Below are 58,739 nucleotides of genomic sequence, written 5' to 3'. Positions count from 1 at the left end.
AGTATTCAAGATGGTAATATAGCTGACGTAATCCTCTTTTTTGAAGTAACGTCTGTATTATATAACATAAGAATTTATAACAGCCCAAGAATACATGGCGCCGCGATTGGGAAGCAGATGCCAAAACAGACTGGCATGATTTGGGAACAGTTGGAGCAAGACCAATTGTAATAGAAGGCCTCAACACTGACATGCAACGTCACAACCTTTGGGCAGTTTAGACCAATAGCTCGTTGCCACGTCGTACAGACCTATGACGTTGCAGGTCAGTGTTCAGGCTTTCTATAACAATTGGCCTCGGTCGGAGAGTCTCGCCAAGATCCGAGACGCATGGAGGAAGCCGGTTGGTGGGCTATGCCCGAGACAGGACCACAGGCAGAGATGAGAATATGACGTCAGTTTGTCAAGGATTTTTTTTTATTGGCACTCCACAAGGACATTGCTATGTATGTGTCTATTGGTTGATGCAATCTGATGTAATTTTTAGACAGATTGACGCAAGGAGGGGACGGCTGATGAAACTTAAACACGTAGCCTATGAATTATGAAAGATTTGGGATAGTAGTATTTAAGAGAGTAGAGAGTTTTTAAATCCTTCAACATCTAGTGGCTCTATTAAAACATGTTAGCATTTATTAATTTAAAATTTAGTTTATTTGTTTCGTTCATAAAAGATGATTTCGAGCTTTGAGTGACAAGTTTTAAATACACCGTCTGCAGTGAAGGTTGCTTTCTGGAGGCTACAACACAGTCCCTGCTCTATAACTCTGTTTCGCTGGTAACAATTTTCCTCTTCGGACTACAGGTTGTCCCATTGGGCTGTGCCCTGTCAGAGGTAAACACAGACTGGATTTAAGCGAAGGCTGGCGGGGCTATTGCCCAGGGTACTCCACAAAAAGGGGCCCCCACAATATTTCGATGGGTCAGAAACTTTAGGCCCCCTGCGTTTTTTTTTTTTTTATTTTACAGACTACTTTAAATCTTACCGTTGACAACACTGTCGTGTTTAAGAAGTGTCCGCTTATAGCGTACTCGTAATGGATAAAGGCAGCTCCGGATTTACGACAGTTCGTAAGCTCCAAAAATATACATTCGTTTTAACCAAAATACGCATATTAGATATTTAAAAAAAAAAGAAGGAAGAAGAGATGAAATGTACAAGTACTCTATTTCTGCCTTCTAAAATATTGTATGCTTTTATATATAAGTAATATAAGTATTACTATTAATTGTAAAGTGCAGGGGCCTCTACGAGAATTCTGCCCCCCCCCCCCAAAAGGGCTTCCACTTATTTAAATCCGGCCCTGGGTAAACAATTTTTACACTCTTTGGGTAGCCTCTTGCGGAGATTTAAGTGTAGCGGGACCACTGTTTTGTGATGTAGTGAACGCAAAATTGTTGGGTTTTTTTTTTTTTACACCTTAGCCCAAGCCTCCCACAGCACGGAGGGGATGATGAGCAGCCAGGGCAGGGTTCGAACCTGAGACCATCAAGACGACAGACAGTTCAAAGCACATACCACGCGACAAGACAGCCATCCTGTCTCTGCCACGCTGTTCGTGTTCATATCAATTTTTAGGTTTACTTTTTCGTAGATTTTGAACTGTAACAATGAAGCCCACTTTCAGATAAATCTGGCAACCCGCCAGCTATAAATGCTCGTCGGTCTATTTATAGCTGTTGTCACTACTTTAGATTTGGCTGCTACCAAGTTATATGACAACCTGCGTTGGCCTGCCCACGTCGCATTCAACTTATTTTGACGTAGAGACCTACGACAGCCAAGCAGGCATGGGGACAGGAGAGCACAGGCGAGATCTAAGATATGAGTTTATGTAGGCAAGGGCCTTCTATGGGCTGTAGTGACACCGGGACGGATGAATATTGCCACAACTATCCTATTTCATCCATGATCAACAATAGTCGTGGCCTCTTTTCTCAGTATTCTGCAACACACTGGTGTCCACCAGTAGGCCTGCGGCATTGTTTACTGTGTATTCGTAAAGCCTGCGATACGAGAGATGAAAGAGAAGCATGAGACAACAAAATGAAGCTTGGCAGGCGATAGACCGTGAGACTTCGTTTCCGTTAGAAGTGTCAACATATGCAGATCACTACCTTGTCTTCGTAAACATATTATTATTCTTCCAGAGCCGGATTTAAGGGAGGTAGGAGGGGCTACAGTCCCGGGCACTCCACAAAAGCAATAAAAATATATCCGATTTTCGAGTCAGAATGCTCCTTCTTCCCTAGTTCTTTTAGAGCATGGAATGGGTTGCCTGAGCTAGCCAGGAAAACCAGTGACTTGGCGGAATATAAGTCATTGGTTAATATGCATGACTAAATGCATGACGCGTAGGACGTAATCATCTTTATTGAAGTAACGTCTGTATCATATAAGATAAGAAAGATATGAATCTTTTGATATTTTTTTTTCTAAGGCTGGCAAAAAAAAAATGTAATTAAGAAGTTTACACTTGAAGTATGCTTGGATTAAGCAAATACATTTAAGGCAGTGCGTCTACCAAGGGCCTTACCCTCCACAAACTGAAAAATATACACTTCTTTAAATTAAAATATGCACATTAAATATTTTTGAAAGGAAAGTGAGATTAAAATTGCAAGAACCCTCTTTCTTCTCTAATATAGCCCGCTTTTAGATATAAGTATGTTCATTCATAAGTGGATCTTTATTAAAGAGTTCGAAAAATTGTTGGGGCCTCCACAATAATCTTGCAACATACTTAAATCCGGCCCTGAATGCTTTTCTCCTCGTTTGAGAGAAAATGTTTAAATTACAATATTGTATGAATATGAAATGGCGTTAACTTTTCGCTAACTCCTAATTTTAACTTTTTTTGTCGCATAATCCGAGACCAGTTGTCATGGAAGGCCTGAACTGATCTGCAATGTCTCAACATGTAGGTCAGGGGTTCTCAAGATGTGGATCGCGACCCTCTTGGGGGTCAATTGACGATTTGCCAGGGGTCGCCTAAGACCATCGAAAATATGGATTGTTATTATCTACTCTTCTATTTCTGTATGTGTGTGTGGGGGGGGGGGCGCGGCAGTGTAAGGGATTGTAAAAAGGGGTCGCCGAGCTTAAAAGGTTGAGAACCGCTGCTGTAGGCAGTTAAGACCAATATCTTGTTGCCACGTCACGGGTCTTTACAACGTGGCAACGAGCTAGTGGTCTCAAATGCCCACAGGTTGCGACGTTGCAGGTCAGTGCTTAGGCCTTCCATGGCGACAGGTCTAGCATAACCCGAGACCAAAGCCACAAACTTATCTAGCTTTATGTAGATCTCTTTCGTAAATTATACTATTGTTTAACTCAACATCTGTTCGGTTTTTTCACCTCAAAGTTCGAATGTACTTTAAGTAACTCAAACTGACTAATAAAACTAATTGGTACGCATCTTTGTGTGTGTGTGTGTGTGTTGTGCATGTAAGGTGGTTTTTAAAAAAAAAAACGCACAAAACAACCTGTTGAATATTCTTTGGTATGACATTTCTCATGTAGCACGCGGGGAGACGTGGGCAGACGACTACTGTTGCCAATCAAGGTCAGGGTTGAAGTGGACTTTGTACACCACGTGAATGCACGTCACTAAATATAAAAATCACGTGACTTGTAAAAAAAAAGAAATAGGGAGTTCTTGTGTTTCCCGCCAAGCCGCAGGCGGTGGATGGATTCGTTTGATTTCACTAGGCTAGATTGTTCGAGTTACCTGTTCCACCAAACTTTTAACCATTGCACCTTAAAAGTGCATCTGTAATAATAAATGGCTCTAAATCAACACCAATAACAGCAAACTCGACTCTTAGGTCCACTTCTATTTTTAATTTACATAAATGATTTACCAAATTGCATTAGTTCAGGAACAAAAGTCAGATTATTTGCAGACGATTGCATAATATATAGAACACTAAAAAACAACACAAGATACACAAATCTTACAAAGAGAATTAGATGAATTACAGAAATGGGAATCAAATAGAATGTCTTTCCAGATGTCAGTTGTTAAGAGTAACACAAAGAAAAACTAAAAAATAAATTAATTCCATTTATCTTATTCTTGTTAAACCAGTAACACAGACTAAAAACGCAAAATATCTAGGTGAGACTATGTGTTAGATAATGAAAAACTTTCATATTGATGAGACTATCAAAAAATCAAACAAAGCATTAGGGTGTATTAAAAGAAATTTCTATAAATCAAATAAAAACATACAACTAAAATGTTATTTAACCTTGGTTAGGCCAATAATAGAATATGCATCCTCTGTTTGGGACCCATCAACTCACGAAAACATTAAGAAACTGGAACAGACACAAAATAGAGCAATGAGATTTATAACAAACGAATATTCACATTCGACTAGAGTAACACCTTTAGTAAAATCAGTAAATTTAGAAAGCCTTCAGGATAGAAGACTTTAAAGTAAAGTAGCAATTATAAATAAAACACTGAACCATAATCTTCAAATACAAAAACAAAATTTAATAAAATACTCTGAAAGACACAAAGATAAAGGCACATTCCTCGTTCCATATGCTAGGACAAATTTGTACAAATACTCCTTCTTCCCTAGTGCTATTAGAGCATGGAATGGGTTGCCTGAGCTAGCCAGGAAAACCAGTGACTTGGCAGAATTTAAGTCATTGGTTATCATGCATGGCTAAATGCATGACGTGTAGGACGTAATCATCTTCTTTTTTAAAGTAACGTCTGTATCACTGAAGATAAGATAAGATCTGATTGAGGCGGAGTTTTCCTCCCTAAGAATTAACTTCGATATTTTTTTACAGAGGACAATGCAAACTTTGCTAACATCTGGAATAACACCCATTAGTCTGATGAACACTTGGGGCACCACCCATGACCTGTCAACTGAATTTCTCCATTCCACTGTGTCTCCTTTTACCGAGGACAACGCAAACTTTGCTAACATATGGAATAACACCCCTTGGTCTGATGAACACTGGGGCACCACCCATGACCTGTCAACTTAATTTCTCCATTCCACTATGTCTCCTTTTTTTTCTTTTCAACTTGGATAGAATATCTTAAATCACAGGTTCGTTCATTCTTTTGTGTTGTCTATCCGTCGCTTTCTAAGTCTGCTTCTTCTTCTTTTGCCTGATACTGTTCCCTGAGGGAAGATCTTTGCGAGCCTTGAGGACCTTGTGGTATGGCCATAAAGTTTTAGTTTGCGTTTTTTCTTACAGTGCTTTAGCAGGTCATCATGAGGCCCAATTGGAATTGTGATCCTGTTTCTAATCTCCTTGTTTGTGATACGGTCTCTGTATGTGATACTTAGGAACCTTCCATAGCATCTCAATTCAATTCCATGACCGCAAATTGTAATGCTACATAATGTTTATCAAATTAATATTATTGTAATTAATGGTCTTCAGGGGTGCGGTGGCTGAGTGGTTAAGCGCTTGGCTTCCAAACCTGTGGTCCTGGGCTCGAATCTCGGCGAAGACTGGAATTTTGAATTTCGGGATTTTAAGGACGCCCTGAGTCCGCCCAACTCTAATGGATCCCTGACTTTAGTAAGGATAGTAAAGGCGGTTGGTCGTTGTGCTGGCTACATGACACCCTGCTCGTTAACCGTTGGCCGAAGAAACAGATGACCTTTACATCATCTGCCCTATAGTTCGCAAGGTTTGAAAGGGGATCTTTATTTCTCTGTTAAATGGTCAACACAAAGAACGTCTGCTAATTGAGCTTCGCTGGTCTACAAATCAGCTTAAGAATGTAGGATTACGTCTACACAGTCTTATCTTATCTTATAAATTACAGACGTCCCTTCGAGATAATTATGCCCTGTATGTATCTATGTCTTAATCTATTTGTGCATGTTTAGTAGAGACTAAAACTCTGCCTAGTCGTTGGTTTTTCTGCGCAGATTCAGACAACCCGCTCCATGCTTTAATGGCGCTTGTAAGAATTTGTCCTAGCATATGGAATAAGAAATGTGCTCGAAGCTGTGAAAATATCTGACTTGGTTGTTAAAGTGACGTGAACATCACAGAATGAGACTTTGTTCAAGTTTGAAGATTTAAAAGAATGTGCAGACTTTTACGTGGATACACAGGCTGTGACCTATATAAACTCTAATCATGTTATATATTCTTGAATCCTTTAATTACTGTTCTAGACGGAAGATGTGTGTGTGTGTGTGTGTGTGTGTGTCTGCAAAAACAAAAAGATCGTAAGGCGTGTTAAGGCTACACTTTTTTTAGATTAGATTGTCATTTTAGCTCTCGTGTTTATGTTTATGATGTTATCACAACGCCTTGAGCCTACATCATGTTTGTCAAACAGCGCTCTATAAATTAACTTATTATTATTATTATTGCGTCATACTTTCAATAAAAATTATTGTAGGGCCTACTACATTACTTTAGAAAGCATAGGGTCACATGGGAGTGAGATGTCTGGGAAATATAAGTACATTAGCTTATTTAACGTAATAGGTTTTATACTGTTCCAATTTGGAAAAAAAATTCTAGTTCATGTGTTGTTGTTTTTTCCCTGAGGGTCATTAACCCTGAACCGGAATCAGCCTAAAAGTGAGTGACCTATTTTGTCAGTAAAATTCCTACGCCATTCGACAACAACAGACTTGAATATCTAGGTCAGTACTACCAGGAGACTTGCATTCTGATATCACAACCAAAGCATGACCCTAACTCAATGATTCACAAACAGTGTGGTGCGCCCGTTAAACTACTATGCAAAAAAAAGGGGGCGGGGGAGGGTCGAAGACAGTAAATTTATATTTCAAGAGTTGTTTTTTTTTTTTTTTTATATTTTTAGTGTAATTATCAATTCATGTTTAAATATCAACCATGTAAAATTATATTAAAATAATCAGGTCCCCAGATAGCTAAGAGGGGCGCGGACGAGTTTTTTTTTTATTGGGGGAGGGCGAAGGGCGCCACCGTAAAAGTTTGAGAAACACTGCCCTAAATAGTCAGTTCTAATGACCTGGACTTTAAAAATTATCTTTAATACACTCTTAAACAAAAAAAAGCGTGGGGGGAATATTCAGACAACTTTTGTTATTTGTAAAGTAAAGATCTTCTTTCAGACCTTGTGGTCTATAGGGCAGATGGTGTCAAGATCTCTCTTTCTGTGGCCTACGTTTAACAAGGGTGTCATGTGGCCAGCACAGCGACCAACCCCCTATACTTTTTCCCCCAACTAATGTCAGGTACCCATTAGAGTTGGCTGGACTTAAAGGCGCCTTAAAGATCGCGAAATAAACAGGATTCTAACCCGGGACCTCTGGCTCAGAAGCCAAGCGCTTTGCCACTCAAGACACTGCGCATCCATCGTCCGTCAATATAAGCCCTATGTTTAAATATAAAGTAAACCTATAAAGTAAACCTATCTTCAAAAATGTATCCACGTATTATGTTTGAACGAATATCTCAAAGTTACCAAGTGTCGGGAAAGACATTAGGACTACTTTTAAAACTATTTAAAAAATCAATTGTCTGGTTGCCAAACATTCGATAATAATCACACTTATTCTGTACTATACCTTACTTTTACAAAACTTATATCAACTCACTGTCTATCTGGTACAAATTTAGAACACGTTATTTCTCCCACTTCCCATTCTCGTATCTAGTTTAAACTTAATAATAATAATAATCTTTATTATCCGTAAGGAAATTTGTCTTACAATTTGTGCATTACACCAAACAAAAAACATTATAAGAAACCAAAATGTACATTCACACCAGACTCACTCATAATTTACATGTGACAAAGTTTATACCAGATTGTTCGCACAATTATTCAGTGTTCTTAATTATGTAATTGGTGCTAATTAATTTTGTATGATATCGAAAAAATGGGAAATACATCTTACAGTACTGAGATATATGTGGTTGTAAATGTGAAGTTCTTCCCCCAAGATAATGTGTTTGTAATATTATTATTGTTAACCCTCTTGAAACTCTAGACCCGTGGAAGGTCGTCTCCATCGGCTGCCTGAACTGCTGTTCTGTTTGGCGGGGGGCGTGTGGGGGGGGGGGGACCCAAGAAAACGAAATTTGTTACATTCCTATTACCGATGGCTCGTATTATTTAGGAGATGTAATATTGAACAGAATAACAGAATATTATTAAAAAGTCACAGTTTGAAAGGAAAGAGGCTGGTACTAGGTACTGAATTTTTTTGTTTTTTAAATCGGAGCTCTTGAATTCTTTTCCTGTAAATGCGTACGATAATAGAGACAAAAAAAAAAGTGGCGCACCCAACATTGTTGTCACAAGTAGAATCTAGGTCACGATCTAGTTCAATTGTTTCACTTCGAGAGTTGATCGATCTAGATTAGATTTTTGGAGACAATCTAGACGCTGAGCTATCTCTGGGTGACTGCAAGAAAAGGGACGGGACGGTCTGTGAACAAACATGTGAAGGTCAAGAAAAGATGACTCTTAGCGTACTAAAGCCAGCAGGTGAACTTTGACCTTCAATCTGCACTGCACCCCCTAACCAGTTATCACAAGTACTGAGGTCTCTCAGTACAGACGAGTTGTTGTTGTCTTGTTCGAATGGTTTAGTGACCTCCTAAAATCTAGGTCGATGAAGAATTCTGGGACACCAGGGGGTGGAGGAACTATGGGGCGTGAGTCAAAGGGGAGGGGAATATTGAGATAGTTCTGAAAATTCCTACCAGGATTGCCTAGAACAATGATTGTCATCGTGTAATCTCTCCCAACGGTCTCATTCAGTGCCCAACCTATTTCGGACGTGTCATATCACTACACGATCACAACATTTTCGACACGCGCTAGTCACGCGTCGATTTATTAATTCTTCTTTCATATTTTTCTTACAAAATGCCGAGTATCTTCACGGCTGAAGACGTTTTAAGGGGCCTGATTTGGCCCGCGTGCTGTAGGTTGGTCATTAGGCCTACTAGTCTAAATAAATCGTTAGTAACCTTTGTAGTTTCATCATTAATATCTTTAGACTGCTTTCTTAGTAGGATTTTAAGTTGGTGCTTAAATTCTTTTTTGATTGAAGTTATTTGATATTTTTGTATCTCGTTTAAAAATAAAAAATACAGTTTGGTAACTCTCACGTAATGGATTATTAAAGTACACTCTAATTAAAAGTTTTGAGAACAAGTTGTAATGGTCTGTAGTAATACTAGGCGCAGCCTGCGCAGGGAGCAGTGGTCAATTAACAGAAATGAGACTCAACCTTAGAAAACGGCTTCATCTCGACTATCCGGACACCTGTGAATAAAAGCTAGTTAATGATAGGCCTTCATGCGGTGTTTAGTATCATCGACATAATGCACACTCTTGTTGTTTTTTTTTTTTGACATGCTAGTTAATGATACATGGGTGTTTGGTCTCATGGACATAATGCACATTTTGATTTCTACGCGACATAAGTTTGAATCAAACCAATAGAGTTCTTGCATGTATGTAAAAATGTTTTAAATGTTTCGGGTGTTCCTTCAGAGTTGAAGATAATTTACTTCCTAGTCCAAACCTCCCGCAGGACGACGAGGGGATGGGAGCGGGCAGGGTTTGAACCGGGGACCATCGATAAGTCCGAACGAAAGTCCAGCACGACCAGGAAGCCATTCATAGTAAGCGTTAAATAAATTAATGATTTAAAGTATAAATAATTAATTGAATAAAACGCTAGCATATACTTCTTAAAGTTCTATGTAATCAATGACTCTACTTTGAAGAGAACCTAGATCTAAAAGACAATATGTTTGTGCTGCACTGACCTGCAGAATTGAAGCTGAGTGAAGAACAAAAAGAGTACACGGTAATTAGGCCCTACCACGGACCTATATATATTAGATGTCTGTGGGCCCTACATATCCTTCTAAGAAGTGATACCTCATTGTAGATCTTTTATTAGTGGGATTTTCAATAATGGCAATATATTTAAAAAATCAAAAGACAATTAAGGATTGTTTTTAAACAATTTTATTGTTACTGAAACTTCAACTTTTATAACAATAACATACAATATCAATTGATAAGTGTCAAGTTATATTCACTAATAAAATCAACAATCTAAAAACATAATAAAAACGATATTTCTATAATACACATATTATACAGTCCATCGGACGCTTTAATATCGAGACCAATCGTTATAGCAGGCCTCAACACTAACCCTCAACGTCACAACCTGTGGGCAGTTGAGACCAATAGCTCGTTGCCGCGTCGCACAGATAATGTGAGCTTTTGGTCTAAACTGCCCACAGGTTGTGACGTTGAAGGCCAGTGTTCAAGGGGCTACTGTCACCATTGGTCTCGGTTATATTAAGCAGACAACTCTACACACTAAGCATTGTATAGTCCTTAAAATAGACTTAGCCGGATCAGCTTTTTGACTCGAGGTAGCCATTTTTTAAACATTTTTTTTTTTTACAAAAACCAAAATTGCAGACAAAATCTATTTTTAGGTTAGTGACGTAATAAAAGCTCAAAACTTCCTTCAAAAAAGAAGATCACTTGAATGTCCTACACTGCTCGTTCATTTATCGTGCATAAAGAATTCCCTGTTTCTTCCAATCCGTAGCTTCCAGCTTGTACTATGCTGCTCCCATAGACCTAAATAAATATAGACTGGCCGATTAAAGAGTTTTATGAAACGAAAATTTGTGACTTGGCAATTTTGGTGTACTTTATTATACAACATTTATGAGCAGTATAAAAGTTAAGTATTCATATCTATTTCCAGCCATAACCTATATAAGTATTACAATATTTTCACTAGTGTTATGTTTAATCTCTAAGAATGAAGATCAAGCAATTTTTCATAATTCGGAAATCCGAATACAATAGATGTACATGTTTTCAAGTTACTTGAAGTGACTTCCTTCGGCCGTTCTATATTTATTTATGTCTATGGCTGCTCCTTTCTATTAGAGATTTTCACACATGGAGGCGAATCCTTAAATAGCAAATATATTGGTATATCCAGTGTTCAGGCTATAAAAGTATTTTTTTTAAACAAATATTTAATCATTTTTGTGAAAGCTATTTTGTTCATGTAATTGGCAACAATGATCTTTTCAATATGGAGTCCTTGACATTCTTTACTTAGTCTATTTATTTTAAAAAAAATCCCTTCAATATTATTATTTGCGGTTTTCTTCAGGTTCCATACTATTGCCTCCACATTTCTACATATCGCTAAAGTATTTTTTTTTAACAAATATTTAATAATTTTTGTGACAGTAATTTTGTTTATGTAATTAGGCAACAATGATCTTTTCAATATGGAGTCCTTGACATTCTTTACTTTGTCTATTTATTTTAAAAAAATCCCTCCAATATTATTATTTGCGATTTTCTTCAGGTTCCATAATATTGCCTCCACATTTCTACATATCGCTTTACCTTCTCTTCCTCTCAGAATTGAGCTACTTAAAGACCGCGAATAAAGAGGAGATTACTGTGAATTGCTTTTAGTGCGAAAATCCCCAATAGAAAAACAAATCCCAGCTCTCGAAACTAACTTTCATATACACATGATGAATGTACCGGTATCTATTTAACAATTTTTTTTTTAAATCTCAACGAAACAAGGTCAATGTTACAATGGACCTCATTCACCAATCGTAAACAGACATTTAGCCACGTGACAATATTGATAAAATAACGGGAAAAAAACTGTCACGTGATAGCCTGTGTGTATTACGTAATTTTTATAGAAGAGAGAATCACGTGGCTAAATGTTGATTGTTTACAATTGGTGAATGAGGTCCATTTAGCACATTTGGTATTTTTGATGTGTCATAGTAAATATGAAGAAATTGAAAAAAAAAAAGAATTAGGATTCTTGTTTGAATTGTCTTTACAAAAGATTTTACAAAGGCATTGTCATGGAGACATATCTTAACAGTAGGCTTTGTTGGCAAGGAGAATAATGTATTTATATGTGATCTTTAAAGAAGAATCAAAAATTATTTGAATATTTAGATTTGAATACACCTTATTGGTGCAAAAGACGCTTGACTTAGTAAAACATTGCATTGTGACTTGGGTTCGCAATTTCTCTTGATGCATGAGTAGAGCTCTCCTATTTAAAAGTAGAGCTCTTCTGGTTCAAAAATAGAGTCCTTCTATTTCAAAGATTTCAGGTTGAAATAGAAATCGTTTATAATGATGCAAGTAGAAGCAGGTAATGATACATCCTGATGTCATATTGGCGAGAAAAACATCCAGAAGATGATGTGTATTCTTTCACACAAAGTTCATCATGCATTCCAGAATATTGTTCTTTTTTTTTTGGTTTCAATATTCCTGATGTCAAGCAGGCAGACCGTTTTAGCTATCAAGTCTCCTCCTTGCGAGTATCCTGAGCCTCTGGCACAAAAATACTTTTGGTAAAGTCAATGATGTCATCGGAACATCCGGGCGATGAGAGAGAAAAGGTCGCACTCTCGGTTATTAGCTTGTCGCGCAGATCGTCCGGAACCTCCTTCTGGTCCACACAGGAACACCATCTTTTGTACTGGAGAAAGAAAAAAAAAAAAAAAGAAGAAATGCTCAATATGACAGAGGAGCTTCACTTTTGGGTAACTAGTGGCTTATGGGTAATCCTCACTTTTGGTTATTGGTGGCTTGTGGGTATTTTGAATGAAGGCGCACAAACAATAAGAAGAGCTGAGAGGAGAGGGGGGGGGGCAAACGTTTGAAAGTTTAAGAAAGATATATGAACGGATTGATTCTTTCTTCTAGTCGACATATCTACACCCTGACCGAAGAGCGGTACATCAGAGTGGTTTATCTATTGGATGATAAGCCAGGGGACTCGAATTCGAATCCCTGTGGAATTATTCATAAAGAACAATCAACAATGTTTAGGGAAGTTTCCAGGTCAATTTATGCTTGGGTTTGCCACACAGCACTCTTGTCAACTAAAAAAGCAATGAAAGACCGAACATGACTTGTCCCATGATGCACTAGCCTCAAAAGAATTTTTTTTTTCTTGGCATATGTTAAGTCACGTGTCATTATTATTTAATTAAGTGTCCCTCTCTTGCATTCTTATTTTAAATTGACAAATATTTGTGTTGTTGTTTTTTTACTGTTTATGTATTAAGGATTAGAAAGAACTGTTTAATATTGGTTTGTGAATTTGAAGGCCTTAGTGGAGGCTTTTCTATTTATGTTTTATTATAATCTAGTGTGAGTTGTGATAGGCCCAAGAAGGGAGACAAATTTACCCCACTGAACTCAGGGTAAATACAAAACTTATTTGTTCTTGTTAATAGATTTGTAATATATATATATATATATATATATATATATATATATATATATATATATATATATATATATATATATATATATATATATATATATATATATATATATATATATATATATATATATATCGATGGTCCCGGGTTCAAACCCTGCCCGCTCCCATCCCCCGTCGTCCTGCGGGAGGTTTGGACTAAGAAGTAAACTATCTTCAACTCTGAAGGAACATCCGAAACATGTAAAAACATTTTACAACAATGCTAAACGATCAGTATCCATTGATTTAGAGGACTATAGCGTTTTAGTGCCTAACTAGGCCAAGATGGCTGACTTTATCAAATGCTTTGGAAGAAGTTGACGAAAGTGGCCATCATATTGTTCAGTGTAATGTTTGAAATTAGTCCTCGTTTAATGTTAGCGAAAAGGCCGTGGCTATGTTTTATCACGCTCACATTTGCAATATTTTAAAGTTTTAAGCATCACTGCCTGGTATGGCAATCTTGAGTATAACAAATAAAAATAATCTTTATAGAATCCTAAATACTGCTGGCAAAAAAACAAACCCCATTTGGGCAGCTGTTTGAGACAAACATCTATAATTCTTCTTCTTCTTCTTCTAGCCAGCTTTATTGCTGCTGAGCTGTGAGCTCTTTTGCAGACTGTGCCAAGGAAAAAAAGTGTGCTGTTTTCTTCAGTTGTTCAGCACTGCCGTACAGGGTGTTGGTTATGTTGGGCTGTAGTGGAAGAAGGGTCTGCCTAAGGTGGATTAGGGAGGGGCATTCAAAGAGGATATGGTTTACAAACATCTATAATAAAGCTAAAAAGATTTTAGGAATAAAAAAAAAAAAATTACCCATTCGGTCAGGATTTTGTTATTTTAGTGAGTGAGTCTGGTGTGAATGTACATTTTGGTTTGTTATAGTTCTAAATTATAATGTTTTTTTTGTTTGGTGCAATGCACAAATTGTAAAATGTTGTTTGTTTGTTTTGTAAAATGTTTTACATGTTTCGGATGTTCCTTCAGAGTTGAAGATTAATTACTTCCTAGTCCAAACCTCCCGCAGGACGACGGGGGATGGGAGCGGGCAGGGTTTGAACCCGGGACCATCGATAAATCTGAACGACAGTCCAGCGTGCAAACCGCACGACCAGGCAGCCATTTGTAAGACAAATTTCCGTACGGACACTAAAAGATTATTTATCATTATTATTATTAATAAGGGGGTTGTTTCTGAAAAGAAGAATAACGCATAAACCTACTGTAGAATGGCAGAACGCAGGGTTCAAATCTGGGCCCTAGTGATGACAGTCCGGAGAGCATATCGTACGACCCAGGAAGCGTTCTTATCAAATCATCTATTAAAACAATTTTTAATTTCCTAGAGCCATGATGGTGTGGGTATGGAATACAATGTTTAGGTACGTTAACATAAAAGATTTGATATTTAACAAGTTACTAATGAGTTCATCTACATTTTCCTGGGTATTTTTTTTTTGTTATGCCTTGTTTGATTTACATGGATACTACATTCCAGGCTCTATATGTAGGTCATGTTTGAACATTTCTGTTTCTACTCAACTGTGCCATTTGGTTAGCTACAAGTGACAGAATTAACTCCATGAGAAATTAAATTATTTTATTTGTTTTTATCATGAGTTTAAAAGGTCTTCACCCATTTGTTTTTGAATTTCTAAGGTTTATTTTATTTTTTTACTAACTCTTAATTAATTTTCTAGATTACTACCGGTAAGATGTTTTTGTTTTTTTTAAATTACAATGTTTTCTCTACCATATTTCAATTATTTGCTATTGAACTAATGATGTGGATTCTAGCTAATAAGTCTATTTTTTTTCCAAATCATATAAAATGCCGTAGTGACATTGAATGTCATGCTTTGGACTCCCAACAAACAAGACAGAAAATAAGAAACACTATATAGGATATTTAGGATACAACAACATAAGGAGATCCTTATAAAGTCAACAGAAAATCATCTTTATATATCAGGTCACAACAGTAATTATATGGCTCATCTGCAATAACATTCAACATTCAATATTAACACATTGTGCTATACAAGAAAAAAACATTATCTTCAACTCATGATGATAATATGCATTAGATAAATAAATAGAAACAGACATCTTATATAATAACTTACACAAATATTGAGATTTTAAGTGAAATCATCTTTTAAAAAAATAACCCCCCTTGAAGTTGTCAAAATAAATGTATGCACAATAAGGATACATTCAAATATATAGAGATTAACAGTTGAGTATTTGGACAAAATGTTACCAGTTCACTACTGAATTATTTTTTCAAAAAAATCAACAATATTATTTATATTACATCATAGATTAATGTATATTGTCAATAAATTTTTTAAAATGAATATAATTAAATAATGTTTGTTAGAATATATTTAATTTGAGTGATGTCCCATAGAACCAGAAAGACCTGAGTTGTGTGCCCTGTATCAACATGCTTTAAATGGTCAACATTCTCATCAAACTAGACTCGCATAACATAGTATATATGTCATCATTAGAGGCTAATACACTGTACACAGAAAGATTTACATATTCATGCATGCATTAAATTCACATCTAATCACATATTCAGCTTTTAACACTAAAAACATAAATATTCAATATATCATTTGCCATTCATTTTTTTCCAACAAAATGCAAGTAAATCTTTTAAATACAACAAAAAAATTTTTTTTTTTTTTAAATTTATGCCATTTGTAATTTTAAATTCAACAAATATTAAATATTGGATATATATTATAACTACTGACTGTAAAATGAAAATGTTTCAAAAGGCTTGGCTAATTTAAAAATCAGAATTGTCATTGAGATTCAAGAAACCAAAAATTCTTATAGAATATCAACGAAACACAATGAACTGTAATTTCTGTTTCATGCAAATGTGAGAATATGGAACTTTCTGGTTTGACAGGCTCATGGTTAAAACTTAAAGGTTTTAATTTTCTTCATTTTTCTTTTTATTCTTTATTAACTTATTACATTGGTTTCAGAAAAGCAGTATTTCTATTAGGTAAAATGAAATATAAGTCACATTTTTCTGTGGGTCAGTAAGACAAGGAGGATGCAAAGTTGTTCTGTTTTCAATGGTTCAAAAGCCACTGACATCAAAATTCAAAGAATTTTTACTTTTTACTTAATAGTCACCATGTCTTCCCACTTTTATTTCCCAAACAATTTTGATGTACATGTAAAATTTGTCAGCTTTAAGCCTTGTGATATTATTATATCCCTAACATAACAGAAATTTAACAAAAACCCAGGGCTTTTTCAGTGACAGTATGCACCAGTATGGCGTACCCGAACCTTTTTGAAAAAAATTATTACTTCTCTTGAGTTTAACGTATATTATTAATTTTTAGTAGTTAAAAGTTAGGCAATCACTGAGTACCAGCATCTATTTTTTTTTTTTTTTTTCACAAAAAAAAGCACTGACAAAACCATATAGTTTATATTTGTTATCAGTTTTAAAGAAATATGTTTATTATTGTAGCATTATTTATAAACGTGTGGCCAATGAAATGCACCAAATAAAAAAAATAAAGAACCTTGCAAAAAATTTTTTTTAATAATATAATAAACAATATAAAATTATGATAATTATAAAGACTTTAGAAATTAGATTTATAATAAACATGAACAAGCATTCAGCTTAACAAATACTTTCCATAAGATAGAAACAGTATATAGATTAACAAGCACCAGCAATTAAAGTATTCATAGCCAAAAGCCTTATTAAAAGTTTACTAAAATACTGATTTTAGTAAACTCAGGAAAAGCAAAGAGTGTAAAAGAATGTATATTACCAACTGAAAAAAAAAGTTATAAAATGCAGGTTGCGGTATGGTAATAATATTTATCTTTTTATCACCTGGGCATTGTATGAAGATAACAACAGTTCAAATAAATGTTTAGCGTCAATGAGCTTTGATTTGTTAAATATTATCTTTAAAAGATGTAGTACCGTTGTTTTTAGTGGGGAAGGGGGAACCCAAAAGAACAACAAATGATTGGCAAAAAAATACATGTTTATATTTACACAAATAATTTAATCTTTTTTGTTTTTTTTAAGATAGTTAAAGGTTAAAATTATTGCACTTCAATACTAAAAATAAATTCATTATAAAGAACTGACAAAAAAAAAGTATTTTAATACAGCAACACAGTTTAATTTTTCAGCAGTTTCACAGACAAGAGATAAAATAAAAGAGATTGATTTGAACACAAATCGTTCTTAAGAGAAAAAAAACTTTTGAGGTTTTTAACAACTTATAAATAACAAACATTCAAAACAAAAAAAAAAGAAATATGTATTAAATGTGGCAAAGATGAAGCAATAAATTATTAAATATATGGTGCAAAGCAAGTGATCAGATATATTTGTACCACAAAAAAAACATTAATCAAGATACTCATCGATAATATTGGGTACATTCAAGTATGATGGATCTGAAGCAGGTGGTTGATTTGATCCAGTTGCAGTTACATTCTGATTGGATGTATCCCCGGTGAACAAGGAACTTAAACTTGGAAGGTTACTGAGGTCGTCAAGGTAGGAATAGATGGAGAAAGGTTCAGGGTTGCTGGCACTTAGCTCGGCAGCCAAGCTTGATATGGGCATTGATGTGTCAGCAGAGACGTCCGATGATATGCAAGTTGGTGGCAGACAAGATGAAGTGTGGCTAGTCCTTTCAAAAGAAGGATAAGTCAGCGGTGACTGAGCGAACTCCATTACCGATGACATAGTTGACGAGGGTGCAGGGGATGATGTTGTCGACGAAGGTGTAATCCTTCCAGAGTACTTAATGGAAGAGGGTGAAGCTGTTCTAATGGGTGACGTGCCGAAGGACAAAGGTGAAGAGGATGTGCTGCTTAAACCAAAGTTTGTGATATTGACAAAACTGTCCAAAGCATCAAAGTTCTGAGACTGGTTTATATTTTGTATAGGTGCTACTGCTTGTAATCTTTTAGAGGAATCCTTAAAGAGTGGCTGAGTAGCTAACCTCTTGTTCTGTGCTGACAATTGAAATAATTCTTGGCTGTCAATGTTCTCGTCTGAAGAACTGCCTTCATCAGCTGTAACGAAGGATGGTATTCTGTTGGACACTTCTGTGCCACTGAACAGCCCCAAGCCCAGACTGGACACAGTTGCAGTCTGAGACTTTGGTGTGTTGATACTGTGAGGATTAGAAGTGTTCACATTGGCTCTTCGGTAGGACATAAACGTTGAAGGATTGCTGGATGATCTTGCTCTGAATTGTACATTGCTTGAAGAAGCACAAGCACTGCTGGTGGGTGACCCTTGAACCCCCGGCATGTAGTTTGTAGTTTGTTGAATGCCTTCATAATGAAACGGGGGCTCACTGTGAACACGGGGCCCAAATTGAAGATGGCTTCTTTGTTGAGCTGCCAATGACGGCTGAGTAGATGAGGCAGTTGTTTGAGGAAACAGAAGATGAGATGTGGAAGATGAAGCTGAATTTGTGGGATGAACTAAATTTGATTGGATCATTTGAGATGATGATGGTATATCCTCAGAGTATGACATATCAAAAGCTTGTTGTCGAACTAGAAGTGGGCCAGTGGATGGCTGATGCTTGCTTAGCTGTTTAGCCTGCATTTGTGAATAAGTCTGTGCTGGTTGCAGAGGGGGGGAAAGGTTTGGAAGATAGCGCTGAAGTTGGCTTTCTGGTGATGAAGTTTTGTGTATCTCATGTTGTTGGCTGGTTGTGGGAGGGGAAGAAGATGTAGAAGATTGTGAAGATGGAATCCGCTGCTGTTGACGTTGTTGACGTTGTAACAGTTGTTGGGAAAGACGAATTTGTTGATTTTTCTGAGCAATTTCATTGTTGACAATGGCCTTGATCAAGTTGTCAGGAACCGGTCCTCCTTTGTCCAGTGCTAAGCACCATTGTGTATACTAAATAGGAAGATAAAAAGCAGGTGGACCATACATCGCAAAAAAAAAAAAAATATAAAAAAATAAACAAGAACACTCACTCACTAACAACTAATTCATCTTAGTGCCAACAGGCATAGTTGTTTTTTATTTAAATTAACACTGACACTACTTAAACACATTTTGTTAACAGAAAAGAACAAAATTGTAACAGAACATTAATATCTGACTGTATAAAAATTAAAAATTTAGATAGCTTTTGGCTATGTAAAAAATAAAGCAATCGCTGCTTAAATCAAATTTATAAAAAACTTAAAATCATGCCAAAAGGGCTAGTGACATAATTATTGACCTTCTTGCGCTATAATTAATAACTTTATATAATCATATTGTTCCATATTTTGACGCTAACTGCTATTTTTTTTATTATTATTAAACAAAACCATAATTATTTAGATGATTACGAAATTTTTTAAATTGTTTTTTTTTACATATCTGTTTTTACCGGTAGTAAAGTGTTTTGTTGTTTTTCATTACATGAATTTGACACTTATTCTAGACAATTTTTGTGTGTAAACATTTTGTTCATTTCTCAAAAGTTATTTAGTTCAAGCTTTAATCATGAAACTAGTAGTTGATAGCGAGAGACTGTATCTTAATTTAATATTTTATTATTTGTGGTAATCTTTAAAACATACATGTATTCAAACAGTTGATTAATTACTATCTTTGGGAACAATATTAGTTAAATAAATATAAAGACCTATTATTTCAAGTTATTGAGTTATTGAACTGCGAAATATCCATTTGCTTTAAGTCATTTAAGAGTTGTTATGATTATTTTATTTAGGAAACTGTAATGTAAATGACTATCTAATTTAAAAGATTTTAAAAACAACACTTGGCCTTATATTGGAACAATCTAAATATAGTTTGTATTCATTTGACTTTTTTATGTTTGTGATACTGAACACAAAGGCCAAACAAAGGTAGATCTATATTTATAGTAATAATAAAAATAAAACTCGTCTAGATCTAGCTACTTAACTTAGCCTACTAAGCTAGCTACTTTAAAACATAACAGGGGCTTTCTTAAATGAACTGTCAATAAGCTCAAAAGGCTAATTATCATAAGCTTGACTGTAAATCTACTTACTGTTTCAAGTTCTTCCCTCAGAGCGTATACTGCTTTCTCTCTGTTGAGGACCAACTCCTCCAGGTACTGATATCTAAGCTTCTTGCGGGCCCTGCATTCTCTGGCACTCTGACGACTTCTCTCGAGCTTGGCCCGCTCATCTATTTTGGAGGGTTTCCTTCCGGGGCGTTTCCCGGGTTTCTTGCCCATGGCGTCTGTGTTAGTGCTGCCAATCACCTCCCCAATGCTCATGGTCTGAAGACAAGCAAAATTATTTGTCACTTAAGTGTTACTTTTTTTTTTAAATAGTCAAAACTATTGACTCGGTCATTAAAAGCTATAAAAAAATATATCATATGTTGGTGTGTGACAAAGGTATTCATAGTGAACCTATTATTGTAACTCCATCATTATCGGCGTCATCCAATCCCATGTAAAGTCTAGTATGCAGCATAATACTGAGATACAGATACTTCAGTGAAGAAATAAAAATGTGATAGGCTCTGGGAGATCAAAAGAATGGGAAACACTAAATGAGAGGCTAGCCAAATAAGGAATCTATTCTCAAATTTTACAGCCACGTAATGGCGTCCACTTAAGGCGGAACACACGAGGTAATTAAAGGGGTAAGTGGTGAGTAAGGGTCACGTGTCATTGTAGGTCAGCAGGCGAGAACAATACGTGCATTTCAATGAATCATAACCACTGTCTAGTTAAGGCAGTAGGGCACATATAAGCCTACATGTACGGGTAATCAGGATGTGGGCGATGTCCATATTTTTTAAATCTGCTTATTAGGCAATATCCAAAGCATAATGAGTTTAGATCTAGATCTATTCTCCAAGCTGGTAGATCGAATATAAATATCATTCCGCCGAAATTGAAATTGAAACGTAACAATCACTCAAACCCCACCGAAATTGTTAGCAATTGAATGACAGTAATAGTCCTACTACCAAAAGAACATTCTTTAACTTTACCAAGATTTACAAAGTAGGCCTAATTAGTTTTAGATCGCTAAATGCCATTTACTTTATGGAATGTTCATACAATGAGAGCGTAAAATGAAAGAACTTTGGGTGTCATCGCATTTATAAAGAAAGAAAAATGAAGTTATTTATAAAGACAGGTCACTCTTTAGTTCTGTGAAAGCAAATAAAAGCTAAATTAAATGACTGATGCAATTTTGAATTGAAATGGCATGACATCAGTTGCTAAATTTGGATACACGCGCGTGAGAAACGTATTTAGGTATTTATTTCAATGACGCATTACTAGAATTGGTCTCTATCTAAACTATGCCTATTAGTCTGCAAATCACCGCAACACAACGACAGTTAGAATAAAAGAATTAAACTGGTGAAGGTCTTCGCCTATCCCTTAGTCTGTTGGACCGTTGGGGGAATCATACAAGATTTGTCGACCGTCTTTCTCCATTCCTCTCTGTCTTTTACCTTAGATAGAACCTCTTTCAACGGAAGGTCTAGTAATCGCGAATGTTATATTATATATTTAAACTATTTGAGCGAATTTATAATGAGCAGATTCATAAACAGACTCGAACTAAATTGCTAGCCACTCCTGCGAACATCCGTCTCAACATTCCGTTATAGTCTGATGAAGCGAGAACAATTTCATTGACACTAAATGAGTAGCTCTAGAGACTTATGGCAAGGGTTACATAATAACCGAAACGAGAAATTGCGGAAACGGAGAAATTCTGAATAGTGTAGCCTTAGATTATAAAAGGTGAACCACTATAAAATGGCTAGTTTTGTTGTGGAATTCGTTTTTTAGATCACTACAAGTTCACATGCTAATCAAACACTATCATAAAAGCACTCGGTGACCTCACTGGATGTGTTTGAGAATCGTGTCTTCCTTTGGTCAGTAGTGTTTAAAAAAACATTAAACATATTCTAATTTTTTTATTTTTTTGCGAGACGGCATTAAGTGCTATGACGCCATCAGCAACAGTTGGCGAACGTATCGACAGGAACTAGACAGTGAGTAGGTCAGTTCAAAGTCTGCTCCATCCCAGGCTCTTTGGGACGGAACTTCTTAACCTCATTTTATAAGCTTAAAAAACTCTGGTTTTCCGAAATAGGGATTTCACAAGGCAGGTGAGACTATAACTGTTTGCCTAAAAATGGACATGAAAATTATTTCTTCTACACATAAGTATGAAAGGTATGAAAGGTATCATTAATTTGAATAAGTTTTTAATAAACTAGTCTGTTCAGGAATCGATTCCATCGCATAACACCTTGTCAGATTGAACACAAATATTTTGTTTGCAATAAATATTTGTTGTATTTTGACAAATGTCTTATTTTTAAACATTGAAAGTATGTAGAATGACGAATCAAGTTCCATAGAAGCTTCTAGCAAGTCAAGGTTAGGACGTTATAAACTGCTATGTTCTCAAGTGGGTCAAGGTTCGATCAATACACAGCAACCCATACTCGGCAACACGGTGTTTGTTGGAGACAGCCGGGGGTCACTGTTCGGGTCACGTTACATAAATCGGTAAACAACAACCGCCACTGCACGCTTTGTGGGTGGATGTCTGCTTTATGGTTTACTAATTAAGTTACATTGTAAAAAATCTACATCTTAAGCATGAGAGGACCACCTAAGATATCTTTAGAGAACGATTGACGACAGAAGTGACGTTTTGTTTTCACACTTGTAAGCATAGCTCTAGATCTAAAATTTAAAACAGGAAGAGTTGCCAACTGAGAGTTACTGTGCACTTAAACTCTGCAAAGTCATTGGCTTAATCCTGCCTGATTTGGGCAACCCGTTCCACGCTCTAATGGCATTGTGGAATTACTCTGAAAGACACAAAGATAAAGGCACATTCCTCGTCCCATATGCTAGGACAAATTTGTACAAATTCTCCTTCTTCCCTAGTGCTATTAGAGCATGGAGTGGGTTGCCTGAGCTAGCCAGGAAAACCAGTGACTTGGCGGAATTTAAGTCATTGGTTAATATGCATGACTAAATGCATGACGCGTAGGACGTAATCATCTTCTTTTTTGAAGTAACGTCTGTATTATATAAGATAAGATGGAAGAGGATGGACTTGTAAGAATTAACCCTTGCCTTTCTGAGTATTTTGTTAGTTACTGTTCAGTGTTTTTATAATTATTGCTATACTTATCAGCGTGTCTTTGTGACATTTGGACGAACACCAGATTATTGTCCTTTCTAGAAAGATCTTATACAACACCAAGGTGTTAAAACAATCAGTGCCAAAGTAACTGTATACAACCAAAGTGATTTCTACTTTTTGTATCCACATAACTATTTTGCTAGTTTAACTATTCGAACACGTCTATATGCGGTTTGAGACAAGAATTTTCTAACGGGAGTGCCTACTACTCCTAGGAAATAAAAACATTACAGGAAGGGACTAACAATAAGGATTGAGTTAGCTGATGTCATCACGCAAAGAGCCTTAGTTCCCCCTTCACACTCCTCTTATCTTATAAAGATTTGGGCTCAGATGATGTGAATCTCATCTCTTTCTATGGACGACGGTAAACGATGGTTTCATGTAGCCAGCACAACGACCACTCGCCTTTACCCCCCCCACACACACACACACACACGTTTTGTAGATTTATCCTCACGCGTTTGATGTGTGGATTCGAATGCCTAGATAGATCTAGATTTCTAGAAATAGTTACTAATTTTCTTAATATTTCCAGCTTACAGCAAAATACTTTTCTCATTGAAGTACACGCGACCCCCAAAGTTCAAATTTAGAATCTTCTCAGTGCCAACAAAAGCAAACACATGTCACGGTGACAAATCCAAGTTGAAATCTATAAATAAATACACTAATCTATAACTCTAAATGTTTTTTAAATGCATGTAGATTCTATTTTGTTATTCCATTATTGATTGTGAATCTAATTTGTATAAATGCAAGCCAGTAAACAAGCTGTAGTCCTGAATTTGTAAACAAGTGTCAACAGCCTTGACCTTAAGGAAAAATTGGACTCGACTAGAAACTACCAGTAAATGACGTATGCATAATAGAAAAAAAATAGGTCAGCCTCGTTTCCAATTTTGTCAACAAACACCAACAAACGCACCATCATAATCATGGCGATGGGTTGAAAATTACAATAAACGAGATAAAATAGTTCTTAAAGTTATAAAATGGGGGAAAAATTATACCAACATAAGGGTAATCATAAGTTAACACTAAAACTAATGTCTGAACATATTCGAATTTCGAACGAATAGATATCATTATATAGATCTACTCCAGTACTAGATTTAGTTATGAAAAATATTAGATAGATCTAGAATAATCTAGATCAATAAATCTAGACTTCTAGTCTAACATGAAGTAACGATATATAAAATAAAAACCAAAAATTTTTTTTTACAAAAACTTTACATTGTATTAGACTCTAGTCTATAGATCTTCTATCTATCAGTTACGAAATTGCTAGTCACAATTTAAGAGAGGATGGTTGTACTCCTAAAAAGAATTTTGAATATAAAAACAATTTCAACTTACATGTTTAACTGTCTTTTGCTCTGTACGTCCGCCACCGTTATAACTTGGAGGCTGTTGCATATAAGTATAATCCAAATGGAGTACAGTCATATAGAAAGGTAGAATGAAAACAAACAGATCTAGCTCTAGTCTTCTTCAGCACTTGTTGTGTGTTCAACTATTGAGACAAAAATAAGGACACGAAGTCACGGATTGGCTTATATAGGGAACCACCAAGATGACGTCACAGCCCCTTATATGGGCAAACTAGGTCGGAGAATACCCTTATATAACGCCTTAAAAATGCACACAAAAAAAACAAAAAACAATGCAAATAATTTAAAACAAAATGCAAAATATAATTTTCATTAAATTAAAATAAACATTATTTATTATTTAATAGTCGGAAGCATTGAAATAGAAGCAAACAAACATTTGCTTAAAACCAAAGGTCAATAAGGATAATATTTATTTTTACCTATCACGTGACATTAAACTGGAAAGAACTAGCAAACTCTAGCACAGGGTGATTCCTTGCTATGCTTGTTGAACTAGTTCTCTCTTTTTTTAATGACGTCATAGCCTCGTAGTGAGTCATTACATCATTTGACCGAATTTACTGTCGGAAACGACTTCTAATTTGAAATATAGTTGAGTCTTATTTGATACAGAAAGATCTACATAGTCTATAATGGGGAAAATTAATTAGATCCAATAACGTTCGATATACATCAACAAATATACATTTTTCTATTTCTTTCACAGTGCATACATATAGATCTATAAGACAGTTGCTTATCAGTCTGTACTCCAATGCTTAGCGAAAAAGTTGCCAGAAGCAATATGCTGACTTGCTTAAATTGTTTTATATCATCTTAAGGTTATTGAAACAAAGTGTTTGTGATTCAGGTGTAAACAAATATAGAGGGAAGGGGATGGGTGGGATGTGAACAGTTAATGGAGTTTAGTGCAATAAGTTTTTCTTTTGTAATTTCAGGGCCGACCCTGGGTCTGGGGTCATGAGTCTGGGGTCGGCCAGTTCAATGCACCGCTCCCTCAGGGTAGTATAAATTACAAAGCTAAGCGTACATCCGAAGAAATAAAATGCCCCATACTGGGCGAAATGAGGCACTGTGGTTGATGCTTTACAAGTGGCGTAGCTATGTTAGGGGAGGAGGGGGGAGAATTTGAACCCCCCCCCCCTGGGCTCCCTCTTGAGGGAGGCCCCCAAATGAGTGGTGTTTTTCTTTTACATAAAATATTAAATATTACGCAAAATGCAGTGGCCCCCAAAAAGGTCAAGCCCCCCCCCCTCCGGGCCCCCTAATGATGGGGAATTCCTAGCTACGCCACTGCATTACACTAAGACGTATTTAATGTTCTCGGAATGAAAAGAGTTCCCACACTTGGGTTCCACACTTGGGTCCCACACTTAGGCACGTTATTGCGAGTGTTAATTCATCACCGGCATATGGATTTCGTTCTACCAGAATGTGTATGTGTGTGTTTACCAGACATCTGTTGCTTACAATTGAAACGTTGCTTTAAATAACCACCATGGTGTTCATCGAGTATTCTTTGAAACTGCCTGGGGAGAAACCAAGCAGTCATACTTCTGGCCTTGACCTCTTTCGTAGGTTACGATTTAACTCACCTGGATCAATCTTTACACAGACCATCTAACTCACCAGAATTAATCTTTACACAGTCATACGATCTACCTCATCTGAATTACTCTTTACACGGTCATACGATCTAACACATCTAAATCACACTTTACACAGCCATACGATCTACTTCATCTGAATTACTCTTTACACAGTCATACGATCTAACACATCTAAATCACACTTTACACAGTCATACGATCTAACACATCTAAATCACACTTTACACAGTCATACGATCTAACACATCTAAATCACACTTTACACAGTCATACGATCTAACACATCTAAATCACACTTTACACAGTCATACGATCTAACACATCTAAATCACACTTTACACAGCCATACTATCTAACACATCTAAATCACACTTTACACAGTCGCACGATCCAATTCATGTGAATCAAAATTTCTCTACACAGTCTTACGATCTACCTCATCTGAATCACTCTTTACACAGTAGTAAGTTCTAACTCATCTGAATCACTCTTTACACAGTCGTAAGATCTAACTCATCTGAATCACTCTTTAGACAGTCGTACGATCTAACTCATCTGAATCATTCTTTAGACAGTCGTACGATCTAACTCATCTGAATCACTCTTTACACAGTCGTAAGATCTAACTCATCTGAATCACTCTTTACACAGTCGTAATATCTAACTCATCTTTATCTCTCTTTAGACAGTCGTTCGATCTAACTCATCTGAATCACTCTTGAGACATTCGTAAGTTCTACCTCATCTGAATCACTCTTTACACAGTCGTAAGATCTAACTCATCTTTATCTCTCTTTAGACAGTCGTACGATCTAACTCATCTGAATCACTCTTGAGACATTCGTAAGATCTAACTCATCTGAATCACTCTTTACACAGTCATACGATCTAACATCTAAATCACACTTTAGACAGTCGCACGATCCAATTCATGTGAATCAAAATTTCTTTACACAGTCTTACGATCTACCTCATCTGAATCACTCTTTACACAGTCGTAAGATCTAACTCATCTGAATCACTCTTGAGACAGTCGTAAGATCTAACTCATCTGAATCACTCTTGAGACAGTCGTACGATCTAACTCATCTGCATCACTCTTTACACAGTCGTAAGATCTAACTCATCTTTATCTCTCTTTAGACAGTCGTACGATCTAACTCATCTGAATCACTCTTGAGACATTCGTAAGATCTAACTCATCTGAATCACTCTTTACACAGTCGTAAGATCTAACTAATCTGAATCACTCTTTAGACAGTCGTACGATCTAACTCATCTGAAACACTCTTTAGACAGTCGTACGATCTAACTCATCTGAATCACTCTTTACACAGTCGTAAGATTTAACATAATAATATTGATAAAACAATGAAAATTACGTATCACGTGACAGTCTTTGTGGATTGCGTAATTTGTATAGAAGATATAGAAACCACGTGGCAGAATGTTGTTTGTTTAAGATTGGTGAATGAGGTCCATTGTCTTAGAAAGCCCGAAGACTTGCCTGCAACGTCGGAACCTTTGCGTAGTGGGAGAACCGTTGTCACGTCACAGGTCTGTATTGTATAGAGCAGTGTTTACAAAGGGCATGTTAGAGAAGATCGTAATATATCGTTAGATAAAGCCTTCAATTTTAAGAAGTGTTTAAATAGCTCAGTGGCCAAACAGTTGAGCCTCCCATCAACGAATGCGAATAGGAGCAGAAATTTTATTTTTTTTTTGTTCAAACAGCAGCACGGAAACCTTCCCAAGATGATTGATTCCAAATAGTTGATGCTATTTCATTATAAATAACCGGGTTTCTATAAAGTGTTTTATTAAAATATATATTGGACTTGTTTTTAAACAGTACGTACGATGTTTGAATAGGAAGCGAATACTGATGAATTATGGGACACGCGAAGTGACTAAATACCACTGCACGTTTTAATTTGTAATGTGTCATTTGAGATACAAACTCCCGCTATCTGTAGCCACAGCACAGCTATGCCTAACAGGATGGCAGCCTGGTTTGTGATGTATGCGTTCTGGACTGTTGATCGATGGTCTTGAAGATTCCACGTTCGAACCTGCCTGCTGCTGCTACCACACACACACGCACGCACGCACGCACACACACACACACACACACACACGCCTCCCTGAGGGAAGTTTAGGCTAGAATGTGATTATCTTCAAATATAGAAGGATAAAGGATCATCCGAAACATGTCAAACAAACAAAACCGTCCCCTGTATATGGCTAGGGCTGAAAAGGGAAATTTTCTCCTTTTTTTCTAAACTAGGTAACATTATCCACTCAATAAAAAAAAAATGCAGCTTATTTTTAACAATGGTAAAAAAAGCATGTCAATGTCCTATTGCCATGAGGTTTGAAAACAACGCCTAGATCGTGACGCCAGTCAACCGTAACCTGATCAGTCCTCTGCCCATTTTTGTATCAGTGTCACTGTGACATGTTAAGATTAACTGGGCTGGCATGCGAGACATCTCATCACATGACTAAGCTATGTAACGCTAGACTCTAGCGCTATTGAAAGAAAGCAGTATATGTCAGTAGAATCCCAAAAAATGTCTGAACTCTTTCTCTCCGTAATTATTCTTCTCCTTCCGATATTATTATTCGTTTTACTCTTTTGTATTTCACTATCCTGATTAAACTTCATTAACTTTTGTTTGTTATCAGAAAATGTTACATTTGGTATTGAATTAGTGGAGAATTCAGTTCTTTTTACGCAACACAAATTAAAAGTTTATAAATACAAAAACCAATTTAGTTTAATGGAAGTCAAATCAACGTTGGCATCGTCCATTAGGAGAGAAAGAGTTAAGCTCAGAAAATGAGAGGTGGATCAAGACTTATTCATGCCACAAGAACTAATTAGAAAATGCCTATATCTGTGACAATCTGTCCGCCTAGAGCAGCGGTTCTCGACCTTTTAAGTTCGGCGACCCCTTTTTATATCCCCAGCTCTGCCGCGACCCGCCCCCCCGCACACACATACAGCAATAGAAGAATAGACAAAAACAGTCCACATATTTTCGATGGTCTTAGGCGACACCTGGCACATCGTCAATCGACCCCCCCAAGGGGTCGCGAACCACAGGTTGAGAACCCCTGGCCTAGAGCCTCCGATTAGTATGGGCCTCACATAGGACTCAACAAAATTTTTTAGAGAAAATCTCAAACATAGATGAAACATTTAATATCTAATTTCTACTTAGGTAATATGTTAGCTCAAGATTGACGAGAAATCGACAGTGTTACATATAAAAGAAATATTTCATTAAAAATATGGGTCAAGGTATCTGTCTAGTTGAGCAAGTGGCTAAGTCGTAGCGCGCTTGGGTTCGAACCGATCGAGGCTTTTGATCTCACATTTCATTGGTGAAATTTCAGTTTTGCCTCGAGTCAGACCCAGACCCTCGGAATCAGTAGGCCTATCCGCCTATCTATGTCGAGGGTCCAGGATCAGACGGCCTTGAACGAGTCCAGAGAGCTATAAACATGACTTACGTACAAAAACACACAAACTTTATAATTAGCAAGTAGGACCAGAAATGGTCGGTGCCCACGAAAGCAGCTAATTGTTGTGTGACATTGCTAAGACATGACTGCCCCTTTGTTATAAGGTAACGGGGGGGGGGGGAAGGGGGGATATTGCCAACCACATGTTATAACAAAATACACCGCGAGCTCTTGGAGATACAAGCAATTTCGATTGGATTAACACAGACTACTGCGCCGGATGGGGAGGGATCCGAGCACATGTACTCTGTGGCATCCCTGACATCGTATCCCAAGACGTTCAGGCTAGAAACAAGGCCGATCACGCGGGAAGCAAGGCCGATCACGCCGGGAAACAAGGCCGATCACGCCGGGAAACAAGGCCGATCACGCGGGATGTAACTCCTCCATGCTCCTCTTCTGTGCCCATCTTCAATGAAGTCCAGTTTGGAATCGGCGCCCAAGTCGCCATTATCCCGTGGATTGTTAGAAAGGCTTTTATCCAACAACCAGGCCTGGACATGGGGCTCTTCACCCCTGTCCTGTCTGATGCCTCCCAGCAGTGACGGCCATAATGACCGGGCTAGAAATCGGACCGTTCCACGTACACAGCGCGCCGTCCCCGTTCCTGGTCCCCACTCGCTATAAGTGGCTATACTGTAACCGCCACTATTCCGTGTAAGGGCCGCCACTCCAGCCACGGGTCCTGATGACGGCCCCCCTGCGTGGAACGATGTGGCGGACTTGTTGGACTAGTGTGCGGGCTATTTGTTCCATCCCTACCCCGAGTGAGATAAAAAAAAAAAAAAAAAAAAGAAAGCTCACCCAGGGAATCCCGCAAGGGCCTGGTTCGCTACTCGTACTTAGCCTACCTAGTTCCACTACTAGACGTTTCCACGGAGGCGTCACGCTGAGGCGACGGGTAGCTGGAGTCCTCCGTCTGTACATATCAGCCGCGGGTGTTCTCCTTAAAACGGCCCCTTGAGGTAGTGTAAAAAAAAAAAAAGAAGGAAAATTTTATTTTCATTTCTGGAGGCTAGCAACCAACAACATCCGGGAAACAAAAAAAAAAGTCATTTCCGCCATTTTCCGGTATAGAATAGACAAAACAAAATTTTAAAAAAAATATTTTATTAATTTTATCTATTGACTCAATAGTCTATAAGTAGATATAGACTGCTACTTATTGTTTACATTTCTAAATAGATTGCTGTAAAAGTAGTGAGTTATTAGTAAAAGAGATTCATAACAAACGAATATTCACGTTTGACTAGAGTAACACCTTTAGTAAAATCACTAAATTTAGAAAGCCTTCCGGATAGAAGACTTAAAATAAAAGTTGCAAATATTCATAAAACACTGAACCATAATCTTCAAATACAAAAACAAAATATAATAAAATACTCAAAAAGACACAAAGATGAAGGCACATTTCTCGTTCCATAGGCTAGGACAAATTTGTACAAATACTCCTTCTTCTCTAGTGCTATTAGAGCATGGAATGGGTTGCCTGAGCTAGCCAGGAAAACCAATGACTTGGCAGAATTTGAGTCATTGGTTAACATGCATGACTAGATGCATGACGTGTATGACGTAATCATCTGTACGTCTGTATTTTATAAGATAAGAAGATATACATAGGCCTAAAATCACGAAATTTAGACTTTAGAAACACTCCATGACAGAAGGCTAAAAGATAAATTAGTAAAATTGCATATAACACTAATAACAGTGACCTAATTAACTAAATACAACCAGATAAAATACTAAGAATGGCAGGTCCCATGAAAATAAAGATTAAAGTTAGCCTACAGGCAAATCGCTTATTCCATAATCTAGGACAAAGTCATACAAGTGCCCATTCTTCTTCACAAGTGCCATTAGAGCATGGAACGGGTAGCAGGAACCTGCCAGGAAAATCAACGACTTAACAGAGTTTAAGTTCCTAATTAACACGCACGACTAGATTAACTAATTAACATATGGATACGCGTATTTAAAAAAAACTATCTTCACAAAAAAAATCACGGACTGGTTAAGTAAGTTCTCTTTGAATAATACATGTCATGGTGTATGGTTGAAAATCCGACCCGGAAAAAAAATATTCACTAAGCCTAACTCTGACAACGCGTAGTAACATCCAACTTACCCGGTCGATGTCTTGTCTTATGAATGAACGCTTACAATCACTCCGCGGTACTCTTCCAAGTACTCCGTAACCTGGCCTACATTTACCGTGCCATGAATTTCCGATATTGCGAAACTTTGTGTGTGTGTCTCTCTCTCTCTCTCTTCTTTATCGAAACGTGTGGGCGTGGCGTAGGGAATGTGTGAGTGGGAAAGAGGGGTACAGAAGGCAGGTGTACGCCCGTGTTTTTAGATCACTCATTCCTGTGGGTGAGGTCTGTGGGGGTGTTTTTGTTTTGTTTATTTTTTAATGTGTTTTTAACAGCACTCCAAAAACCGTCCATGTGTGTGACTTAGAAAAAATACCAAAGTTAAAGTCAATAATTGGTCTGAAGTGAACATGGAGTTTAAACATGTGGAGGACCAGAGGGAGTAGGGGCAGGAGGGTGAGAGGAGTGGATTAGGAGTGACTGATTACATTAAAAAGGCACGGCGTCTTACCCAAACTGCAAGGTCACACTTTTTGGCATTTTTGAGAGTAACAGTAATAACCATCTTTTACTATCCATAAGGAAATTGATCTTACAATTTGGGCATTACACCAAACAGAACATTAGAACTATAGAAAACCAAATTTACACCGGACTGACCCATAATTTGCATGTGAAACGTTTATACCAGTTTAATTATATTTAATGCTCTGATTGCCAGGGGGAACAAAAGAGTGTTTGTGTCTGTTTGTCTTTTCTATCGGTGCCTTGTATCTCTTTTCTATGTTGTGTCTTTTGTATTTATGTGTATGTTTCTGTTGTGTTGTCTTTATATGAGAAAAAGAGTCCTTGTAATCACAACAAATTTCAATAAGGATCAATAAAGAAGTCTTCATCTAAGTCTAATCGCAAAATCCTGACTCAATAAGTGTGATTTTTTTATTTCTAAAATCTTCTAAGCTTTTTTATGGATGTTTTTTTCTCAAACAGCGGCCCAAATAATTGATTTATTCTCATATATAAACAACCCTAGATACACCTTTAGTAGCAATTAAGTACTGTGCGTGTATGAGGGGGGGGGGCACAAGAAAACAAATTGGCGACAGAAGGAGAGACAATTTTAGATTTTAGTACATACTTTGGTTATGGGTTAGATTTTACTGCACACTGCATCACAGATAAACCAAGGTAAATATTAAGCTTAAATTTGGTCTCGCGATTCTCTTTTATGTAAAAAGAAACAAACCAAAAAAAAAACAGTAGAAATAATGAGCAGACGGAGAGATCGTGTGTGTGTGTGTGTTTACATATTTGGATGACAGATAGAGTGTGTGAGTCTGTGTGTGTGTGTGTGTATATATTGGGATGGCAGAGTGCGTGTGTGTTTACATCTGGAGATGGCTGAGTGTGTGCGTATATCCTAAGATGTCAGTATAGAAAGAGAGGTGGATGACAGGGGAAAATTCTGGTCAGACAGGTCAGTGGCCAGACAGGTCAGTGGTCATGCAGGTCTATGGTCAGTCGAGAAGAGTTTGGAATCTGCAAGACTATCACTGTATTGCTGACTTAGCGCTCCTTGCGCGTGTGTGTGTATATAGATCTAAATAAGTGTGTACTATTGATGAGCTTGTGTGTGAGTGTTTGGTAAAACTCTCGGCTTCTGAACCGGGATGCCGGGTTCGAATCCTGGTGAAGACTAGGATTTTTACTTTCGGGATCTTTAGGACACCTCTAAGTTCACCCAACTCTAATGAGTACCTGGCATTAGTTTGGGGAAAAGTAAAGGCGGTTGATCGTTGTGCTGGCCACATGACACCCTGGATAACAGGGGGCCATAGAAACATTCGCGTTATTAGCGCGACCGCTATCAACTTCACTTCTAACTTCCGGAATTTCTAGAGTCCCACCCATCCACAACTTTTTTTCTGTCCAACTTTTTAAACCCTTGAAAAGTGAAAGCTAATCGGAATTTAAACAAAAAAAATTAATTTGAAAATAAATAAATAAATATATATATATATATATAAAGGAATACTTTAACTTCCTGGGAAAAAAATAGATTTCTAGTGACCTAGTGCAATCATATATTACATTGCGGTTTGCGCGCCGGATTGTCTTTCAGACTTATATAATTATCAATGGTCCCGGGTTCAAATTCAAACCCTGCCCATTCCTATCCCCACTTGTCCTGCGGGAGGTTTGGACTAGGAAGTAAACTATCTTCAACTCTGAAGGAACATCCGAAACATGTAAAACAGTTTACAGCAAACATGCTCTAATAATACTATGGATGCATGAGTACTTATACGAATTTAGGATGGCTGCCTGGTCGTGCGGTTTGCGCGCTGGACTGTCGTTCAGATTTATCGATGGTCCAGGGTTCAAACCCTGCCCGCTCCCATCCCCCGTCGTCCTGCGGGAGGTTTGGACTAGGAAGTAGGCTAATTATCTTCAACTCTGAAGGAACATCCGAAACATGTAAAACACTGAACAAACAAACATATCGAAGAATAGCATTTTAGTTTTATGTTTTTGTTTGATTTGTAAAAATATTGCTTTTAATAAATTCGAATGCTTTGATTTACTTTCAAGTTTCGTCATTATTCATATTCGGATCCCATGATAATTTTTCAATTACTGATGACCTGGAACTGTAATTTATAAGATAAGACTTACCTTTTCCTTTGATAGTTGATTGTCAGTAAAAGTACACATCTATATAAAATACCAATATTTTAAAGTATTTTTGTCAGCTTACATGATAATCCTAGCTGGTGACGCTAAAGATAGTTTTTTTATCATTATTATTTTCCTATTTCTTATTGGTTAACTATATATATAAACTTAGTGCTTGCTCAGCGATCAAACGATCGGCGTGACTCAGTTGCCCCAAAAAGATAATATTTGACGACATTGAAGATTTATTTATTTTTCGTCATGCCAATGAACTTTGAACTCTTGCGCAACACAATGCTCGTCTAGTGAAAGATCAACACGGATTGCATGGGGCTAGGCGTCCAACCGAATCTAGGTCACGGTTCGTTGTTATGCAAGAGATCACTTGATATGAATCTATTTATACTTTGTCACCCATTTACGTTGAGATCAATAGGCCTACACAGTCTGACTGACTAATGAGTCAAGTTAAAGCAAAATGTATATGACAGTACCACGAAACTGGTGTTAAAAGGTTTAATCAGTTACTAAATTAAAAGAAACTATATTTACCAAGGACAGACAGTGTAAACAGGGCGCAGATTTTGCATCATTCGGGGCATTATAACTCAGGAAAATATTAAGACACTGGACCAGTTACAAAATAGAGCAGTGACATTCATAACAAACGAATATTCACATTTGACTAGAGTAACACCTTTAGTAAAATCACTAAAATTGGAAAGCCTTCAGGATATAAGACTTAAAAGTAAAGTAGCAATTATACATAAAACACTGAACCATAATCTTCAAATACAAAAAAACAAAGCCTAATAAAATACTCTGAAAGACACAAAGATAAAGGCACATTCCTTGTTACATATGCTAGGACAAATTTGTACAAATGCTCCTTCTTCCCTAGTGCTATTAGAGCATGGAATTGGTTGCCTGAGCCGGCCAGGAAAACCAATGACTTGGCAGAATTTAAGTCATTGGTTAGCATGCATGACTAGAATCACTAGATTGACCAACGAACACGCGTAGGACGTAATCATCTTCTTTTTTGAAGTAACGTCTGTATTTTATAAGATAAGATTGTATATATGCAGGCCTATATTAAATTAGACGTTGAAAACATTGAACGTTTAAGTGGAACTATTGTCTAATGACTCTAATAGGCTCTAATGTAAAACAAGCATATGTGTAAAGTAAAAAATCAATAAAGGTCAACAAGAATTAACATGAGAGAGTTTCTATTTTGTTGGAGAGCTTCACATTGGTTTGTATTTAGTGGGCCTCTATTTAAAACTCAAAGAAAAGCACTTTTTGGAGACAGGCGCAGAAGGCGGAAGGAAAACTTAAATAGACCGCCAGCGGACAACGGCTTTGTCTGCACGAAATGTGGGGAAATAAGCAGGCTCGCAACTGGGTTTGCTTAGCCATGTGAAACACTACAATCATCCTTAATCTTATGAATCGAAGACATATTGCTATTATTATATTGGCAGATAATTTATAAGCATCTCTAACGGTAGAATATGATAAGAAGATAAAAAAGCAGGTTTGAACTAATAAGATAAGGTAGAAATACAAGAAGAGTAGAACGGTATCAAGAGAAGCTAGAAAAATAAGAAGAGAAGGCAGAAATAAGAGAAGGTAATATGAAAAGAAGAGAAGGTAGAATGAGGACCCAATAGCTCGGTATCACTATGTAAGCTACTCTGTATTCTGCTATGCAAACTACTATGTAAGCTACGCCCCGTTGATTCTTTATCAAGTCGTGTTCCCTACAAGCGATGCGGTGTCCCAGCTATTTCGCTTCTTGTAGCGTGACGTAATTAACTGTCTTACGCTAAAAGGCTATTAGATTATTTCCTGAACGACATAGCAGTGGAGTATCAAAGGACGGGCATGTGTAGCACCCCACCTTGCCCTCCCCCCTCCCTCGCGGTGCACCGTAGCGCCAAAGTGGCTAGCCTATCAAACCATTACATTCAAATGATATATTTCTATCGCAACTTTGATTCCATTTTACATACACCCTATATTGCTTATTGCTGACACTTTTAATGCAAATCTTTAAGGCTCCTCCTGTCTTGGAAGACAATTGATGCGCCCAGATGAGTCACTGGTTTGCTTTAGTCTTGAGACGGGGCAGCTATGTACTGCGAAATAATTGGGAGATAAGGGGCGCAGGCTTTGCTCCCCCGGCGCCTGGCACCTTCGTTACACCACTCTGCGACCTAGACATATATATGATTAGGGTTATAGATCTGGCTAAGTCTAGGGAATTGTATATTTATTTATATGTGTGTTTGTGCTTGTAAGTGTGTGTGTGTGACATCGTTGCCCTTACTGTAACCAAAAACTGTCGGTGTGGAGTAGCGCAGTGTTTCTCAACTTTTGGTCCGCGGACCCTTGAGACGGCCAAAGGGTGTCCGCAGAAAGATGAATATTGTCTAGATGTGCGGATAGAGACACTACAAAAAATAACTTACCGATTCCCCCCGAACACAGTAATCTCCTCTGACTCCAGACTTCTCACCGAAACACTATCCAAAAGTAATGAGTCAATAATCCCGGTACAAGAAATACTTTTACAATACTCCAACTCGAATTCACATCCACTGATCTACAAATACAAAAAAGAAAACAATCCTCAATCTCTCAATCGAGAAAATCCAAACACATGTGCCGCAACACACTTCAGAGGTCATTTTACGCTCTCCTGCGTAAACAAAAATCTCGCGCTAGTTCACACGTGGAAAAAATTGTTAGTAAGGTGGAAACAGATTTACAACACTATTGTATATTATCAAAATAATTTCTTCGCTTAGAGACAGTTTATCAAGTCGGATAATTTGGGTAATCAATTCGCCCCTCAATATTAATAATATGTCTATTACGAGCTATTCTCTGACGACCTAAACCAAAGATTTGAAAACATTCTTCACTTGGATATTCCCGACTGGATACTGAACCCTTTTTGTGCGTGGGCAAGCTGAGATCCAAATCCATACCAGGAGCAGATTGGTGAAATATCCACAAACGAGGAACTTGAACCAATGTTTGAACAAGGAGACCACAGATTTTGTTTCCAAATGTATATCCTGCATTAAGGGCTATTGTAGAAGTTGTGTACCGATTTCCCCGTCTTCTTATTTGGTGGCTGAGTGGTAAAGCGCTTGGCTTCTGAACAGGGGGGTCCCGGGTTCGAATCCTGATGAAGACTGGGATTTTTTAATTTCGGGATATTTGGGCGCCTCTGAGTACACCCAGCTATAATAGGTGCCTGATATTAGTTGGGGATAGGTAAAGGCGGTTGGTCGTTGTGCTGGCCACATGACACCCTCGTAAACCGTAGGCCAGAGAATCAGATGACCTTTACATCATCTGCCCTAAATACCAACAGGTCTGAAAGGGGAACTTTACTTTTTACGTTATTTGATAAAGTGCGGTTACATTGCCGTACAGAACCTCATCACGAATATACAAGAAATTGGCAAGAAATTTTTGGTCGTTGAGCCTGGGCATAAATACACTCATAAAATCTCACCCAAGTCGTTCATTTTAATTTGAAGGAGGCCAATGATGAGTCTCAGTAAACAAGTGATAGTCTCAGTAAACAAAAGTGATGGTCTCAGTAAACAAAAGTGATGGTCTCAGTAAACAAAAGTGATGGTCTCAGTAAACAAAAGTGATGGTCTCAGTAAACAAAAGTGATGGTCTCAGTAAACAAAAGTGATAGTCACAGTAAACAAAAGTGATAGTCTCAGTAAACAAAAGTTATAGTCACAGTAAACAAAAGTGATAGTCTCAGTAAACAAAAGTGATAGTCTCAGTAAACAAAAGTGATAGTCTCAGTAGACAAAAGTTATAGTCTCACAGTAAACAAAAGTGATAGTCTCAGTAAACAAAAGTTATAGTCTCACAGTAAACAAAAGTTATAGTCGCAGTGGCGTAGCTAGGCTGGGGGGGGGGGGGGTAGGAGAGGAGAGAATTTGAAAATCCCCCGTGCACCACTTGAGGGGGACACTCAAATGAGTTGGGGGGGGGGGGGGGTTACATTAAAAATTAAATATTACGCAAAATGAGGTCAAGCCCCCCCCCCCACCAGGCCTCAAAACGATGAAAAATTCATCTCTGCTTTTGTTTGGTCTGTCATTGAACCAGAGGGAAAAGTTTATTCTTTGAGGTCTTGAATGAGAAATTGTCCCTTTCCAAAACATTTAAATCAATTAGAGAATCATTCAACAGTATCAGTTAATTCATGTTCATATTGAACCATATCTTTATAACTAGTCTTCCCTAGCGCTATTAGAGCATGGAATGGGTTGCCTGAGCTAGCCAGGAAAACCAGTGACTTGGCAGAATTTATGTCATTGGTGAACGTAATCATGTTCTTTTTGGAAGTAACGTCTGTATAATATAAGATAAGATAAGATAGTCTATCAGTTCATTGAATGCGTATGAATATTAACAAAGTAATAGTAATAACATTAAGAAATCTCCGTAGCCTGTGGTATCACGTGACATCGTGTCATTGGTCGGACTAACACTACAATAGTATCGGCAACACGTCGACGCGTTCACATCCCTTCTGTTTGTCTCCACGGCGATAGGGTTGTAGTTGTTGATAGTATTGTAGTTCATAGTTTCTGATAGTCCTGCTGAAAATATTGAAACCTGCCTTTTTATCCGCCTTAGCGAACCACTTCGGCAGCCGATTTTGTGTTTCCATACAAAGTGTCTTTTGTAATTTTTTTTACTTGGGTTCGTGAACAAGTTTTGACTATATAAAAGGGTACCCGGGTCAAAAACGTTTGAGAACCTCTTGAGTAGTGTATATAGTGGGCCTGTAGACTACCTTCTTTTAATGTTTACATCTATAACGCATCTTTAAAGTGCCTACAAGCAGTCAACCTCTAAATAGTTTTTTTTTTAAAGTAGTTTTCTTTAAGAGATCTGAACCTGTAGAAGGTCTATTATGACTTGGCCGTTTTGCATGAAGAGTATCAATGATATCATGTTATACGTCGGTCACGAGAAAATGAATGTCGCAAAACTGTAACAATCACGACTGTCGTACATAGTACAAGTCATGACAGTTTGTCATTCTTACGAGTCAATCTCACATGTCTTTCTTCCTGTCAGTATCACAAGAGTTTGACCTCTTCTCTTTCTAACGGTTGAAATCTAACCGTAAGAGGGGGGGGGGGGGTGGGCGTGGGGGAAGGCAAGAAGTGGGGAATTTTCCCACACGATTTTCATTCACGAAAAGGTATCAATGACTTGCTCGTAGTTGGCCCTACTATCTGAGGGCGAGACAGCCTTGACACCGCATGCGTCAATGTTTGTGTGTGTGTGTGTGTGTTCTATGTGTGATATTGGTGTGTGCTTATTGTGGGCATGTAAAAGAGTCCCCTTAAGGCGTAGCATATTAGCAATGCATGACGCTTTGTTGGTTCTAGCATTAGATCTGACTGTTCATTATTAGGCAACACTTTCAATGATATCTGCTACCCGCCTCTCCTTTTCCGCGTTTATTGGAAGGCACCCTTCCCACCAAATTAAAATTTAAAAAAAATTCGTCCACCCCCTCTCTATTGTGAAAGCTTTGTATCTGACAAGTAATTTGAAAATAACTAAATCTGTATTTTTGGTGCTCTGTGAGACAAGACAAAAGGAGGATATGGTCCCCGTGAAACAAGGAGGGATAGTCCACGTGACACAAGGAGGGGATAGTCAACGTGACACAAGGAGGGGATAGTCCACGTGGCACATGGAGGGGATAGCCTTCATGTTGGGAGAAGGGGATAATCCCCGTGACACAATATATACAGTGTGTTTTTTTTTTATAAAAAAAAAAATAGGTGCCGGTATTCAGTGATTAGATGCATGTACTCAGTGATGGATTGCCTAACTTTTAACAACTAATATATTAATAATTAACGTTAAAATACAAGAAAAGTAATAACAGCGAGTACCGTCACAATATATATATATAGTTACGATTCTCTCCTAATCAGGCCTTCTGTAAACACTGCTAAACACACAACAACACATCAACACATCAAGAACTTGACAACAAGAGCTCTAAATAATCTGGTACTTTAATAATGAGTGAATAAGTAGAAGACAGTCAATACTAGACTATTGGCTACACATCAACAGCTAAAATGTTACATTGTACATCACCGTAAACAACTATCTCTTCCTGGCAGGGCCGGCCTTAGGGCAATGCAACCTATAGGCCCCGCGCTAACTCTAGTTGTAAATTATTAAATTTAACCATTTTGACTTATAACAGGGTTCCAGCGACCTCCTGATTTTCCAGGAGCTCCTGGAAATCTCCTGAAATTGCAAAGTACACGAATAAAGTCAGGAATACTCATAAAACTGCCTGAAATTTGGGGTTTCAATCAATATGAAAAACACCAATCCTACCAGCGATTTAAAAAAAAAAAGACATTGTCAGCTTTCGTTTAATAAAAATGTAATAATAAGGCGAATTTTGACCAAACCAGTAAGGTCCAATACTTTAGTAATGTATTAGTGAATGGCATATAAATATAGATCTAAATCTATCTCGATCTCATAAATAAAAAAAAAATAGATATTTTGCTAGTCGATAGTAAATGTAAAAGGCAGATCTGAATGTTATCTGCTTTTTGTTGGAAAACTACCTTCTTTTGTAGATAGCTCGTTAAGTTAATTAGATTGTGATTTTGCACCTAATAAGTATGAATAAAATGCAAAGACGAATTTAGTTTCTAATAAAAAGTCTTAATTTTCACTTATTAACCTTATCCCTATCCAGACTAGGCCCCGCCCTATCCGTTTCGCATAGGGCCCCGCTATCTGTAGGGCCGGCCCCGCTTCCTGGACTCGTACATAACACTTGAGGACTCGACCAGGACCGACTTCATGGCAGACTAACAGTCCCGGTCTCGAACTGCACTGCCTTACACACACTGTGTCTCTCGTCCACGCAGGCTTATCATCAGATGACCACAGCAGTAGTCATATTAGCGTGCAAAGTTCATGCCAGTACCGTCCCTTGCCCTTCGATGTAGCACGCTATATTGCTGGCCTGTGTCACAAATGTCAGGTGATCAAACACAGTTAACCCTATCGAGCCGCCAATAGGGTTATAACAATATATATATATATATATATATATATATATATATATATATATATATATATATATATATATATATATATATATATATACAGGACATAGAAGAGAGCACCTGGTTGCATGCGGCGTCGGAACGAGACAACTGGAGGTCACTCACGAAGGCCGCGGGATACACATTTGAGTCGAAAAAAGAAAATCTGCTGCCGAGGACAAACGCAGACGGCGTAAAGAAAATCTAAATCGACCACCTGCGGACAATGGCTATCCTTGCAAAATATGTAGGTCACAGCTGGGGCTGCGCACCAACGGGAAATACTGCATTCCTCACTAATCTTCGAAATCGAAGACAAGCCTTATAATATATACATATATATATATATATATAGGGGACCTGTTCTGTTCACGTCAAGTAGGGGCATGTTCTGTTCACGTCAAGTTGGGGGCCTGTTCTGTCCACGTCAAGTAGGGGTTGTTCTGTTCACGTCAAGTAGGGGCTGTTCTGTTCACGTCAAGTAGCGGTCTGTTCAGTTCACGTCAAGTAGAGGCCTGTTCTGTTCACGTCAAGTAGAGATCTGTTCTGTTCACGTCAAGAAGGGGGCCTGTTCTGTTCACATCAAGTAGGGGCTGTTCTGTTCACGTCAAGAAGGGGGCCTGTTCCGTTCACGTCAAGTAGGGGGCCTGTTATCTTCACGTCAAGTAGGGGCCTGTTCTGTTCACGTCAAGAAGGGGGCCTGTTCTCTTCACGTCAAGTAGGGGCCTGTTATGTTCACGTCAAGTAGGGGCCTGTTCTGTTCACGTCAAGAAGGGGGGGCCTGTTCCGTTCACGTCAAGTAGGGGGCCTGTTCCGTTCACGTCAAGTAGGGGGCCTGTTATCTTCACGGCAACCAGGGGGCATGTTCTGTTCACGCAATAGACATTGATAACACAATGGAACGTTAGTAGTAAGAAAAGTTCCGTGCTGACGTCAGAAGGTCAATCTCGATGATCAATGATCAGTCTTCTGGTCGTCTTTAAAAAAAACAACACTTTTTGAATCGTTTTTTTTTTTTTTGTAACAGCACCCCCCCCCCCAAACACACACATACATTTCCCTAGTGACGCCACTGGGTGGTTTTAAAAAACGTACTGTTTGTCAATACTTCCTTCTGTGCTACTGTATTTATTGATTTGTGTCCGTATTATGAAAACCTCCAATTGAATTCAATTAGTCGAATCAATAAAATACTATTATTAACTTTGAACAGGTTGGAAAGTTCAGATAACCAGGTCATTGAATGTCCCGATGCCGTCACTGTGGAGAGAACGTCGAAACAGTGTCGCACGTCTTGTACGAGTGTCCCCAGCTCCGAGAGCTAAGGGGGGGACCTGTCTGAGCAGTCACTCGACTTGTATGGTAGCTATGAGGCTCTACGCCGGACGGCTAAGTTTCTTGCCAGAGCACTACGGGAGGACTAGTCCTTCCTGCTCTGATTTTTCAATAGGAGTTTCATCTCAGGTCATTAAATGAATTGGAATAACAACTGGTGGAATAGGCAACTCGTTTTGGATATGTCACGGCAATATATAGATTGCAGTCGACCACATTCTAGATGTGGCCTAATTAATCTTATCTTAGCCAGTCCCCCCCCCTTCCACCTTTTTTTGTTTGTTATGGAGTGTTTGTGTGTTTGTGTTTCTACGGTGACGGTGGGAAAAGGTCAGCGATTGGTTGTGAATGATGCAACGTTGGTGGTATTGTCGTCATTGGTCTTAGGACAAATAACTCCAGAACGCTAGGCCGAAAGGTTGTGTTATTGAAGTGAGTTAGAGTTTCTTTAAAAAAAATATTATTACTTAACTCTTTCTCTCCTAATCGACGATCCCATCGTTGATTTTGACCTCATTAAATTCATTTAAAATTTAATTTTATAACCTTGACTTTGTGTTGTATAAAAAGAGCACGCATCCCCCTTTTAATTCTATACCAAAATACAACATTTTCTGATAACAAACAACAAAGCTATGGAAGCTTAATCATAACAGGGGAGTGAAATAGTAATGAGCTAAAAGAAGAACTCATTCAAAGGGTTGAAAATAATAACGGAGAGAAAGAGTTAAGTCTAGTACATTTATTTCTATCTCATATCAGCTTGATTTTGTCTATATTATAATAAAAGTTATAATTAGTATTTTTCACAAGTTTTACAAGTTTAAATATAATACGCCCACCAGCGATTTAGCTGTCTACCAGCAGTTTGGTGCTAGAAGACAACGTCTGCCAATAATATGGCTCCTTCTGTCTCGGAAGACGATGGATGCGCCCAGACGAGTCACTGGCTTTGGTTACGTCTTGAGATGGGGGCAGAATCTGGAGTGGCTGATCAAGCCAATTCCGTAGAGGCAGAGTTTGCCACAGTTCGTGCATGTATATGCATCTGTCCTAGGGCTAGCTGACAGGGCAGCTTTCTTTTTCTTTCTCTTGGCTGACGCCAATAAACCCCCCCCCACACACACACACACACACACACCAAACTATACAAATGTGATAACATAACAAAAAATATTAGAAAATCTTCAGATTGAAGCCTCTAGGAGACGTCCCTTTTATTTATTTTTTTTTTGAGGGGGGGGGGAGGAGGGGTTGTTCCAAACCAATGACTTGAGAACCATTAATTGTAACCATGAAGGAAGCTTTACTCACTAGATCCGTGACAGCACGACATGGTGACTTTATCAATACACATACGAGACACTGCAAAAGGGAGATCACCCCTTCCGTTGGCGGAATCGAAGGCTGGATGACCTATTTCAGTCGAGTCATCGTGATAGGGCCAAATATCTATATGTCAGCGCTATTGACTACACATTCAAGAAGCTGTTATTATTGGTCATGATGTCACAGATATATATAGAAATGTATTCGGGGGGGGGGGCACGAAGAATGGTTAGGGCAAAGAAAAGCTGGACAGCGTCAAAGAATGGACCGGCCTCTCTCTTGGTATCCTGCAGCTGACCGGAAAAAAGTGGAGGGATTTGTTACGAGAACTGTCACAGCACCTTACAACGAAAGTCAGTGCATAGATGATGATGATGATGATGATGATGAACTAAATAATATTATAGCTCCTCCTTCGTGATCGAAGATGAGCACATTTCTCCTTTCCTATGGCCTCGAAGGTGACTGTAAAGTCCAATCCTCGCTTTAAAAAGTAAAATAAAAATAATATTAACTCTTTCTCTCCGTAATTATTCACCACATTCTGGTGGAATCAACATTGGTATAGTCAGTTAGGAGAGAAAGAGTTAATGACTCCATAGACCCATGCCTCTAACAGTAACCTTGCAAATGCTTTTAATTCCCTAGAGCATGGAATGGGTTGCCTGAGTCAGCCAGGAAAACCAGTGACTTGGCAGAATTTAAGTCATTGGTTAACACGCATGACTAGATGCATGACGCGTACGACGTAATCATCTTAGTTTTTGAAGTAACGTTTGTATTTTATAAGATAAGAAGATTATTATGCGAAGAATAAGAAACCCATTAACCATATCATAGACACACAGAAGACAAATCTTGAGACGATTTCGGTTGGTAGAATTCACTGAAACTTCCGCGTCACGTGTTTGTAATTAGCACGCGTTGTTAGAGATGAACACGAGAATAAGAAATAGATTTCATCAAAGAACGTAAAACATTCAAATATAACGAACCAAATAAGTTTCTGATTTAGAGCACATAAATTTCACTCTGATTTGATTTCTTATAATGGGGTAGAGGTATTTATAATTAATACATTTTGTCTTATACAGGCCTTGTCTAATATATTTTTTAAAAAGGCATGTAAGTCTAATTAAAACTTTACAATACGGTGATTTAAAAATCAATGTAGCCTACTCTAACAGCAAAGGGTCGACTACATCATGCAAATTAATAACAAATAGAATAATAAATAAACTTAAAATTAAATGAAGTCATAAAGATGTGTTTGTTAAATTTAAATGGATTTAATTAAATATTTCTGCTATTCAACTTTCCTTCAATATTCGCTACATAGCGCCCAGAAGTCTGTTCTGGAAAGAAAAAAAACCCGGCGAAGTAGCGAATCCGCGAAAGATGAACCTCGAAGCAGTAAGGGATTTCCTATCTACCTAATTACCTACCAAACAGTAATGGCCTATCTTACCTTAAAGGAGGGACCCAACTTAAGGCCGTTCCTTCGTAGAAGAAGATAATTACTTCCTAGGCGTATCCTTTATAACCAAATGGTGTTTTTTTTTTTCTTTACAAAAATAATTGTTTGATTCGTTGTATTTCAATAGCTTTCAAAATGTGACTGAAAAAAAAAATATTCCGTGTTGTTATTTTTTATTACGGTATATATTTTAAGGGGGAAAGGGGGGGGGGAGAGAGAAAAAATAGGGGGCGGGGCTAACCTTTATTAATTTATTATGTCAAAAGCTCGGCCAATTATCTTCACGCTGCTAATTAGAGGGCCTTGCCGTTCCTGGAATTTATTTTTATGTAATTAAAGACCAGGCTAAGAATGTGCGAGTATGTAAAAAAAAAAGTCTTTATAGTGTGAGTGTATGTGTGTGTCTGTGAGAGAGAAAGAGAGAGAGAGAAAGAGAGGGAGAAAAAAAGAGAGAGAGAGATAGAGAGATAGAGAAAGAGAGGGAGAGAGAGAAAGAGAGCGAGAGAGAAAAAAAGAGAGAGAGAAAAGAGAGAGAAAGAGAAAAAGATAGAGAAATAGAGAGAGAGAAGAAAGAGAAAAAGAGAGAGAAAGAGAGATAGAGAAAGAGAAATAGAGATAGAGAGAGGAAAAGAGAGAAAGAGAAAGAGAGAGAAAAAGAGAGAGAGAAAGAGAAAAAGATAGAGAAAGAGAGAGAGAAAGAGAGAGAAAGAGAGAAAGAGGGAGAGAAAGAGAGAGAGAAAGAGAGAGAGAGAAAGAGAAAGAAAGAGAGAGGGAAAGAGAGAGGGAGAGAAAGAGGGAGAGAAAGAGAGAGAGAAAGAGAGAGAGAAAGAGAGAGAGAGGAAGAGAGAGAGAGGGAGAGAAAGAGAGAGAAAGAGAGAGAGAGAGAAAGAGAGAGGGGAAGAGAGAGAAAGAGAGAGAGAGAGAGACTAGTACAATTATACAAACTTAGAACGTAATTAATGGTCTTCAGTTTTTTGATGGAAAGTCTGCCTCAAAAATAATAATCAAAAATATCATAAGAGCACGAACTGAGACTTGAACTCTCCATAATTATTCTTTATAAAAAAGTACGAACTTTCGTCTTACTCAAAAAAAAATAATATGAGACCAGAATTGACCGATTGGTAACACAAGCTATATAGTTTAGGCCCCTTCCCCAAATATTTAGCACTGACATATCTGGCAAATATAGGGCCCCGTATCTCAAAAATTTTAGGGCCTTTTGAAATACGGCATTGATTGAGACGACTTAAATATCAAAATGTCCAATTTAAAAAGTGTCTACTAAATGAAACCTTATAATGGACATATGAAAGTAACACATTGACACTACTTCCTTAGGCTCCATATTTTGTGACCTGTGGCGTGTTCAATAGCCCCATACGTCAAGTGTTCCACTGGGACTGTTTTCTAAGTACCCAGCCTTTCACCTCCACTGTCACCCAGCCTTTCAACTCCACTGTCACCCAGCCTTTCAACTCCACTGTCACCCAGCCTTTCACCTCCACTGTCACCCAGCCTTTCACCTCCACTTTCACAAGTACCCAGCTTTTCACCTCCACTGTCACAAGTTCCCAGCCTTTCATCTCCACTGTCACAAGTACCCAGCCTTTCACCTCCTCTGTCACAACTACCCAGCCTTTCACCTCCACTGTCACAAGTACCCAGCCTTTCATCTCCACTGTCACAAGTACCCAGCCTTTCATCTCCACTGTCACCCAGCCTTTCTCCTCCACTGTCACAAGTACCCAGCCTTTCACCTCCACTGTCACAAGTACCCAGCCTTTCACCTCCACTGTCACAAGTACCCAGCCTTTCACCTCCACTGTCACAAGTACCCAGCCTTTCACCTCCACTGTCACAAGTACCCAGCCTTTCACCTCCACTGTCACAAGTACCCAGCCTTTCACCTCCACTGGGACTAAGTACCCAACCTTTCACCTCCCCTGTCACAAGTACCCAGCCTTTCACCTCCACTGTCACAAGTACCCAGCCTTTCACCTCCACTGTCACAAGTACCCAGCCTTTCACCTCCACTGTCACCCAGCCTTTCACCTCCACTGTCACAAGTACCCAGCCTTTCACCTCCACTGTCACAAGTACCCAGCCTTTCACCTCCACTGTCACAAGTACCCAGCCTTTCACCTCCACTGTCACAAGTACCCAGCCTTTCACCTCCACTGTCACCCAGCCTTTCACCTCCACTGTCACAAGTACCCAGCCTTTCACCTCCACTGTCACAAGTACCCAGCCTTTCACCTCCACTGTCACAAGTACCCAGCCTTTCACCTCCACTGTCACCCAGCCTTTCACCTCCACTGTCACAAGTACCCAGCCTTTCACCTCCACTGTCACAAGTACCCAGCCTTTCACCTCCACTGTCACAAGTACCCAGCCTTTCACCTCCACTGTCACCCAGCCTTTCACCTCCACTGTCACAAGTACCCAGCCTTTCACCTCCACTGTCACCCAGCCTTTCACCTCCACTGGGACTAAGTACCCAACCTTTCACCTCCCCTGTCACAAGTACCCAGCCTTTCACCTCCACTGTCACAAGTACCCAGCCTTTCACCTCCTATGTCACAAGTACCCATCCTTTCACCTCCACTGTCACCCAGCCTTTCACCTCCACTGTCACAAGTACCCAACCTTTCACCTCCACTGGGACTAAGTACCCAGCCTTTCACCTCCACTGGGACTAAGTACCCAGCCTTTCACCTCCACTGGGACTAAGTACCCAGCCTTTCACCTCCACTGGGACTAAGTACCCAGCCTTTCACCTCCACTGTCACAAGTACCCAGCCTTTCACCTCCACTGGGACTAAGTACCCAGCCTTTCACCTCCACTGTCACAAGTACCCAGCCTTTCACCTCCACTGTCACAAGTACTCAGCCTTTCACCTCCACTGTCACAAGTACCCAGCCTTTCACCTCCACTGGGACTAAGTACCCAGCCTTTCACCTCCACTGGGACTAAGTACCCAGCCTTTCACCTCCACTGGGACTAAGTACCCAGCCTTTCACCTCCACTGTCACCCCTCCCACACGAACATACAAACTTTCAAATATTTTATCTATCAGTGTTTCTAAGACTTTATACAAAAAACAATGAGCCTTAATGTGTGTCGTCTGCCGCTAACACGTCGACGTCATTTTTTGTGTGTTTCCCACTGCTAACACGGTTTGCACGCTGGACTGTCGTTCAGATTTATCGATGGTCCCGGGTTCAAACCCTGCCCGCTCCCATCCCCCGTCGTCCTGCGGGAGGTTTGGACTAGGAAGTAAACTATCTTCAACTCTGAAGGAACATCCGAAACATGTCAAACATTTTACATTTTACGAACATACAAACTTTCAAATATTTAATCTATCAGTGTTTCTAAGACTTTATACAAAAAACAATGAGCCTTAATGTGTGTCGTCTAACACGTCGACCTCATCTTTTGTGTGTTTCTCACTGCTAACACACATACCCCCACGACACAGCAGTACGGATATTTAATATATCTCCACTATGTCTCTCTCTCTTTCTCTCTCTCACTCTCTCTCTCTCTCCACACACACACACACACACACACTGGTATACAAGTACATACATCCTAATTAGTTTCTGCTTACTCTGGTATTTTCCAAAGTGACTTCCTTCTTAAATTCAATACTCTATTCATTGCAACTGTCGTGAACTATATTGTCACCGGAAAATTAACGCTTATTATTATTATTATTATTATTATTATTACTATTATTTTGAAATTAGGATCTTATTCTCATTCTCTTGTTAGAATTAATCTGACTAAGTTATTAATTGTAATGTTTTTGGTTATTCAATAAAAACAACGCATCTCTTGCCTTCAAATTCCAGGATGGCTGCCTGGTCGTGCGGTTTGCGCGCTGGACTGTCGTTCGGATTTATCGACGGTCGAGGGCTCAAACCCTGCCCGCTCCCATCCCCCGTCGTCCTGCGGGAGGTTTGGACTAGGAAGTAAACTATCTTCAACTCTGAAGGAACATCCGAAACATGTCAAACATTTTACAAACAAAACAAATTTCCCCTTACCTTAGACATTAGGCTAAACGTAAACATACGGTGTATATATGATAGTACAGTGATGCCCAACTTGATTCGACATGTGGGCCATTTTACTTTCCGACACTCGTGTCGCGGGCCACATGGCCGAAAAGGTACAAAAATAAAATAAAACTGAACTGAAACAATTTTATTACAAACCTCTGGATCTAGTAGCCTGCTTACATTAATTAATGGGATATCTGAAATTTATCTTTTTTTTTTTTTTACGCGCCTCTACTTAAAATGCGAACACATTGTAGCTAGCTTACCAAACAATCCTTTTCTTCTTTTGTTTATCCTCCAATCTCTATGCGTAATTTAACAATCAATCAGACCAAGAAGGACGACATATTTGTTTTATAATGACGTGTATATGTTGTTCCTTTTTAAAACAGCCAAACTTTCTTTATAAATCAAATACGTTGGCTTATTATCATGTTTAAAAAAAAATTAAAGATCCGTTCAACTTTTCCTGGTAGATTCTAACTTCAGAGTTTCTTCGGGTGTTCGATTTCACAATGTACAAATACAAATCTTAAAAGGCCATTGTACCAATCCATCAGAGAAAAAGAGAGGCCCTAACGTACTTCAAGATACTTTTTCAACTTTAAAAAAAGAGGGGGGGATCGTCTACACTTTGTCGACGTTTCTGCGGGCCGGATGGAACCAAGTCGCGGGCCGTATCTGGCCCGCGGGCCGTATTTTGGGCATCACTGTGATATACGATTGAGTACGTCTAAGAAATAAAAAAAAAAATGGACTCAGTTTAAATTCCTAATACTGATAGCCCAAAGGCACAAATTCATATAACCCTAATCCTGCCTCTTTTTACCTGTTTAAAGAATGAGAACTGTGGCTAGATGTCCTCTTTCCCCCGGCCCTCATTCCATCCCCACAATTAATGTACATTGCACTCACAAACAATATAACACAAGATAATAATGAGAGTTAATGTAACACACCAACTCATGGGCATCCCCTGTTGGTCTTACAGACTACCTACGTTGTAGGCCTACATAAACTTCTAAGATGTTGCGGAACAACATAAATCGCTTATTAAAACTTGTTTTAAAAATCTTTTTTTTTTATTTGCACACGGACGGGCACACAGCACACGAAACTTTTGCTGTTTTTTTCCCCGAGGGAACAGCTAACAAAAGGGAACATAAACGTTTCTTCAGTATCAAAATATTTTACCGAATAAATTTCTAAATTTGGCGTTGAATAGAAACATTTCCAAGAAATGTACTATTAAGCTTATACCACGAAAAAATAAGACTGTCGACCAAATTAGGGTCTAATTTGATAACATAATGTGGCTTATTTATAAGGGAAAATTTTGGAAATTGTGCGTATCGTATTAATAGTCCACTATTTCATAACTCATTTAGTTCTGCAGCAATATCTTGTAATAATAAATATATAATTGAAAGACAAAAAAATGATTTATGTTTGTACATTTTCTGGTTTTGTAGGCGATGCATATGTTATTTATCAGTAGACTCTTAAATCAGGGCCACGCTTCACACAGGTCACAAGAAAAGTGTTATTATTATTATTTGCTGCGTCATTTTCCAAGAATCAGCGCACAAAGAACCGGCAGACGATCAAATGGGAATTCTAAAAACCAGGAGCTCCACTGTGTATTGATAACATGATTGTAAATCCTGGTACAACCAGTCAACATCCCTGTAGCTGAGTCTCATATCGGCTTTAATTAAAATGTTGTAAATTATTAATTCGCCAAATATGTTGTTGTTTTTTTTTCCCTTTCTTATATTTGGAAGAATTGGCTGTTCTGTTTAGCCACATAAATGACTTCTTTAATAGAAACATTTTTTGGACAGGAGATAGACAAGTCAAAGAGCAATCCGTAACAGTATTGATGACAGCAGACACAAAGGTTTATGTATACTGTCTGACAGTGTCTGACCTGTAAGGGCATGACAGACTGACTTGCTGTACGAATGGAGTGGTTGACGGCATGATTAGATTGTTTGTTTGTAAAATGTTTTACATGTTTCGGATGTTCCTTCAGAGTTGAAGATAGTTTACTTCCTAGTCCAAACCTCCCGCAGGACGACGGGGGATGGGAGCGGGCAGGATTTGAACCCTCGACCATCGATAAATCCGAACGACAGTCCAGCGCGCAAACCGCACGACCAGGCAGCCATCCTGATTGTTTGATTATATTTAATATAGTATGTGTTAAGAACATGTAGACTTGCCATCTTTTTTTTTAATTACATTCTAAACGACCACCCGATTCGTGGCTGAGTGATTAAGCGCTAGGCTTTCGAGCCTAAAGCCCTGGGTTCGAATCTCGGGGAAGACTTAGATTTTGAATTTCGGGATTTTAAAGCGATCCTGAGTCCACCCAACTCTAATGGGTACCTGACGTTAGTTGAGGAAAGTAAAGGCAGTTGGTCGTTGTGCTGGCCACATGACACCCTGCTCTTTAACCGTTAGTCAAAGAAACATTTGACCATAACATCCTCTGCCCTCAAGAACGCACGGCCTGAAAGGAGAATTTTTTTTTTTTACTTCAACGCCCATTTGGGCTTTTCTGCGGCAGCCTTCAGCGCTCCCCAAAGGTTCCAATCTAGCAATTGGGGCTTGTGGGAGGGGCGCAATTCTTCTCGTTTGAGAAACACTGATATAAAGGCTTGTTAGTTAATTGATAAAATTATTTCCTGTTAGGATGCTGTAACGATGGGTTAGAGTTTCTTCATATGACTTGCTGTGTGGTCAGCAGGCAAATGAAAGAAATCAACAAGAAACATTACTATTATTCAATTATCCCAGAAGCTAAAATAAAACTTACAAATACTGAACAAAAACTAAAAAAAAAAAAATACATATAGACCACACAGTGGATCAGCGAAATATAGTAAGGAAGGATAAGAACATTAAACACAAACTTGATTTCGTACTTTTCGAGAACCCAGACTCGGCCCCAACCTCAGCGACGCCCTTGGGCTAAGCAGTGAAATGGTTCTGAAATGACCTGAAAACCCATGACCTGGTGGATTTTTTTTTACAAAAATGAAATAAAAACTGATGTTAGAATGAATGTAGAAATGAATGTAAGAATTGATGTAAGGATGAATGTAGAAATGTAATAAAAACTGAATAATGATGTAAGAATCAATGTAAAAAAGGATGTAAAAACTGATGTAAGAATGAATGTAGAAATGAATGTAAGAATTGATACAAGGATTAATGTAGAAATGTAATAAGAACTGAATAATGATGTAAGAATGAATGTAGAAATGTAATAAGAACTGAATAATGATGTAAGAATGAATGTGGAAATGTAATAAGAACTGAATAATGATGTAGCCTAAGAATAAATGTAAAAAAGGAATGTAAGAACTGATGTAAGAATGAACGCAAGAATGTTTATTTGAAATGTAACATTTTCAAGAATTAACATTATTAGTGTGCTTGTGTGTAAGTTGTTTAGTTTCATATATGTAGGAAGTCTGTATGAGAACACACCAAACTAAAACGCAGGTTATAAACTATTAAAAGTCATTGAATGGATTTTAAATGTCATAAATGAAAATTCGATACCCAATGTTTAATAACTTCTCTTTCATTTTTAAACTGAATTTAATTGGGGGGGGGGGAACACTAGTAAATGGGAACGACACACATACACTCCTTTGATCGCCCCAATTAATGTGTGACCTGAAATTCACGCACGCACACATTCACGGATACCAATAATGTGTTGTCGCTATTTGAATGATAGTCGAAGTATGGTTTTGGTCCTATAAATATACATTGTATAGGACTAGGTTTTCTTCTTTTTTTTTAAATCTTTTTTTTAGGACTAGGCGTTCATTAAAAATGAACAATATTAATCTTGGCATCGTTACGTGAAGAAACAGTGCTTTGATTTTATATACTTTTGTTCATTTATCTCGTACTTGGTTGTTGCAATTTAGAATAAGAAGTTTATAATTATTTGTTTGTTCTTTCAGAAATGACAATTATTCAATTCAAGTCCAGACCTCCTGTAGGTTGGAAGGCTCCCCCAAAAAGGTCAACCCCCCCCCCCACGTCTCCCAAATGATGACACATTCCTAGCTACGCCACTGCTAGCTTCTCCACCTCTCCCCCTCTCCCCCTCTCCCCCTCTCTTTTTTTTTTTATTTTTTATTTCAACCAAAGCACAACTTTTTTTTAGAGATTTAGGCCTATCCGATTTTGTTTCGCAACTATCTGGTCAATTAGGGTTCAGAATACATTAAACCGGAGGCGCGGTGGCTGAGCGGTAAAGCGCTTGGCTTCCGAACCGGGGTCCGGGGTTCAAATACTTGGTGAAGACTGGGATATTTAAGTTCGCGATCTTCGGGCGCCTCAGAGTCCACCCAGCTCTAATGGGTACCTGACGTTAGTTGGGGAAAAAATAAAGGCGGTTGGTCGTTGTGCTGGCTATATGACACCCTCGTTAACCGTAGGCCACCGAAACAGATGACCTTTACATCATCTGCCCTATATGTCTGAAAGGGAAACTGTACTTTACTTTTACTATACATTAAACTAGAACTTCCAACAAGTAGCATTTGACACATTTTTTAAAAATAAATAAGTACTTTATAAAAACTACACATCTTAAGTGTTTATATGTGGCCAAAACAAACAACAAATATCCTGCTTTGAATAATGAATTGAATTATACCAGAAGCCAGTTTCAACGTTCTAAGTTACGTTACCACTACCAACATAACCTATATACAGGGCCGGTCTTAGGTCACAGTGGGCCCCGCGCTTTCATAGGTCCCGCGTTAATTCTATGCCAATTATTAAATTGCAAAATATATACGAAAAATTCCTGAAAATGTCCTGCATTTATTAAATCTTCTGAAAACTCATACAAATCTCCTGAAAAATTGACAAAATTGTTGGTGTCATTTATTACGGAAAACGCCAATCCTACGTGCGATTAAAAAAAAGGCATTGCCAGCTTTCATGTAGGCCTAATAAAATGTATTGATAGGACAAATTTTCACCTAAACGAAAAGTTCCAATACCTTATTTACTTTTATAAAAATATGCCATAGGTTGCAAGGTTCGTAAAGTAAAGTTAATTTGATCGCAATTTTGTACTTAGTAAAGAATGAATAAAATGCAAAGTCGAATTATTTTTTTTCTAATACAAAAATCTTAATTTTCACTTATTATCCTTATTCCCAGCCAGACTAGGCCCCGCGCAATCAATTTCGCATAGGGCGCCGTAATTGTTAGGACCGGCCCTGCCTATATAACTAGATATGAAAATGGGAAGTACTGCTAGCTATGGAAAGTCTCAAGAGGAATCTCTTAAAGGTCTCCCGCTCACTTTCTTGATAAAGCTGTGTTTTTAAATAAAGGGAGAAATATTTTCACTGAATTAGTGAAAAACAAAGACTAGAAACAGTGCACTAGTGAGACAACCGATTTATATAGCCACAAGACAAAGTTGGACCAAACCCGTCACATAGTTATGAAGATCTGATTTGACCAGTGGGCAGTACTACCAATCGTGTCCTTACCATTGGCCAGGAAATATATGACCACGCCTTTTTTTTTTAAACTTAATATCTTGTTATGCTTGTTTTAAATATTTCGCATGTTCCTTCAGAATCGAATATTATTAAATCATAGCCCAGATCACCCGCAGGTGATGGGCAGGGTTCGAACCCGGGACAATCGAGACGGTGGTTCATAGCGCATACTACACGACCCAAACAGGCATTTATTTACCCATTCCTTATCGTCATTGTTTGAAATTTAAATCTTAGTGAAGTGACAGGTCACAGGGAAACTTCACAACTGTAGAGAAATTCCACCAATAAATACAGATGATTGGATTTTAGATATGCTTTAATCAAGGGAAAAATATTTTAAAAATGGTAAAAGGTAAGACGAATATTCTTCATCTTATACTATTTAGCAATACTGTAGATTTCGATGTGACAGACCTACATCTATTACATAGATAATGAAAACTTACGTTGGTGGTAATAAATCTATTCGGTGTACGAAACAAGACTGATCCAAAGTTTACTCTGTTAATTGATTCGTTAGTTCACTCTGCACTTGATTATTGTGTCCAATATTTATACCAAACCGACGTCTGGTCTGTCAAGCTGGGGGAAATCGAAACTTATATTATTAGACTAGGTATTCGACTCCTTTACTCACCGATATTTTATTCTTAAACAAGGATTTAATGACATAGATTCTGTTTGCAGTGGTTAAAACAAAAAGAGAAACCACCTAAGACATGTTTGTTTTAGATTTAAATATCAAAATAATCAGATAAAATATTAAAAAGTAAATAGTTACACATTCTTAAATTATTTTTTTTAAAATATATAACATTTCAGCGATTCCCTGACAATTAGAAAACTTCTGACCGATTTTCTTGTTTCCGAGAAAAACAAAACACTAGTCGGTTAGGAAATGAGTTTCGGTATTAGAGAGTAAGATATTCGAAAAAAAAAAAAGGCAAATATTACGTCATGGTGTTTCAGTTCTAAGTTCCCAATAACGTTAAGGTACTTACGGAAACAGGCTTATAATAAAGCTTACACCTTTACAACATGCTGATTCAACAAATATTGGTCGTTTTAGGATCAACTTACAGTGACATTTGGTTTATAATGTTTTATCATCAGATATTTCTCGATGCCTGGCCTACTGGTGTCTCCCACTCAAGCTGACAGCTATCACTTGTAGTTCTAGTACCGGTAGTCAAAGCAGATGTAAGTTTTCTTATTTGAGTCACTTTTAACATCGCCAAGTAGACCGAAGGGGGGGAGTCCTCACTTGTGTTGCCTTCTAGGAAACTCAACAGGCTTTGAAAGTCTAAAAATAGCGCATGACGTACTCGGACTTTGGAAATCTCCGATGGAGGTCAATGAACTCATGGTTTCTAATCAAGCTTTTAATTATTTATTTTAAGCGTCATCAACACAGTAATAAATAATAATAAGAAGAAGAAGACTTTGTCTTCGAGTCCGAAGATAAATGAGGAATACAGTAAGACATAAACAGTAAGACATAAACAGTAAGACATAAACAGTTAGACATAAACAATAAGACATAAACAGCAAGACATAAACAGTAAGACATAAACAGTTAGACATAAACAGTAAGACATAAACAGTAAGACATAAACAGTAAGACACAAACAGTAAGACATAAACAGTAAGACATAAACAGTAAGACATAAACACTAAGACATAAACAGTAAGACATAAACAGTAAGACATAAACACTAAGACATAAACAGTAAGACACAAACAGTAAGACATAAACAGTAAGACATAAACAGTCAGACATAAACAGTAAGACACAAACAGTAAGACATAAACAGTAAGACATAAACAGTAAGACATAAACAGTTAGACATAAACAGTTAGACATAAACAGTTAGACACAAACAGTAAGACATAAACAGTTAGACATAAACAGTTAGACATAAACAGTTAGACATAAACAGTTAGACACAAACAGTAAGACATAAACAGTACGACATAAACAGTAAGACATAAATACTAAGACATAAACACTAAGACATAAACAGTAAGACATAAACAGTAAGACATAAACACTAAGACATAAACGGTTAGACATAAACAGTTAGACACAAACAGTAAGACATAAACAGTTAGACATAAACAGTAAGACATAAACAGTAAGACATAAACAGTTAGACATAAACAGTTAGACATAAACAGTTAGACATAAACAGTTAGACATAAACAGTTAGACACAAACAGTAAGACATAAACAGTTAGACATAAACAGTAAGACATAAACAGTTAGACATAAACAGTTAGACATAAACAGTTAGACACAAACAGTAAGACATAAACAGTAAGACATAAACAGTTAGACATAAACAGTAAGACATAAACAGTACGACATAAAGAATGTCTCGGTCTCAAAATGAAGCAGGAGGAGAGGGCAACTTTGACCCTCCCCCCCCCCCCCACCTCACACTTTTTGAGACGTAAATAATGGGTCCTCTCTGATCTCTGTATCTCTCTCTCTCTCTTTGTCTCTCTTTCTATCTCTATGTCTAAGTCTCTCTCTTTCTCTGTCTCTCTCTCTTTGTCTCTGTTTCTATCTCTATGTCTAAGTCTCTCTCTTTCTCTGTCTCTCTTTCTCTTTGTCTCTCTTTCTATCTCTATGTCTAAGTCTCTCTCTTTCTCTGTCTCTCTTTCTCTGTCTCTGTCTCTCTCTCTTTGTCTCTCTTTCTATCTTTATGTCTAAGTCTCTCTCTTTCTCTGTCTCTCTCTCTCTCTCTGTTTCTTCTATCTGTTTCTCTTTTCTCTCTGTCTCTCTCTCTCTGTATATCTCTCTGTATCTCTCTGTATCTTAGCTCTGTTTCTCTCTGTCTGTCTCTCTGTCTGTCTCTTCCTCTCTCTCTGTCTCTCTCTCTCTGTCTGTCTGTCTCTCTCTCTCTCTCTCTCTCTCTCTGTCTGTCTCTCTCTCTCTCTCTCTCTCTCTC

The 58,739-nt window shown here is 37.9% G+C and overlaps 1 protein-coding gene across 7 annotated transcripts; it reads right to left on the bottom strand.

Annotated features, from left to right (window-relative positions):
• Positions 1-17,485: 17,485 nt before the first annotated feature.
• On the bottom strand, positions 17,486-56,367 carry LOC106073157 (uncharacterized). 7 transcript variants are annotated; one of them, XM_056015432.1, is made up of 6 exons: positions 56,232-56,367; positions 46,150-46,299; positions 37,341-37,474; positions 24,913-25,069; positions 20,394-20,627; positions 17,486-19,258 (listed from the first exon to the last, which is right to left on the bottom strand). In XM_056015432.1, the coding sequence occupies exons 4-6, from the start codon at positions 25,000-25,002 to the stop codon at positions 17,738-17,740; spliced, it is 1,845 nt and encodes a 614-aa protein (XP_055871407.1). In that variant the 5' UTR covers positions 25,003-25,069; positions 37,341-37,474; positions 46,150-46,299; positions 56,232-56,367; the 3' UTR covers positions 17,486-17,737. The 7 variants fall into 7 exon arrangements, with proteins under 7 accessions (XP_055871407.1, XP_013089098.2, XP_055871408.1 ...); XM_013233644.2 differs by lacking the exon at positions 37,341-37,474; XM_056015433.1 differs by lacking the exon at positions 46,150-46,299 and having other exon boundaries at positions 56,232-56,364.
• Positions 56,368-58,739: the final 2,372 nt, after the last annotated feature.

Source organism: Biomphalaria glabrata, chromosome 17 (genome assembly GCF_947242115.1).
Source record: "Biomphalaria glabrata chromosome 17, xgBioGlab47.1, whole genome shotgun sequence".
In the NCBI taxonomy this organism is placed as follows: domain Eukaryota; kingdom Metazoa; phylum Mollusca; class Gastropoda; family Planorbidae; genus Biomphalaria; species Biomphalaria glabrata.
The sequence above is the reverse complement of the archived record's forward strand: the minus strand, read 5'-3'. Positions and strand labels throughout refer to the sequence as shown.

Coding starts and splice junctions, on each gene's coding strand:
- LOC106073157 (XM_056015432.1), bottom strand. CDS start 25,002: ATGACTGTACTCCATTTGGATTATACTTATATGCAACAGCCTCCAAGT. Junction 20,628..24,912: donor AGCAAAAGACAGTTAAACAT/GTAAGTTGAAAT, acceptor GCTTGTCTTCAG/ACCATGAGCATTGGGGAGGT. Junction 19,259..20,393: donor TGAGGGAAGAACTTGAAACA/GTAAGTAGATTT, acceptor CTTCCTATTTAG/TATACACAATGGTGCTTAGC.